The sequence below is a fragment of the Malus sylvestris genome, chromosome 17 (assembly GCF_916048215.2).
Source record: "Malus sylvestris chromosome 17, drMalSylv7.2, whole genome shotgun sequence".
NCBI lineage: Eukaryota > Viridiplantae > Streptophyta > Magnoliopsida > Rosales > Rosaceae > Malus > Malus sylvestris.
The window spans coordinates 19,506,691-19,578,779 of NC_062276.1; the positions used below are offsets into that span (position 1 = coordinate 19,506,691).

The following is a 72,089-nucleotide window of genomic DNA, read 5'->3' on the forward strand; positions in this document are numbered from 1 at the left end:
GTGCTTGGAATTTGTTTAGACACAAAAAAGTTTACCAAATCAGCATACCAAGGTTTACTTACTTTAATGGACATCAATTGTTCATCAGGAAACGTTTCAGCAATGGGTAGGGACTCCTCATTATGCATCATACGGCTTAGGTGGTTAGCCACCATGTTTTCACTTCCCTTTTTGTCTCGAATCTCAATGTCGAACTCTTGGAGAAGCAATATCCATCGAATTAGCCTTGGCTTGGCCTCCTTCTTGCTGAGCAAATATTTTAAAGTAGATTGTAGTGGCAATGATTCGAGGGCAACCACCATCTCAATCATGTCTTCATTAGGGGGTACGGCAAGGGAACAATCATTCATGCCGTGGGGATGTATGGTTACTGCTTCATTGTTTTGAATGTCTATTCCTCATGCAATGACCAATTCAAGTGCATCGTCATTCAATTGTTCAAAATGGTCCTGCGCTAAAGAAGCAAATACATTAATAGAAAAACATGAGTGATCCTCACTAGGATACTTGATAGAATCAGAAAGATTGAAATTGATAACTTCCCCATCAAATTCCATTGTCAAAGTTCCATTAAACACATCAATCTTAGTACGGGCAGTTTTCATGAATGGCCGTCCATGGAGGATGGGTAATGTAGGGGAGTGGTCCGACTCGTCCATTTCAAGCACGTAGAAATTTGCCAGAAAGATTAAGTGATTGACCTGCACTAAAACATCTTCCAAAACTCCTTTTGGATAGGCATTAGATCTATCGGCCAATTGTATAATCACACCATCCTTTTTTAATTCGCCTAAGTGCATAGATGCATAGATTGAATAAGGCATGACATGTATAGATGCACCTAAGTCTAACATGGCAGATTCAAAATGAGTATTCCCAATTACACAAGGAATGGTAAAACTACCCGGATCCTTGCATTTAGTAGGCAGTTTACGCTATAAAATAGCTGAGACATTTTCACTTACCTTGAGAACCTCCTTGCTTGAAATTCTCTTCCTAGTTGTGCAAAGTTCTTTCAAAAACTTGGCATACCTTGGAACTTGCTTAACTGCATCTAAAAGTGGTATATTGACTTGAACTTTTCTAAACGTTTCCAAAATATCCTTTTCAGCCTCCTCTTTCTTTGATTGCATAAACCTACGAGGAAATGGTACATTTGGAGGAATAACGTTACAATTAATCAAAATTGGAACTTCCTTACCTTTATTGGCCGAATTTGATGGTTTAGGGGCATTTAGGGCCTGCGGCAAAGATGTTTCCACCCTTGCCGTGGGGGTGCTTTGCTCCTCCTCTTCAATTATCAACTCTTCAACTTCGTTGGAACGTGAATTGGATGGTTGGGGATCAGATCCAACTTGTTTTCCACTTCGCAAACTCATGGCTTTTGCAGATTCAAATCCTCCATTCGGGTTGACAACGGTTGAACTAGACAACTTACCTTGCTTTCTGAATTGCCCTACAAACTCCGCAATCTGCCCAATTTGCTTCTCTATTTGGTCCACCCTTTTGTCTTGGTTTTGCATTGCTTTGGCTTGATTTTCTTGCCCCTGAGACAGATTGGTGAGTAACTTAAGAAGTGTGTCATTATCTAAAGATGTACCTGAGGTGTTTTGGGCAGGTTGTTGTGGGGCTTGTGTTGGTGCGTATTGCTTGGTATAGAAGCCCGGAGGTTGCTGCCTAAAGCCTCCTTATTGTTGGGACTGTTGGGGCTCCCTCCACTTGAAATTTAGATGGTTTCTCCAACCTGGATTGTATGTATTAGAATATGGATCGTTCCTTGGCTGGTTGTGGCCTTGAAATTCAATTGCATTGGCGCTTTCCCATCCACCATTTTCAATCAATTGAGGGCACTTTTCAGAGGCATGTCCTTGGATAGAACACACACCACATACACTTGGTTCTTTCATCCTCATTCCGTCGGCCATCTGAGACACAATGGAAGTAAGATTAGCTAACTGTGATTGAATGTCGGATGTGGAACTTACCTCATTCACTTGTTGCCGTGGGGTGTCTCTTTGACCAACGCCCTCATATTGTTGAGCATTCAATGCTCGATTAGCAATTAAGGTCTTGGCAGCCATGGGTGTTTTGTCCACCAAAGCTCCTCCCGCAGAGGCGTCTAGCATTTGGCGTTCAATTGGTAAAAGCCCTTCGTAGAAATATTGAAGTAGAAACTCCTCATTCATCTGGTGCTGTGGACATAAAGCAACAAGGGTTTTAAAACGCTCATAGTAAGTGGGAAATGATTCACCTTGATTTTGCTGAATGCCACTAATCCTTTTGCGTAGTAGAATGACTCGAGAGGTTGGGAAAAACTTCTCCAAAAATGCCCGTTTCATACTCTCCCATGATGTGACAGTTCCAGGGGCTAGCTCATACAACCAATCTTTAGCCTTTTCTAAGAGAGAAAAGGGAAAAGCCTTCATTTTCAGAATGCTCCCATCAACATTCACAGGGGTCATGCTCGAACAAACAACCTCGAACTCCTTCAAGTGTTTATTAGGATCTTCCATGGACATCCCGTGGACCTTAGGGATGTGATGCAACAAACTTGATTTCAATTCGAACTTGTCCGTCTTCCCTAGGGCAGCCAGGGGGTATTGGATGCATAGGGGAGCGGCATTGTCCAATCCCGAAGCGGAAAGCTCCTTGATTGTTCGATTATCCGCTGCTATGTTGGGATCTTCCTACTCTTCTTCAAGTGGATGTTCTTCCAACTCAGGTTCAGGAGTAGGTGGGTTACGATCTTGCTGATTCCTATTCCTTCTCAAAGTCCTCTCAAAATCGTCGTCAAAGTCCAAGATATGCTCACGAATAGGATGAGAACTCCAAGTCATAAACTGGTACCTAAAACAAGAAAACAAACAAGGTCAGTAACTAACATAAAAACACACGAAAATAAACGAAAAAAGAAATAACAAGGGATTAGCAATGTTGCTAATCCCCGGCAACCGCGCCAAAAATTTAATGCCAAATATATAAGCACACATATTAAACCCTCTTGTTGTCAATTGTAGTAAAGAATGTAAGTAGGGATCGTTCTAGGCCGGGGATTAGGAGGGATTGCTAAAACACTTGAAACTGATTTAAATATGTGAAAACAAACTTAAAAGTATGAAATTAAACTTACAAGACTCAAAACAAAGTCACAAGACTCAAAACAGATTATAGAGACTCAAAACTGCCTAAAAACAACTCTAAGGCAGTTTCTGCCACTAACACAAAGTTTGGACGAAAATTGATTTTATCTTAACTCAAAACACTTAAAAACACAACTAGGACAGATTCTAACTAATTAGACACTCTAAAGTAAAGGGGGATTTGGTTTTGGATGAATTTAAGTAAAAACAAATTTTGGACAAATTTGGTGATTTGAATGGATGATGGGCAAGCTAGAAGGTCTTTCTCCACACATGACACACTTGCATATAAAATGATTTCCAGTTGCTTTTCAATAAACCGTGAACATCAACACCCCAAATTAATTAGGTACGCTTAAATTAATCCTCAGATTTTCCTAATTTCATTGAATTGGATGATTGCATACAACAACCCAAAGCATTCCCCACAAGTTCCCTACATGAATTGCATAATAGAGATACAAGCAAGAATCATTAAGTTCTATGAAAATCATAAGCATTGACGAAACACTCGTAACTATGAATTGCATGAAACTTATGCCAAGAATTTACTTAACATGGTTGTGACAAACAACCTTTACTACTTGTGAATATAAGTTCATAATGATTAGGTGAAACTCCCTTATATCCTAGCATCATATCTATGCATGGAAATTAAGTGTGCACTCTCAACCAACATACACAAATCAGTTTTAATTCAAATGGATAAGTAAATTGAATTCACAACTTATGAATCACAACTGAAAGTAATCAAATCATATTGCAAGCATGAACATAGTTTCGAATTCCCCCCTAGCTAAGGGGGGTTTAGTTTCTCATACTTACAAAGCAAAGATAAACAAATTTAGACATTGAAAACAAAAGAAAGAAAACACATAAATGCTCCAACGATCCAAGTTGGACAGCAAGCACATCCAAGCATTTTCCTTTCCTTCATTTGCTACGGCACAAGGTGTTGGTGAGTGTTTGAAGGTTTGTTTGTATGGAGGAATGGATGTGAGGATGAATGGAAATGTTTGGATGAAGGTTGTATCGAAATGGGGATGAATTCTCTAGCAAAAAACTAAATGTAATGGCTGCCACACACACTTCCTTTTATAGAGGAAGTGCATGGCATGGAGGGATGGATGGTGGTGTTAGCAATGATTCAAAGGTGAAAGTGAAGTAATGATGCAAAGCATGGGAGGTGAAATGGAGTGGTGTTGTAGCTATGAATGCAAGTGGGGAACATGAATGATTGTGCACATGGTAGATAAAGGAAAGAGAGGTGGAATGGTGCAGAAATGAGTCATAGGTGCAGGTGGATTCATGATGCACGGCATGGGCAAGGAAAGTGGAGGAGTGGTGCATCAATGAGTGCATGTAGTGGAGGTGAAAGTGAATGAAATCTGATGGGTGAAGGGAACAAGGGATGTGCACCACTTGAGTGCAATGATTAAATGTAATGGTGCATGAAAACAGAAATAATGAAGGGGATAAGGGTGAGTGTTGTGGTAATGAGTGAATGTAGTGGTGTATTTTCTGCCCATAGCATGCCTTTCCTTTGCCCATGTGTGTGTGTTTCCTTTGCCCATTTGCATACACATGTTCCTCATCATTTCAACCACAAAACAAACACATTTTCTGCCCTCCAACCTGTCCATGCCAAGCTGTCCATGTGTGCTTTTCTCTTTGCCCATGTGTGTGTGTTTCCTTTGCCCATTTGCACACACATATGCTGAATTCTAATCTTCCCAAAACGTCCATCCTCATGTCTCGAAGTGCATGCAATCCATTTCAGCCCAAAATTGCTCCAAAATGCACCAAAATGCACTTTTCTTGCCAACTTTGTTATTAGGACCTACAAACATACGAAAATGATTTAAAACACTCTTATAAGCAATAACTAACTAAGTAAGTGCAAGAAAACATGTTAACTAAGTCGCATAAATATGCTCCTATCAGTATTCACTTAGTTCAATGTTGGTATTAAATGTTTTCAATCTGATAGAGGAGGATAATTTATGTGTAAACAATTTAGTGAGTTCTTAAAACTTAAAGGTATTTATCACATAATCTTTTGTCTTTACAGCTCTCAACAAAATGGAGTTGCTGAGAGGAAACACAGACATATCATTGAGACTACTATCACACTTATGATTGCTGCACATTTGCCTCCAGATTTGTGGTTTCATACTTGTGCTTATTCTGTGTTTTTAATCAATTGAATACCCTATAAAACTCTAAACATGCAGTCTCCTGATCAGTTGTTATTTGGTTTTGCTCCATCTATATAAGGCTTGAAAATATATGGGATTGCAATTTATCCATATGTTAGACCTTATACTTATAATAAACTTCAACCTTGGGCTACATTATGTGTTTTTCTTGGCTATGCCAGTGGATATAAGGGGGTTATTTGTTATCATTTGCAGTCTAAGAAGTTTATAATTTCTCGGCATGTTATTCATGATGGGGACCACTTTCCATGTAAGTCCACTACTGGTACTGTTTCAGCTTCATCTATTCCAGAGTCTCAAATATATTCTCCTATACACAGCTCTGTAGATTTTGTCCTTCCTTCAACTCAGAATGTCTGAGTTGCAAGTGATAACAATTTGACTGGTTCTCCTAATGCTTCTTCCTTGGGATCAGTTTCTCTATCACAAGGTTCTCAAGACAGTATCTCTTCACGGAATTCTAAAACAACTCTCTCACCTCCAACTCAAACTACAGTGTTACCTGTCCTTCATCCTACACAATTAGAAGTAATTCTTCCTTATGAATCTGCTAATTCTTCAGCATTTCCTACTAATTTTGTTTCGAGAATGCAAACACGGCTTCAAACTAGTACTATTTTTGGATGAAATTACTCTGGTTACTTAGCCTCTTTACCAGAACTGTCTACTATGAAGATTCATGATCAAGATTTGTGTTCGAGTGGTTTTTCATTTGTGGCTCAAATCCATGATTTGGCTGAACCAACATCTTTTAGGAGTGCTGTAACCAATTCTCATTGGTAACAGGCTATGTAAGAGGAGTTTGATGTTCTCCAAAGCTAAGGCACTTGGATTTTAGTGCATGCACCAACTCACATGTCTATAATAGGTAGTAAATGGGTGTATAAGTTGAAGAACCCTGATGGCTGTATTACACAGTATAAGGCTCGCATCGTAGCTCAGGGGTATACTTAGGAGCATAGATTGGACTATTTTGAAACTTTTAGTCCTGTGGTACGCCATACCACAGTTCAGCTTATCATTTCTCTTGCAGCTCAGTATAATTGGGAATTAAGACAATTAGATATCAAGAACGCTTTCTTGCATGGTGACTTGGAGAATGAGGTGTACATGAAGATTATGTGTGTACGTTGGTCCAATCTTTATACGGTTTGAAACAGGCTCATCGAGCCTGGAATGCCAAATTTACAGGTTATTTACCTGCCATGGGATTTCAAGTATCTTAATCTGATACCAGTCTATTTGTGAAATATGATGGGACTGATGTTATAGCTATTCTATTATATGTCAACGACATTATTTTGACTGGCTCGAATTCTGTCAAGGTTCAAGCAGTTATTGCAGAACTTGGTAATGTTTTTTATTTGAAAGATATAGGCAGGTTATCTTATTTCTTGGGGTTACAAGTACAGTACAAGGATAATGGTGATATTTTCCTGAATCAGTCCAAATATGCCACTGATTTGCTTCATAAAGCTGGTTTAGATACTTGCAAACGTGTTTCTACACCTTGTAAGCCACATTCTCAATTTCTCATGTCTGAAGGTACTCCATTGTCTAATCCAACAATGTATCGAAGCTAGGTGGGTGCTTTACAATATTTGACATTTACTAGACCTGATTTGTCTTATGTTGTTGGTGTGGCTTGTCAATATATGAATAGTCCCACGACTGTGCATTATTAAATGGTTAAACGAATTTTGCGATATGTTCAAGGGACTTTACATTGTGGTCTCACTTATTCTTCATCAACAAATCACTCTCTAATGGCTTATTCCGACTCTGATTGGGCTGTAGATCCCAATATCAGACGATCTGTCACTGGTTTTGTGGTTTACTTGGGACAAAATCTGATATCATGGTAGTCTAAGAAGCAGTCATCAGTTTCTCACAGTTCTACTGAGGATAAATATAAGTCCCTTGCTCAATGTGCTGCAAACATTGCTTAGATTCGTATGTTGTGGAAAGACTTGCATCAAAGCTTATCAAATCTTCCTATTTTACTCTGTGACAATTTATCTACATTGGCTTTATGCTCTAATCCTGTATTTCATACTCGGATTAAACATCTTGATACCGATTTCCATTTTGTTCGTGAAAGGGTACAAAATAAGGATTTGGTTGTCCAATATGTTCCCACTAAAGATCAAACCGTTGATGTTTTAACTAAAGGTCTGCATGGTCCAATATTCTTTAAGCACTGTTGCAATCTCAGGCTTGGTTCCTAGTCGAGATTGAGGGGGGATGATGGAATTTAAAGACACGTGGCAGTAGGGATAGTGATGACTGCCATGTCAACAAATATTGTTAGAAAGATTTAGTTATAATCTGGTGGGATTTGTTGGAAGATTTGGATAAGATTAGCTAGGATTTGGCTAAGATAGCTATGAGGGGTTACTTAGTCATTAACTATAAAGACCTTTTATAAAGCAACCGACTGTAATAACTTGCATATGCTTTTCTGATACAAAGTTGTATTTCTCTGTAGCTCTAATCTTTCTCTTCACATTTTCTTGGTTTTTCTGGGTTCTTCAATCTTTCACTTCTACAAGAGATTTAATCTTTGCGAATTATCATAGGTCACTCATAATAGTTAATAGAGGTGAAGAGCGGAAAGAGTTATACGAATTGCATTATACGAGTCTTCAGCACCGGTTCTACTGATAATCTCAACTTGCTCACAGTTGTTTGATTTCAGTCCGCACCGATGGTCTGACTGTAGGATAGGCACGCCTATAACATCAAAACACAAAAATACATCTAACCCTAAGTGGAGCTTTACATGATAAACCCAAATAGATGTTTGTGGTGTGATCGATGTAGAAATAGACTTTAGTTTCTACTTCTCATGTGACATGAGGCAAAAAAAACTTACTTGTTCTTAATATACTTAGGCTATCTCCAACCGAAATAGCTAAATATAGTCCTGTCCAGAATTATAGCCTTGTAAAAAATTATTTTTAAATGAACAGTATTAGGCTAAGTGAAGGAAAAGTTTTGGATAACTAAGTTCATTAAACAACATTATGCATGCATTTAACAATTAACTGGCTGAAGCATGATTGTATGTACTTTAAAACAAAACTTAAACCATGAAATTCAAAGCCTAATAGTTATGGTGAATCAAGACTCAACTCAAATCTTAAAGAAAGGAGTTGAGATTTCTTTATACCTTTGAATTCCTCTTGGCATGGGCAAATGTTGGAAGTATGCCCACAAAGCCAATCATTTGATGTAATAGCTTTTGGAATACTTATTGTGTTAAACTTTTATATGTTTAATGAAGGGCAAAGCTTATTGTTAATCACTATTTATTGTATCATGTGTTTAAGCAATAAGGGAATCCAAGGAATGTATTTGATCTAAGAGACAAGTGATTTAAGTAAGTTAGATTAACGAGACCTTTCTCTTATGTTCATTCCTAAAACGTTCCTAGCCATAGGATTGCCAATTGGGCATTGACAATCCGCTAAGGTTAGTATGTGTTATGTCGACTCAAGCGTGAGTATGACTAGTCTCAAGTCATTTGGTGTTGGACAATAAGACAAACACATAGGTGCCCGAAAGAGTAATCGAGTACACTGAACTACGATCAAAAGAGAGTTCGAACATACATGTCATGTAAGAACTCGATAGTTGCAATATGCAAAATAGTCCTTTGACCTGAGGCATCATAGATGTCTAATGGTTAGGTCCTTGACCTTTGATCATGTCAAAGGCATTCCATTGGAGTGTCCACGGCATTGTTGGGGTCAAGCTATCTAGTCATGTAGGCATATGAATGCACAACAAGGGATCTCTAACCTTCCATGGTGGAAGGAGAATACTCTAAGATATGATTCGAGAGTCTTTGGCCAAAGCATATGAATATGACTCAAGAAGTTTGTTCCAAATCTTATTCAATAAAATCATATGGAGAAGTATCACATTGGATAGTAGACATGAAACAAACTATCACTTAAACAATGTGATTAAGAGTATTGTATTAGAGAAGGACCGTATTGCATTGTAGTTGTAACTGGATAGGTTCTCCAACCAATTCTACTTAGCTTGGGTAACCATGACATGCTGCTAGGTGTCACTCATGGTTTGTGGAAGCCCTAATGATTAGCAAACACTAATTTTAAGGGAGAATTGAAATGTGGTTTCAATTCACAATCGATCGTTAAGAGTAACAATCGCCCACTACCTCGCTAAATGGAACCTAATGGATCGTACACCGAGTAAGGATGAAAGTGAAGAAATTAAATGAAATGGATATGCAATTAAATGGTTTAATTGAAGAATGGTCAAAGTTAATTAATTAGTTAATTAATTATACGAAATGTTCATATTGGGCTTTTAAGTTGGTTTTGGGCTTCGGGGCCCAAAAGCGTTTTGGTCCACAAGGCCCAAAAGCGTTTTGGTCCACAAGGCCCATTATGTTTAAGTTGTATGACAACTAAAACAAAATGGGCAATTAGCCCAATAACATCAACATGGCCGGCCATAGGGTGAGTGGATGCAAACTTGGATTAATTACAAGTTTGCCACTCACATGTGATAAAGTATAAATTCAACTTTATAGCTTTATTTTCATTTAGGGTTTTCTTGATGAAAAGAGGTGAAACATTTTCTCTCTTTTTCTCTATAGAGGCCGGCCACTTAGAGAAGTTTTAGCTAGCAATCTATTCTTCTCTAAGTCATCCATTTCACCTTCACAATACATCCTTGGTGAAGAGACTTAGAGACATCAAGCTTTTGGTGTTTTGGAGAACATATCCTCAAATCCTCAAAGAAGCAAAGGAGCACTAAAAGGAAGAAAATCACAAGGAAGATCCAAGGAGCAAGGAGGTGACTTGAAGGCCCTCCACTTGGGTGAATCCCTTGTGTAATCAAGGATGAGCTTCAAGGGTAAAGAATCTCTAAATCCTTTATTCTCTTTAATGTTGTTAAAGAGTTTGTTGGTTCACCATTCACTAGGCTTTGAAAGTCATGGGTTTTATGAATTGATTTGAATGCATGCCTACTTTAATGTGTTAATAGTTTGCATATGTATTCAAATATTTTCACATGTTCTTAGCTAGGACAAAAAAATTTCCTTCAAGTGGTATCAAAGCCTAGGCCTAGTTTATGGTGAATCCTTTTGGGTTTTGTGATTTTTCATGGTTTATGATTTAAGTGTTGTAAATGTTACAAGCTTTGTTCTTGCTTTTGAATATAAATTTTGCTTGAAAATTTAGCATCTCAAATGTTGTAGATGTAGTTCATTAAAGCATGAATATTGGAACTAAAATTTGGTGCCATGTATGTTGGGAAATTCGGCCAAATCCAAAGGGTGGTTTTTTGGGTTCATGTTTGTCTTGTTAAAATGGTTTTAAAGTGACTTTTGGAACCCCTAAGTACCCTAGGATGTTAGCCCTCTTTTGAGTAGTGAAAATTTGAGTTTTATTGAGTGAAAAACATTCATGGAGCTATTATGAGTTTTCATGAGTGTTCTTCAATGTTCTTGAAGTTCTTGCTAAGAACAAAAAGTTTTGATTTTTAGATTCAAAAGTTTAATGTTTTTCATAAAGTTTTGGTTTATTTTTTATGGGTGATGGTTATAGGTGAAGGATGTTTAATGCCTTTAATGTTAGACAAAAAATTTTCAATGTTTGACAAAACTTTATCTTACAACCCATCCAAATCACCTTTATCTCACCTAACAAATCAACTTGCAAAAACTTTTTAGAAAATTTTTCACTTCTTCACTAAAAGCCGGCCACCCTATAGAATAGGGTATTTTTGGGCCTTTTGTGCAATTACATAAAGTTTTGATACTTTTGTGTTTTTTGTATTTTGGCCCAAAAGTTTACGTTTTTATGTTAAGGCCCAAAAACTCTAAAGGACAAATTGTTTTGCTCCTTTAATGATGTTTTTACATTGTTAAAATTTTGGGTTCTAGTTGTAATTACATGAAGTTGTGGACTCTTGTGTTTTTACAAAGTGACCCCAATAGTTTTAGTTTATTAAGTAATGGCCCAATTGTTGAGGTCATTGTTTTTGGCCCAAATAAGATGAGAACAAAATGGTTTTGTCTCTTTAATGAGAATTGGATTTTCATTTCAATTAGTTCCATTTAAATCAATTCTATGGATTCGAAAACCAATTGTTTAAGTTGTTTTCTTAGTTAATGTGATTGATTAAGAAAAGGGTGATTATGAACCAAAGGCCTCGATAATTGAACTATGTGATTGGCCGCTTTACATTATGAATGTTTGGGTTAAGTAGTTTAGATTTGAATGTAATTTGATTAGTTCAATTTGTTGTAAATGGACATAAGTCCATCAAATGTGTTGTAAAAGGGCATAAGCCCTTCTCTTTATTTCAAGTATTCCCTTTTGTTTAAATGTATGCACATTGGAATAGTTGGGTCCAACGCCCAATAGGAAATAACGGTTTAATTGGATTAAACACGTAACTAAAATCAACAACTATCTACCTTAAACCCAAGGTCCAACATAAGGCTCGTGTTGGATCAAATCAAACGGTTCATAATCATCCTAAAACCTAATATGACTATATAGTCCATATGAGGATGCAATGCGTTCGTTAGTAGTTCCATATAGTCTCACTTGTTTCAACGAAACAGTGGGAGTATTATATGCTACTAATTCATATTAACTTGGACCAATAGTTGTGATAGGCCCAAGTTCTTTTAATAAGATTAAAATGATTTTGACGTAGCCCAACACTACTCCCTCAACAAAACGAATATTAAGTTGGTAAGCGAGAGATGTTTTGAACATCTCTTTGTAGGCCTTCCACCGTGGTGGGCTCCAATCGTTTGTGACTCCTACACCGGCTTCACCCTATCATGGGGAAGTTCAAAGTATGTGCTTACATCCAGGAGGAGTCCATGAACATATGATGAAGTGAGTGTAGGCAACGAGGATGGCCGACATCGTATCATCGTGAGGCTATTCTTGAACCCATACACGAACGAAGCATGGTGGGAATAACTTAACTAAGTGCAATGGTGCCGACATCGTATCATCGTGAGGCAACATTCTCTAGAGGCCAAACTAGATGGGTAATTACAAAAGTTGTAAATGAATAAAGCATTATTTTCTCATCATTATTTTTGCTAACCAACATCGTATCATCGTGAGGTGGGCTTGGTAATGGTGAGTCTCCCATACCCCGCTTAGAGTTCAAAATAACTCTCAAATTCCATTGAGGGATGTGGAATTTGCCAAAAATAGTGGGTGGTACTATTTGATTTAAGACCCAATCAAGTAGTTTTAAAACAAACAATCTAATACGATTTCTGTTATGTTATGTAGTTAACGACATGCCTAAAATTATATCCACCATTATACTTGACAAAAGGGGCCTTAGGGGCCAACATTTCCTTGCTTGGTATCGCCACATTGAGAATGTCTCAAAGGTGAAAGACATATTGTATGTGCTTAAGCAATCCCCTCCTCATGTATCTCCTACGAAACTAGCTTCAAAAGAGGAGTGTCAAGATTATGCTAGACACTATGAGGATGACTTACAAACCAAATGCTTAATCCTCACTTCACTTAGTGAGGAGCTTATGAAGCTACATAAGCACATGGACACTTCTTGTGCCATGGTTGAAAGTTTGCATAAGATGCATGACATTGAGACTAGTAATGTACGATTCTCAAAAGTTTGTAGTCTAATGAATGCCAAAATGGCAAAGGGGACATCGGTCCATAAACATGGACAAAAGATGGAAAAGATCTTTCAAGATCTTAAAAGTTTAGGAACTTCCATTGATGGGAAAATGGCCCAAGACTTTTTCCTTGCATCTTTCTCGGATGATTTCACTAAGTTTATTGTAAACTATAAAGTGAATAGATTCGATCATACTTTAATCGAGATGATTGACATGTGCTGTAAGTTTGAAAAAGGTTTCAAAAGGAACAGTGGGAGTAAGAACGCAATAACAAGGAAAAAGTTACATAAGAAGAAGGCAATAAAATCCAAAGGAACATGCTTTCATTGTGGAAAGGATGAACGTTGGAAGAAGAAATACAGGGTACGCATTGCGAGCCTTATGACACGAACTTTTGAAGAGACTATTTCCGTCATAGAGAGTGCTTTTACAGTGAGCTCCAATTCCTAGATATTTGATTCAAGCGCTAGTCAACATATCTGTAATACGATGCAGGGACTAGCAGAGAGCAGGTCACTGCGCAATGGGGAGATGGTTGTGCGAGTTGGGAACGGCACTAAAATCTCTGCAAAAGCAATAGGCACCTACATGCTTAAACTACCCTCTGGGGAAGTCTTGGAACTTAAAAATTGTTTATATTTTCCTTCATGTATAAAGAATTTGATTTCTATCTCTAAGCTTTTACGAGATGGGCACTCAGTATTGTTTGACAAAATGAGTTGCACTTTATACTTGAACGGTCGTATTATCTCTCATGGTAATATGATAGAGGGACTTTTTCACCTAGAGACGAATAGTGAGATGCACTGTATTGAAAGCGGGAATACCTCAAAACCCAAAAGGGCCAGAGAAGAAGTTAACCAAGAAAGGATGTGGCATCTTAAACTTGGACATGTGAACCTTGATAAGATTCGCAAGATGTCGAAAGACGGATATTTCCACCCATTAGGTAATGACCAGATAGGTACTTGTGAATGTTGCTTGAAAGGGAAGATGACCAATTCTCCATTTACTAGAAAAGGAGAGCGTGCCACTGAAATTCTAGGGTTAATCCACACTGACGTATGTGGACCTATGTCTACTACGTCGAGATGAGGCTTCTCCTACTATATCACATTCACTGACGATCACTCTCGGTTTGGCTATGTGTATCTTATGAAGTACAAGTCAGAATCCTTTGAAAGGTTCAAAGAATTCAAGAATGAAGTTGAGAAGCAAACTGGGAAACAGATAAAGACCCTAAGATCGGATCGAGGGGGTGAATATCTGAGTAATGCGTTCCTAGATTATCTCAAAGAGTGGAATAATATCACAGTGGACTCCACCGGGAACTCCACAACTTAATGGAGTTTCTGAAAGGAGAAATCAAACCTTGATGAACATGGTTCGTTCTATGATAAGTTCCACCGATCTACTAGTAACATTCTGGGGATACGCTCTATATACAGCAGCTTACTTGCTTAATAGAGTACCTTCCAAGTCAGTTTCACAAACGCCCTATGAGATATGGCATGGAAGAAAGCCAAGTCTTAATCACATTAAGATTTGGGGTTGTGAAGCATATGTCAAGAAGCTTGAAGCGAGATCAGTTAGGTGCTATTTTGTGGGATATCCTAGAGAAACTATGGGATATGAGTTCTACCATCCTGACGACCAAAAGGTTTTTGTCGCCAGAACTGCTAAGTTTCTAGAGGACGAATTTGTTCTCAAAGGAACTAGAAGTAGAACGATGGAAATTAATGAGATTAACGAAGAACCACAAACAAGCACTCGACAAGTTGACAACCCTGTTAATGAACCCCTAGCTCCACGTAGATCTAAAAGGGTTAGCAAGCCACCTAAGAGGTATGGCTTAGATAATGACTTTGGGGAATTGCACCTTCTAGGTGACAATGACACAAAGGAAGACCCTAGAGACTACACTGAAGCAATGTCCGACATTGATTCAAAGAGATGGCAAGAGGCCATGAAATCCGAGATGGATTCCATGTATCAAAATCAGGTCTGGACTCTTGTAGACCCTCTAGAAGGTATAGTACCTGTTGGAAACAAATGGGTCTTCAAGAGGAAGATAAGCATTGATGGGAACATGGAGACTTATAAGGCTAGACTAGTAGCCAAGGGTTACAGGCAAATAGAAGGGATTGACTATGAAGAAACCTTTTCTCCTGTAGCCATGATTAAGTCCATTCGGATTTTGCTTGCTATAGCTGCGTACCATGATTATGAGTTCTGGCAAATGGACGTGAAGACGGCCTTTCTGAATGGCTACCTAGAGAAAGAGCTTTATATGGCTCAACCCGAAGGTTTCGTGTCCAAGTCTGAAAAGACTAAGGTATGCAAGCTTCAGAGGTCCATTTATGGACTTAAGCAAGCCTCCAGGAGCTGGAACATTCATTTTGATACTGAAATCAAATCGTTTAGTTTTACTCAAAACGAAGACGACAATTGTGTTTATCAAAAGGTCGTTGGGGATGCAGTTGTATTCCTAGTGTTATATGTAGATGACATATTACTATTCGGGAATGACACTGCAGTACTTTCTTTTGTAAAAGTGTGGTTGTCCAAAACCTTCAACATGAAAGATTTAGGAGATGCATCTTATGTACTTGGGATAAAGCTCTATCGTGATAGATCCAGAAAATTAATTGGATTATCCCAATCTATGTACATTGATAAGGTACTAAGTAGGTTCCAGATGGAACAATCTAAGAAAGGTTTTCTTCCTGTGAGACATGGAATTCACCTTTCTAAGTCCATGGAACCTAAGACTCCTGAAGAGATACGGCAAATGAGAGCTATTCCTTATGCTTCCGCTATAGGAAGTCTCATGTATGCCATGATATGCACAAGGCCTGATATCGCATATGCTGTGAGCATTACTAGTCGATATCAATCTAACCCAGGATCAGAACACTGGACAGCTGTCAAGACCGTCATTAAGTACTTAAGAAGAACTAAGGACATGTTCCTCGTTTATGGAGGAGCAACAGAGTTGCGAGTGGAAGCCTATACAGATGCAGATTTCCAATCTGACGTCGATGATAGAAGTTCCAACTCCGGATATGTATTCACTCTGAATGGTGGGGCTGTCAGTTGGAAAAGCAAGAAACAAAGTGTAATTGCTGATTCCACGACAAATGTTGAATATGTCGCTGTAGCTGAAGCCGGCAAAGAAGCGTTCTGGATGAAGAAGTTCATAACTGAACTTGGAGTGGTTCCAACCATTACATCACCAGTAACTTTGTACTGTGATAATAGTGGGGAGATAGCTCAAGCCAAGGAACCCAGGGCACATTAAAAGAACAAGCATTTTGACAGATGCTTTAATATCATTAGAAGATATGCTACCGAGGGGAAAGTCAACATCCTCAAAGTTACCTCAGCCAATAACGTAGCAGATCCACTAACGAAGCCAATGTCTCAAATCTAACTTGACCGCCATATGGAAATGATGGGTATTAGATACCTGGGAGGATGGCTTTGAGTGCAAGTGGGAGATTGTTGGAAGTATGCCCACAAAGCCAATCATTTGATGTAATAGCTTTTGCAATACTTATTGTATTAAACTTTTATATGTTTAATGAAGGGCAAAGCTTATTGTTAATCACTATTTATTGTATCATGTGTTTAAGTAATAAGGGAATCCAAGGAATGTATTTGATCTAAGAGACAAGTGATTTAAGTAAGTTAGATTAACGAGACCTTTCTCTTATGTTCATTCCTAAAACGTTCCTAGCCATAGGATTGCCAATTGGGCATTGACAATCCGCTAAGGTTAGTATGTGTGATGTCGACTCAAGCGTGAGTATGACTAGTCTCAAGTCATTTGGTGTTGGACACTAAGACAAACACATCGGTGTTCGAAAGAGTAATCGAGTACACTGAACTACGATCAAAAGAGAGTTCGAACATACATGTCATGTAAGAACTCGATAGTTGCAATATGCAAAGTAGTCATTTGACCTGAGGCATCATAGATGTCTAATGGTTAGGTCCTTGACCTTTGATCATGTCAAAGGCATTCCATTGGAGTGTCCATGGCATTGTTGGGGTCAAGCTATCTAGTCATGTAGGCATATGAATGCACAACAAGGGATCTCTAACCTTCCATGGTGGAAGGAGAATACTCTAAGATATGATTCGAGAGTCTTTGGCCAAAGCATATGAATATGACTCAGGAAGTTTGTTCCAAATCTTATTCAATAGAATCATATAGAGAAGTATCACATTGGATAGTAGACATGAAACAAACTATCACTTAAACAATGTGATTAAGAGTATTGTATTAGAGAATGACCGTATTGCATTGTAGTTGTAACTGGATAGGTTCTCCAACCAATTCTACTTAGCTTGGGTAACCATGACATGCTGCTAGGTGTCACTCATGGTTTGTGGAAGCCCTAATGATTAGCAAACACTAATTTTAAGGAAAAATTGAAATGTGGTTTCAATTCACAATCGATCGTTAAGAGTAACAATCGCCCACTACCTCGCTAAATAGAACCTAATGGATCGTACACCGAGTAAGGATGAAAGTGAAGAAATTAAATGAAATGGATATGCAATTAAATGGTTTAATTGAAGAATGGTCAAAGTTAATTAATTAGTTAATTAATTATACGAAATGTTCATATTGGGCTTTTAAGTTGGTTTTGGGCTTCGGGGCCCAAAAGCGTTTTGGTCCACAAAGCCCATTATGTTTAAGTTGTATGACAACTAAAACAAAATGGGCAATTAGCCCAATAACATCAACATGGCCGGCCATAGGGTGAGTGGATGCAAACTTGGATTAATTACAAGTTTGCCACTCACATGTGATAAAGTATAAATTCAACTTTATAGCTTTATTTTCATTTAGGGTTTTCTTGATGAAAAGAGGTGAAACATTTTCTCTCTTTTTCTCTATAGAGGCCGGCCACTTAGAGAAGTTTTAGCTAGCAATCTATTCTTCTCTAAGTCATCCATTTCACCTTCACAATACATCCTTGGTGAAAAGACTTAGAGACATCAAGCTTTTGGTGTTTTGGAGAACATATCCTCAAATCCTCAAAGAAGCAAAGGAGCACTAAAAGGAAGAAAATCACAAGGAAGATCCAAGGAGCAAGGAGGTGACTTGAAGGCCCTCCACTTGGGTGAATCCCTTGTGTAATCAAGGATGAGCTTCAAGGGTAAAGAATCTCTAAATCCTTTATTCTCTTTAATGTTGTTGAAGAGTTTGTTAGTTCACCATTCACTAGGCTTTGAAAGTCATGGGTTTTATGAATTGATTTGAATGCATGCCTACTTTAATGTGTTAATAGTTTGTATATGTATTCAAATATTCTCACATGTTCTTAGCTAGGACAAAATTTTTTCCTTCAGCAAAGGCTAATCACCCATGAGAGGGGCTTCATTCATCTTCTTGAGTTGAACTTCATGGCCTCCATCTTCATCTTGTAGCCTCCATGGACATCCTCTGACGAAGTGTCTTTGACTTAGTCAAAGATCAATGACTTAACCATAAGACAACTATGATGTCTTAGGTCAAATGACTACTTTGAATTATTTCAACCATGAGTTTTCATGTGACATGAGTATGAGAACTCCTTATTGATCGTGTTCAGTGGACTCATCCTCAATTGAGCACCTACATATTTTTCTTAGTATCAATGACAAGGACTTAAGACCAGTCATTATCTCGAAAGAAGACATAGCATATATTAATCTTAATGGATCATGTTTAGACCTAATTTTGCATCATCAGCTCGAGCAATCAAGGCTGTTAAATGAACAAAGTTCTAAGTCGTAGGATGTGAATGTTAAGGCGATTTCTAATTACTTTATATTATTATGGTTACGATAAACCATGGTAATTAAATAATTGGAATTATCCTAATCATGATTCCTTATAACTTGAAGATTATGTCGTGCATTCAGGTGTTGAATAAGAGTTATATTAGTCAACAAAGTAGAGAAGGAACAATGATTAGCCTATATTACCAGCATGCAACAAGTGAGATGAAGGTGAAATTAAATGATTTGCATGGAAGTGAAGTGATTGGGATGAAAGACATTTTGGTCAAATGTCTATGTTCTGATTAACATAAAAAGTGAGTGTTTATCTTGCTTAGGTACGGGGTTGCATGCGGATTGGTTATCGGATTGGATGAGCATTATATGTTAGTCCATGCATGCATATTACGCTAAAGAGATTAGGCACGTACATCGTCTTAGGATTTGATGTGATAAGGTTATGCGGAGGAATGAATCTGGTTGAATTTTGGACTAAGTTCAGAATCTTGGTATTGGTAGGATTTAACCGAAGCTTGAATGGTGGAACAGTTTTAGTAGCGTGTTGGAACATCAGTCAGCTTTAGAGCTTATCAACCGCGTAACTCGTCCCTATAAATACAAGACACCAAGCAACATTCAAAGCCCCTTCAAATCAACACACAAATTGCCTTGCGCAAAGCTTTTCAACAACTCTGAGAATTTTTCCTCCTCCCCTTTCTTCCCGCCAACACATCTTTAGTTTGGATAAACAACATTGTGAAGGCACAATCGATGACATCTTCAATTTGGATAGATAGCACTGGAGATGTAAAATCAGCCGATCGAGGAACACCTTCAGTTTAGATAGACAACACTGCTTCGAGGTCGACTGCTTATTTATCCAAGTCTCGGTCGACAAGGATTTTCGAGTCCTTGTTGGTAGAGGTCATTTCATCAGCCTTCTCAGCACATTGAAAGCTGAGTTTTGTTTTATGATTGGATATTCGCAAGTACATTTTAGAGTTCGACATTCTAACGGCCGAACCACATTTACAATAAAGATATTTATCTATTTCGAGTATTTTTGTCCGTATAGTTTGGTACCAGTTCTGCGTACTTATACTCTCATGAATACAATTATCAAGACCGAACCCGGCGCTGACGATTTGTGAACTTCGAAAAACTAGCAGCCTTGTCTTCATGCTCTAGAACCTGAAGGCCGAGACGTGTTCCTTCCTCGGCTGCAGTCGCAAGATCAAAAAGTCAGCAGCACGTTCAACGCCATATCAACATATTTTACTCCCCAGCCGATGAGTTGGCACGCCCCTCACACAACCGAATGACGTAGTTAACTTATTAGTTACTCAGCTTGTGCACCACGTAGGCTTGGTAGTTTTTTAGGCCCAAATTTTTGGCACGCCTGGTGGGACCCAGTGCTAAAACAATCAAGTTCATATGATATATCATGGCTCCGTTCAGCCGATTGGATGCATTCCTTGTTCAACTTGATGCAGAACAGATCCTTAAAGCATGTGAAGAAAGGCAAAAATCTTTCTCTTAAATGATAAAGGTGAAAGTTCATCATAGCCTACAAGATCAATGGTTAAATGAAGATAGAGCTCGATTTGATGAGTGGCTCAATAAGAAAACGCCTTTTAGTCTTAGGTTCAAATCAATTCCATTTGAAGAATGGATGGATTAAAAGACTGGGGGCTAATTTTTTGCTCCGACCGTAATCAAACATCGGCCTAAGAAAATTGTTGATTTGGCCGAAGGAAAAGCTTGGCCACCTATTTTTTTCGGTCGAGATTGAAAGTTTAGTAGGCCTAGAAGAAAGAGTTCAAGTTTCTGAGCCAAATACAAAAATTGACTCAGAAAATGATTTGCCAAAGGAATGCTTCAATGATGAACAAGGCCGATACATGGCTTCAGATGAAAAAACCACATCAGTTGATCTGGTAATTGGAGATATGATCTTAGACGCTGAAACCATAACAGTCGATATGGTTATTGGCGGTCAAGCCGATATGGAGCAATCCTGTTCAGCTAAATTATTTGAGTTAAAAGTCGAAATTAACGAAGTAATTATGCTTGGGGGCTGAATAATTGTTCGACGCATTCAGCGGCTGAGAATCAAAAATATTTTGCCAAGTCAAAAGTATTTGGAAATGATTCTTTATTCAGCCTAAAGTGAAATCAAATTGGGGATTTTAATATAAAAAGATCTCGGCTTGGAATAAAACATCGTTGGCCCATCCTCTTTATAGTTCAACCACCTTCGTTTTCTTTTGTTAAAAAAAAAAGGAATAAATTATTTTCTTAATTATCTGGCTAATTAAGCCGATGCATAAGATAATAAAGGGGGCAACAAGATGGTTCAGGCAATCCAAAAGATGGTGTGCTCGGCTTAAAAAGATGTTCTTTAGTCGAGCCGAGAAAAGATGAACGTTTGCATAAAGCAACCCGTGTTAGGTGGTAGGCCTTCGTGTAGGGAGTCAACCGAATGAAATAGCCACATAGCATGGCCGAGGAGATTTGGACAAACAAAAAATTTATTAAAGCTTCAGAGTTCGTGCCATACCCATATTTGAAATAAAGGTGACTCAATCTCATGCTTGGTGTCATTCAGTTGATCTCTGTATGGCCATTAAGTAAGTCAAGGTTGGCTTTTCAAAGACGCTATTTTGGTAAGAAAAAAAAAGGGTTTGTTTCTCTCTGTTGCTTGGTGAGAAACATAGCAGCAAAGAGGAAAATAGAGATATGCTCGGCGATCCTAGGAATTATCTCAGTGTTTCCTACAGTTCGACAACGATTGGTTTTTTTTATATCCCAAGATAGTGGTTAAAGAGATTTGCTGAATAGTTTGTTTGAGGTTCCAAAACTAGAATAAGGTAGAGGCCACCGAACTCAACATGGGGCCTATTCGATGGATCACATAAGAGAATGAGAGTGAAAACTAGACCTGGCATTTGTGTCATGTTTTCCATGTTATGTTGTTTTCGTGTCATACCCGATATCTTAATGAGTTGTGTTGTGTAATACCCGATAAAATAAACAGGTAAAATGACCCGACCCGACCCGAAATCGACTCGATAATATTAACAGGTAATATAACCCGACCCGTTACCCGTTAAGGAAAATATATTTTAAACCAATAAATAATCAAATGGAAAACATAATACTAAATAAGTATATACATACCATATTGTCACATCCAAAACATAGCATTTTTCTTTTAAGTATATTTTCGCTTACCTAAATTGATCAAATGGTAAAATTGGAAAAATATTGGAATAGAGAAGGGGTTTTTTTGTCCAAAAAATTTCTAATAATATAAGTGAAATAGAATCCAACGGTACAGATTTACTCTCATTTATCTTACGACTATTATTTAAGTAAAGTCTTTAATAGTTTTTTAATTAATGTAGAAGTGTAAAAAATATAGAAAAAATATATAAACGCTCGTAATGACAAGCATTACAACTTTCATGAAGAGCTTAACTTCGAAATTCACCACTATAATCATATAAATCATAGATCAAAATTTAACCGTTGATTGTTGTTTACATTTACGCTTCATTGTTCTCATCAAATTTTGTTTTTTTAAATTTTCTTTTTTGAAAACATGATCTATTAGAGGATGCAGGAAGATGAACGGTTTGAATTGTTGATATTATATTTAGAGTTTTACGGTTAGTGAAAATATTGCTTGATGTTTATAAAGTTTCTACAAACTATATGACATCGACTCATATTTCAGTTAACCATAAATACCAAAACGTGATATCAAAGATTTGAAGCGTTCATCTTCTTACATCCGCTAGATGATCATGTTTTCAAAAAAGAAAATTTAAAAAATGAAATTCAGTAAGAAGAATAAAGCGTAAATGACAATCGATGGTTAAATATAAATTCAAGGTTTATGGATTATAGTGTTGGATTTTCAAGCTGACCCCTTCATGAAAGTTGTAAAGCTTGTCATTATAAGTGATTGTATATATTTTTTTACATTTTTTACACTTCTACTATAAATATTATTAATTTTATTAATTTTTCCCTCAAATAAAAAACATTATTCATGAGGGTTTAGAGGATTTTAAAAATCTAAACGATAATGTAAGTGTAACCATTAACTACTCGTGGAGGAATAATGATGAATTACGAGTGTTTATATATTCTTTCACATTTTTCATACTTGTATGTATGTCTTCTTAGTTTTTGCGTATACAAATACTATACTAGTTTATTTTAATTTTGGACAACAACACGTTAAGTAAAATTTATCCTAGTAATGATAATAAGGAACTCTCATAATAAAAATAAATAATGACTAAAACTTTATTTTTTTTAACTTATATAGAATAATAATACAAAACTATATATTTAATATAGAATATATTGTATAAATTAATTGTATTTTATAATAAATCTTTTAGTAATTAAACTTTAAAATTATCAAAATAATTTTTTTCTTAACGAGTCGAAACGAGTTATCCCCGTGTTACCCGCATGTATACCTGTTATTAACGGGTTCTTAATGGGTCACCCAATAATGACCCGATTAGTTATCGTGTTGACCCAAAACCCGTTATTTTCGCGTCGTGTCACCATGTCATGTCAGAAATTGCCGAGTCTAGGCGCCACTATGCAGGGAAAGAGAATGAGCTAGAGACCTCCGCTAGATCTGGGTTCGTGAGTACTATGCTCACCGGTGATGATGGCCACAGTGAGTAGTTCTCGGAGAGAGGGGTATGAGGGATGAGGGATGAAAGATGAGGGAGGTCAGGGATGAGAGATGAGAGAGCATTAGAGAGCTTGGAAAAGAAGAAGATGACACCCCAAAAAGGGGAGAGAACTTGCCACATGTCAGCGCAAGAGTGGTCCAAAATGTAGAGATATCTCTAATGCAAAATTATCAAAATGCCCATATCCTTTCGAGTTTTGTAAAATCTTCATTTTAGCTCCAATTTGAATTCCCTTTGTGCTCACACATTCGTATCGTCGAGTACTTTAAAAGTACGCTAAAAGAATATTTCGTACGTCTCACAATACGTTGGTCAACGAAAGTCAACACCCTTGCCTCTAGGGCATTTTCGTCAATTCCTCCATTTAAAATTAATAAAATCGTAAAATTAGTGACGGGTTGTCACAGTGAGTGCTTATCTTGCTTAGGTACGGAGCTGCACAAGGATTGGTGACTGGATTGGATGAGCATTATTTGTTAGTCCATGCATGCAGATTATACTAAAGAGATTAGGTATGTACATTGTCTTAGGATTTGATATGATAAGGTTATGCGGAGGATTGAATCTGGTTGAATTTTTTATTAAGTTCAAAATCTTGGTATTGGTAAGATTGGACCAAAGCTTGAACGGTGGAAGAGTTTTAATAGCGTGGTGGAACTTCAGTCAACTTTAGAGCTTATCAACTTCGTAACTTGTCCCTATAAATACAAGACACCGTGCAACATTCAAAGCCCCCTTCAAATCAACACACAAATTGCCCTGTGCAAAGCTTCTCAACAACCCTGAGAATTTTTCCTCCTCCCCTTTCTTCCCACCAACACATCTTCAGTTTAGATAAATAGCACTGTGAAGGCAACCGGCGACATCTTCAGTTTGGATAGACAACACTGGAGTCGTAGAATCAGCCAATCGATGAGGACCTTCAGTTTGGATAGATAGCACTGCTTCGAGGTTGACTGGTTATTTATCCAAGTCTCGGTCGACAAGGATTTTCGAGTCCTTGTTGGTAGAGGTCATCTCATCAGTATTCTCAACGAAGTGAGGTGTTACCAAGTTACTAGGCTCGGCACATTGAAAACCAATTTAGAGTTCAGCATTTCGACAACCGAACCATATTTACAATAAAGACATTTATCTCTTCCAAGTATTTGTTTCCGTATAGTCTAATACCAGTTCAACATACTTATACTCTCACGAATATAATTACCGAGACCGAACCCGGCGTCGACGATTTGTGAACTTCGAAGAACTAGCAGCCTTGTCTTTAGGCTCTAGAACCCGAAGGCCGAGACGTGTTCCTTCCTCGGCCACAGTCGCAAGATCAAGAAGTCAGCAACGTGTCCAATGCCATATCAACTTATTTTACTTCCCGATCGAACTCGGTCGATGAGTTGGCACGCCCCACACATAACCAAATGACGTAGTTAGCTTATTAGTTACTCAATATGCGCGCCACATAGGCTTGGTAGTTTTTATGGTCAACATTTTGGTATGCCCAGTGGGACCCAATGCTAAAACTACGAAGTTCATATGATATATCAAGATGTCAATCCGGCTCCGTTTAACCGATTGGATGCATTCCTAGTTCAACTTGATGCAGAACGGATCCTTAAAGCATGTGAAGAAGGCAAAAATCTTTCTCTCAAATGATAAAGGTGAAAGTTCATCATAACCTACAAGGTTAATGGTTAAATGAAGATAGAGCTCGATTTGATGAGTGGCTCGATAAGAAAATGCCTTTTGATCTTAGGTTCTGAGCTAAATAAAAAAAATTGACTTAGAAAATGATTTCGCCAAGTCAAAAGTATTTGGAAATGATTCCTTATTCAGCCTAAAGTGAAATCAAATTAAGGATTTTGATATAAAAAGATGGTGTGCTCGGCTGAAAAAAACTGTTCTTTAGCCAAGCCGAGAAAATGTGGACGTTTGCAGAAGGTCACCCGTGCTAAGTTGTAGGCCTTCGTGTAACCTGATCCTCACTCGGCGAGATTGGTTTTGAAGTCGGCCGAATGAAATAGCCACATAGCATGGCCAAGGAGATTTGGATGAACAAAAATTTGATTAAAGCTTCAAAGTTCATGCCATACCCATGTTTGAAATAAAGGTGACTCAATCTCATGCTTGGTGTCATTCGGTTGATCTCTATGTGGCCATTATGTGAGTCAATATTAGCTTTTCAAAGATGCTATTTTGGTAAGGAAAAAAAACAGAAAAAGAAGGGTTTGTTTCTCTTTGTTGTTCGGTGAGAAACATAGCAGCAAAGAGGAAAGGAGAGATGTGCTCGGCGATCCTAGGAATTATCTCAGTGTTTCCTACAATTCGACAACAATTGTTTTTTTTTTTTTTTATTATATCACATTCTCTAAATTACATATTCCTTGGGCTTATTGTTTTAAGTGTATAACATTCATATGAGACGACTAAACAACAATTTTGCCCTTATATTAAACTAGCTTATTTTAACATGTGAAATGTCCGTAAAGTATCATTATATGATTGGGTTTAGGGCACATTTCCAACACCATGCTCATATACTGTCTCCAACTGAATAGGCTAAACATGCCCTGATAAGAGCATATTTATGCGACTTAGTGAGCTTGTTCTTGTGCATTTACGTTGTGTTTTCTTAGTTAAGTTAGTCTTTTAAGCCACTTTCATGTGTTTTGAGGTTTTAAGGGCAAAGTATGCAAAGAAGTGTATTTTGGAGCCTTTTGGAGCAAAATTGAGCTTGGAATGAATGGCACGTGTTTGGAGCAAAAGGAATGGACGAAATTGAAGAGTTGAAGATGTGAGGAGTCCTAATTGAAGAAGGATTCCTAATCAACGAAGGACTCCTAATTGAAGAAGGATTCCTAGTCAAAGAAAGAGTCCTAATTGAAGATGGATTCCTAGAAGAATGAGGATTCCTACTCAAACAAGGTTTCCTACTTGAAGTAGGAAAGTAAGCCTAAAGTTTCCTATTTTGGGTTTATCTTTCCTAAACTTACATGGCCTTAAGTTTCAGCAACATTGAAGGTTTCCTAAGCATTTTTTGACACAAAGTAGAGGTTCTAGACACTTTTCCTCTCTTTGCCGCACCTATCCCCTTCTAGAATCCTTTTTCCTTGCCTTGCAAGGCATTCTAGAAGCCCAATCCCTTTCCTACATATCTACCGCATCCTCTTAGCCTTTTCCCCTTTGGATTTTGATTGTTTGGGCCCTAATCCTTATTTTCTGCTAAGACCAAGTCCTAACCTGATTTCCCTAGGGTTTTATGTGCCTATATATATATATATATATATATATATATATTCATATTTCAGCTTTGGCCGAACTACCACCTCCCATATACATCATTCACACCAGAAATTCATCCCTTGTTCTCTGCTGCATACATCCATACACATCCCTCCATAATTCCTGATGGCTTACACCCCTTGCCGCACCTCCCATCTATCTTGAACACTACCATACCATCTCCCATCCATTCTTCCATACACATAACCCCCAAAACCTGTCCCCAAGCCTTGTGCCGCAACAAAGAGGAAGAAGGAAAATCGTGGATGTGCTTGCTGTTCAAGTTGGAGCGTCTAGGTGTTTTCTTTCTTTTGTTTTCAATGTCTAAATTTGTTTATCTTTGCTTTGTGCGCATGAGGAACTAAACCCCCCGTGGCTAAGGGGGAATTCGAAACCATGTTCATGCTTGATATATGATTTGATTACTTTCAGTTGTGTTTCATAAGTTGTGAATTCAATTTGCTTATCTATATGAATTAAAACTGATTTGTGTGTGTTGGTTGAGAGTGCACGCTTAATTTTCATGCATAAATCTGATGCTAAGATATAAGGGAGTTTCACCTAATCGGTATGAACTTATATTCATGAGTAGTGAAGGTTGCTAATCACAATCGCGTTAAGTAAATTCTTGGCATAAGTTTCATGCAATTCATAGTAACAAGTGCCTCGTCAATGCTTATGATTTTCATAGAACTTAATGATCTTTGCTTGTATCTCTATTATGCAATTCATGTGGGGAACTTGTGGGGAATACTTTGGGTTGTCGTATGCAATCATCCAATTCAATAACTTCAAGAAAATCTGAGGGTTAATTAGTGCAATTCACGGTTAATCTAGGGCTTTGGGAATTCGTGGTTTATTGAAAAGCAATTGGAAATCGTTTTATATGCAAGTGTGACATGTGTGGAGAAGAACCTCCTAGCTAGCCTTTTATCCATTCACTTTACTCAAATTCGTCCAGATTTCATTAGTTCTTTACTTTACTTGTTTTGTTTTCAAATTCGTCAAAACCAAACCCCCCCCCCTTTACTTTAAAGTGTCTAAATTAGTTAGAATATGTTTTAGATTGTGTTTTTAAGTGTCTTGAGTCAAAGGAAAACCAAAATTCGTCCAAAATTGTGTTTAGAATCCAAATCTACCCAATTTGTGTTTTTAGGCAGATTTGAGCGTTTTTAGCTTGTTTTGAGTCTTTTGAGTTGTTTTAGTGTTTTATAGTTTAGTTTTGCATTCATTGAGTCTAGCTTAGTGTTTTAAACTTTGTTTTACGTTTTTGAGTCAGTTTTAAATGTTTTAGCAATCCCTCCTAATCCCCGGCCTAGAACGATCCCTACTTACATTCTTTACTACAATTGATAAAAAGAGGGTTTAATTTGTGTGCTTATATATTTCGCATCAAGCCCCCTCAATAATTTATTAGTTTTGAGTTTATATTTTAAAGTTATTGGTTAATTTAATAAAACTACTATTGGATGTTTTCAAATCTAACCGTTGAATTAGAATTAGTTATTGCAATTAAGGAGCTATGCCCAAAAAAAAAAAGTGGCTAAGAGAGGGATTGCATTTGGCCAGCTTAATGCCCCTTTGGCCAAAAAATGCCATGTTGGGCTCCATAAAATTATAGCCTAGCAATTAGTTAAAGATGAGTTTTTAGGCAAATCAGGCGATTTTTTGGCTTTTAGACCATGGAGATGGCCTTACAGCATCTCCAACAAGCTAGAAATTGAGTTCAAGTGCCATTTGCTCTACATGTTGCTCCACCAATAAGAAAAATGGGAGGCAATTGGGTTGAAGGTAGTTGGTCCTGCAATAATTGCAAGGGCTTACTCCCCGAATGAAAGCTCAACAGACAAGGGGCAGGACACTCCCCACCCCCCCCCCCAATAAAAGCCTAGTAGACCATTTTTTAGAGCAATTCAACGGCTATGATTAATCCAACTCTAAAAAATCCAAATATATATATATATATATATATATTTAAGAAAAACTTACAAAGTTCACACTTTAAAAATCTTACAAAGTTCAACACAATTGCAAAATTAAACTTAAGATTACTAAAAAATCTACGCGATAATGATATGTGAGATAAAGACGTAGACAATATTAAAAAATAAAAATTGTATTTGTGAATAGTAATTGCCCTTACCATTTCTCTTTCCAAACAGGTGGACCTGCACAAAGGCAATTATTGTATAGAGTTAAGGCTGGTTTGGTATTGTTATGCTTTTTTTTTTTTAAATAGACAACAGTAAAATGAAGTTATTGATCGTTTGGTAAACTTTTTGGGAAGTGTTATTGGCACTCCAAAAATCTCATTCTACAATCCTCACAAGTGTATTTTTCTTTCCTAATATAGAAAGTTTGCAGTGTAGAATGAGATTTTTGGAGTGCTAATAACAATTCCCAACTTTTTTTGTAAAGTGATTTTAACAAAAGAAAAAAAAATAGTGTCTGAGTGTTTGGTAAACTTTTATATAAATTGCTGTGAATATGTTAAATGACTAAAAAGGATAGGGAATTGTTATTAGTACTCCAAGGGGGCGTTTGTTGCGCTGGACTGTCTCGGACTGGACTAGCTGCAGGGACTAAGCTGGACGGGCTTAGACTAGACTAAGCTAGACTAACTTAGTGAAGCGTTTGGTGCAGTGTCGGACTAAGAAGCAGGATAATAAAAACAGTATTGTTCATCAGATTTGTGTTTGCTTACACTAGGACTACAAATTTTTGCCATTGTGTAATAAAGTAATGCTACAAATGTCATGAAAAGATACTTGTGTAATAGAGTGATCCTAAACTTTATGCAATAAAATCGAACATTAACTAATGATAGTTTTCTTGGATTATAGAGTTTAAGAAAACGGAACTCATATTAGATATTTGTCTGAAGCAAGTAAAATTGCCATGGAAAATGTCACTTAAGTTCTTCACGTGCATGATATATGGTGTTCTGGTTCTCTGTTGGGTGAAGATGACTAGCAATCTAATAATTTGCATACCATCCAATCAATAAAAAAGTTTTAACATTCACTGATGAGCAATCTAATAATTATGCTAATATCCAACAAATGCATGATAAAAAGGAATACTAAAATAAAATGTTATCATTAACACATATAGCTAGTTCGGTTGCTGGTTCCTAATTGCTCTTCACTCATTATACATTTCCTGAGCCATGGCATTCCTCTTTGCAGTCCACTGGTCAAATGTTTCAACACTACCAACATATTCACCTTCTTCTGTATTTTGTCCATCTTGTATTATTGGCAAATTTTCCAGTGGATCTACAGACATCTCTTGCCTAATAAGATTGTGTAGTAGGCAACAAGCAGTAATTATTCGACCTTGTGTCCTTATCGGATAGAAAGATGGACTTCTTAGTATCGACCACCTTCCTTTTAGCAAGCCAAAACAACGTTCAATTACATTCCTTGCCTTAGAATGCTTCATGTTAAAATACTCTTCCTTATTAGAAGGCGTTCGTCCCTCCCATTCAGATAAATAATAAGGTATTCCTCTATAGGGTGCAAGGAATCCTTCACCATTTGTATAACCACCATCTACAAGGTAATAATAACCTAATAAAAAAAACGTTATTAGTGTTTTGTAGTTAACAAACAAAACTAGACCTAACTTACAAAGTTGAGACTAACTAATACTCTTACCCGTTGGTACCTTAAAACCATTAGGCCTAGTAATTGCATCATGTAGCACTCTAGAGTCTGATGCGGAACCCTCCCACCCCGGAAACACATATATGAACTGCATATCTCCTGAACACACACCTAACACATTAGTTGCGACTCGACCCTTTCTTGTTCGGTATCTTGGTTTGTCAATTTCATGTACATGCACATCAATGTGTGTTCCATCTATTGCTCCCAAGCAATTCTAAAAAAAAAAAAAAAAAATTAAGCTTTTGTTAATTTATACAAAGGGAATGAAGAGTTAAAGCTTAGGGAAAATGAAAAAAAATTATCATACCTTAAAACATCGCCACCTAGGATCTATAAAATCAATAGGCACAGGTTGAGGGACTTTTAGTAGGATACCTTGTAATCGCAAAATTCCTTGCAATACGCTATTGAAATACCTACTTATAGTCTTTCCCGACCTATAAAATCTACCGCCAATACTACGATTCTTAGTATGATGTGCTAGTATTTGTAAAGTCATACACACCTGCTCCTCTACAGACACCAAACCATCAGTTTTTACCCTCCCATCTTGACGAAGTAAGTCACATAATATGGCAAAAGTCCTTCTATCCATTCTCAATTCGTTGACACATTCAATATCAGTATTCCCTATTATACCATTCAGATAACACAAACTAATCTCTCGTCTAACAAGTGAACGGTTAGTCAAAGTGGGTCGTTCAACATGTCTCTGTTTGGCCCTTACCATCATCAACACAAGAATCGTACAAATGCAAATTGTCTCTAAATGAGACATCTCTAACAATAACATCAATAAAAGCTTCATTCGATCCATATCTATCCAAACAAAAAAAAAGGAAAATTAAATAAGGACATTATATATGTAATATTTACTGTTATTAAGGGTGATGGAAATGAAGTGAATATGATACGAAATGAACTAGATCAAAATAAACGGTATACAAAGAATTCTGAAACAAGTAACTGCAATAACAGCCCAAAAAATAACCAGCCAAGTCACAATTAATGTTGGATCAACAAAAAAAATAACCAGTCAAGTCACAATTGCTAGGCATTGCATGTTAAAAGCGAAATTAAAGGACACCTGTAATGCAGTAGTCTTAGCCTTATCCTTCCGTTTATGCTCCTCTTCTCTGCAACCAACAACCACAGAATATTGCAGTTCAGCATACAAAACATTCACATTGTAATATCATGGTTATAAACTAAATACACACACACACTTATAGAGCACACACACACACTTCCAGTGTAGAATACACACACACACACACACCAACTAAAGATACACACATACAGAAACACACCAACTAAACACACCAACTAAACTCACAGACCACAAAAAAAACATCCGTTCTAGTTCAAGATCAAAAGATGAGCAATTAAGTAAGGACAAACAAAATAGTTCAAACCGGACACTAATCTTTTGAATGAAACTCAACCGCAACATTAGAATATAAGCAGAGAGATTGTTGCAGGGAGAACTTCCAGTTAGAACACATATTCTAGACCAACCCTACCCCCTTCACTGCCTCACCCTCTCTCGCTCCCCCCCCCCACGTTAATGAGTACACACATACACACACACACACAGAGTACACAAAAACACACATACAGTAATGAGTACACATAAACACACACACACACACACAGAAATTACACACACACATACACAGAAATTAGACACACACACATAGTACACACACACACAGGCAGTACACAAACACACACACACACAGAAATTACACACACACACACACATACACATAAATTAGACACACACACAGAGTACACACACACACAGGCAGTACACAAACACACACACGCACAGAAATTACACACACACACAGTACACATACACACAGGCAGTACACAAACACACACACACACACAGGAATTACACACACACATAGTACACACACACACACAGTACACACACACACAGGCAGTACACAAACACACACACACATAGAAATTACACACACACAGTACACACACACATATACACAGAAATTACAAACACACACACACAGGCAGTACACAAACACACACACACACAGAGAAATTACACACACACACATACACAGAAATTAGACACACACAGAGTACACACACACACAGGCAGTACACAAACACACACACACATACACAGAAATTACACACACACACAGAGTACACACACACACACAGGCAATACACAAACACACACACACATAGAAATTACACACACACACACATACACAGAAATTACACACACACACACAGTACACACACACACACAGGCAGTACACAAACACACACACACACACACACATACACAGAAATTAGACACACACACAGAGTACACACACACAGGCAGTACACAAACACACACACAGAGAGAAATTACACACACACAGTACACACACACACATACACAGAAATTACACACACAGAGAGTACACACACACACAGGCAGTACACAAACACACACACACACAGAAATTACACACACACACAGAGTACACACACACTCTTCCAGTGCAGAATACACACACACACACACACACCAACTAAAGATACACACACACACACACACACACAGAAATTACACACACAGAAACACACCAACTAAACTCACAGACCACAAAAAAAACATCCGTTCTAGTTCAAGATCAAAAGTGAGCAATTAAGTAAGGACAAACAAAATAGTTCAAACCGGACACTAATCTTTTGAATGAAACTCAACCGCAACATTAGAATATAAGCAGAGAGATTGTTGCAGGGAGAACTTCCAGTTGGAACAAAAATTCTAGACCAACCATACCCCCTTCCCTGCCTCACCCTCTCTCGCTCCCCCCTCCCACATTAATGAGTACACACATACACACACACACACACAGTACACAAACACACACACAGAGTAATGAGTACACACAAACACACACACACACACACATAAATTACACACACATACACACAGTACACACACACACACATAGGCAGTACACAAACACACACACACACACGCACACACAACCCCCACATTAATGAGTACACACAAACACACACACACACACACACACAGAAATTACACACACACACACAGAAATTACACACACATACATAGTACACACACACACAGGCAGTACACAAACACACACACACCCCCCACGTTAATGAGTACACACAAACACACACACACACAGAGAAATTACACACACACACACACAAACAGTACACAAACACACACACACACACCCCCCCCCCCCACGTTAATAAGTACACAACCACACACACACAGAGAGAAATAACACAAACACAGAGTACAACACACACACAAATAGTACACAAACACACACACAGAGTACACAAACACACACACAGACACCCCCTACGTTAATGAGTACACACAAACACACACACACACACACACAGAAATTACACACAAACACACACACAGAGAGTAATGAGTACACACATACCCCCCCCCCCACGTTAATGAGTACACAACCACACATACACACCCCCCACGTTAATGAGTACACAACCACACACACACACAGAGAAATTACACAAACACAGAGTACACAAACACACACACACACACACAGAGTACACTAACACACATACACACACACACCCCCTTACGTTAATGAGTACACACAAACACACACACACACACACAGAGAGAAATTACACACACACACACTACACAAACACACACACACATACCCCCCCCCCCCACGTTAATGAGTACACACACACGCACACATAAAAATTACACAAATGTTTCGATATGAGCTAAAGCATACCAAAACAACTATGCCCAGTTATGTTCGATTAACCTAATTTGGCAGTGAAAGGCCTTCTAGTGAATGACATGACTTTAACACTAAATCGAGAAGATGAAACTCTTCTGCACTAACTCATCAATTTATCCTAATTTGGCAGATAGAAACATACAGTGAAAGAGGTGTTTGGAGAGAGTATGCTTAGAGACGAGGATTTTTGGTAATGACATACACATAAATTACACACACACACACAGAGTACACTAACACACACACACACACGCGCAGACACACACACACACAGAGTACTCCCATTGTTGAAACCCCAATTCTTAAAAATCGAAAACAACATGTGGGTAGGACTTCCAAGTTTTACAACTTTGACGACATCCTAAATTCCCAAGTTCCATCTCATCTTATGAAAAGCCCAAATTCTAATTTCAATTTCACCTAAATATCAAAACCCTAATTTATTCAAGTGCAGATCTCTATGATTCAAAAATTATCAAACCCAAAACAACAAAATCAAATAAAGCTCAGTAAAATTACCATCTGCAACACAAATACATGAAATTAATAGAAGAATCGAAGTTTACCATACAAATGAGGGCGAGCAGATGCAGAGATCGGAAGACGCAGAGATGAGGGTGAGGAGGACGAAGATGAGGGAGCACGGCAAGGACGACGTTGAGGGAACGTAGAGATGAGGACGAAAGGCTTGGACTGGACGAAGGGACAACGCAGAAAATCTCTCGGTTTTCTCTGGCTTACGAATCCGCCCAATTTTGGGGTTGCTCGTTAAGAACGGCTAAGGAGGCAGTTAGTGCAAGCGAGTCCGGGTTAAGCTCATTAAAGCTAATCCGGATGCACACCAAACGTCGAACTATAGTCTAGTCCAGTCCAAGCCCTCTTAATCCTGTCAAACAAACGTGCCCCAAAAGTCTCATTTAGCACTCCAAACTTTCTATAATTAGAATGAAAAATACACTTGTGATGAGTGTAGAATGAGATTTTTGGAGTGCTGATAACAGTTCCCAAGAATATAATATTTAATGTGACATAATAATTGTCAAAGAGAATAATGTAGGGGTGATGATTGTAATTTTGTAAAATATATGGGGGTATATTTGCTATTTGAAAATTTCATTAAATGAACACTGACTGCTATGCTTTAAAAAAAAAAAAAAATTTAGAAGCATGGTAGACTCTGCTTTTGCTTTTCTACTGTCATTGATTGTAGTTTTTTTTTTTTTTTTTAAACACTTTTTTTTGTTTTACCAAATACATTTGATGTCCCAAATTTTTTAATAAGCTTCATTTTTTAAAAGCACCACAATCTCAAACCAACCCTAAATAGCAAAGGCATTCATTGCCCTTTCTCTCGAGTTGTCATTGCTCTCCACCATGAGGTGGAGATACTCTTATAAACCATTACACGGTGAATTCATATCCCCATCTTCTCATTTTGCTCATTTCCTAACTATCATGGAGCTATGTTTTGCCTCTTCATAGAACAAATAACATATACATTTTGGTGTTTTGGCGAATAAAATCCATAACAATGAATGACATAAACATACATTTGATTCAAATTTACATTCTAGTTTTAATTGAGCTAGAGCAAGGTCCTTCATATGACATGACTTCCTTCAAGTGGACATCTAGGCAGAACTTGCAAAAGTATGTAGAAACAAAGTCATTAGATTGGATGGTCAAAATCAATCCATCACTCACTGTGGGAAGATTAAGATCATGTTAATGAGACTTTATACATCTAGATGCATATTTGCCCTTCTACATTCCATAATACTGATTTCATGCATTCAATGACAAATCTCCACCAAATAAGCCAAATATTTTTTTTTGTTAGAAAATTATAACATGAAAATAACAATAACACAAAATTCCAAATGATGAGAAGGTCTTGCATGTCATTTGAGGAAATCTCATCTTTTTCTCTTCCCACAATCACCTTTTCTCCCTTTACCCTTATTTAATTTTAAACTCACCTGCTTACAACACTGCACCTCCTCACCAACCAATTAAATCACACCACTCTCACTACCCTTTTGCTCCCAAGGTCCCACATCCCAACCAAAGTCTCTCAGCCGTCCATCTGTCACTTTACAAGGTGATCTTATATCAAGTCTCCCAAAACACAAAAAAAATTAAAAAAATTAAAAAATTAAAAAAATTAAAAAAAAAAAGAAAAAAAAAGAGGAAACTAGAGAAGGCCATAATCGAGAGAACCTACTTAACACACAGAGAGAAGTGTGTTTTTTGGTCTCAGAAGCCAAAAGAAGGATTTGCTCTGTCGTTTTAAATCTCTCCCAAATAAATTAATATGAAAATCCCAATTTTCTCCTTCTAGAGAGAGAGAGGGGAGAGAGAGCGAGCTCGTGTACTGGAGAGATAGAACAAAGAGAGAGGCCTTTTGTTGTTTTTGTATTGAAATGGTTGAATTGGAAAATACCCAGAAACCATTGTGATTGTTTATTTCGTTTTTCGGATATGGGTTTTCCACTACTGTCTCTGATCTTGTAAACCCAGATAGCGATCTTCGATAAGCTGATTGGATTGGTGGAAAATTTGGGGTTTGGGTAATCTGGGCCGTTGTAAATTCGATTCTGCTTGTGTCCGAGAAATGAACGGGGGCGATGAGGTCGTCGCAGCAGCTCCGGGGGTTCCTACACCGCCTCTGGAATGGAAATTCTCTCAGGTCTTCGGCGAGCGTACGGCCGGTGAAGAAGTTCAGGAAGGTATTTTGTTCAAAACTTTCACGACCCTTTTGGATCCAATCGATATTTTTGTTCAAGTGTTGCATTCATGGTTAGTTTTTTAGCTTTCGATCTGTTATGGATCATGGTCGTTGAGTAATTAGTGTTTCGGCATCTAGGTCGTGGAATGATGAGTGTTTGATTGTGGGGGTTTTGCTCTGATTTGGGGAAAGTAGCGGACTTTATGTCTGAAATTGGTGGAGAGATGTGCATGTGAGTATAGGTTGCATTTTTTTTTGTTTTGGATTTATGAACAAACAGTGTGGAACTGAGCTTGCTTTAGTGAGTGGTGGTTTCTGTTTGCGATTTTAGTTAATGTTTCACTTGTTTGGTCGTATAAATGGTTCTTTTAAGTTGTTAACATGCCTATTTTTGCGATATAGTTTTGCATCATTGTTGTTGTCCATTCCTTGTTTTGATATTGGACTGTTCTGTGCCTGCTGGAAGTAGTAGGACTTCAATCAAAATGCCAGTGTTTAGGTGTCTTTCCTCTATCGGTTAAATAGTTGTATATATCTGTCATGAATCTATATGTTACCAAGGCGAAAAATGTAACTACATTATAGTAATTTGTGCGTCTACTGAATAGCGCTCTAGATTTTGGCGTAGTTACTTACACATTGGTTACTTATGTGGTAAGAAAGTCAGTTACTTAGGTTGGGTTGCCACTAATTGGCCGGGATAGGTATTGGAAGAAGTTGATTAGTGATGCAGTTGGAAATGAACAATTTGTGAGTATTTTCAGAACCAACAGTAATTCTCATTTGGTCATTAGAAGAATTTTGCATAGGCATTGGTTTTTTGGCATGTTATAATAGTATTGCCATGTCCCCACTCTAATTGTTGCAGTCAATACATTTTCCCCTCACAATTTACGTTGCTAAAGATGAGCCAATCAAATTCTGGATTGTTGTATGTTAGAACTGTGGAAAAACTTAATATGTTTACTACTATGAACTAGAGTTCGAAGAAGGGTTCTGCTATGACTTATGAGACTCTCAGTGCTTGTAAATGAGGATAGTTTTTCAACAGATGAATGGATGCATTATGAATATTGTAGCTGCAGTGGGATGAAAAAAAAAAATGGAAAACAGACCCTAAGGGTTTATTTTTAATTGAGCTGAAGGATCAATGACAAAAGAGTTAGATGGGAAGACTAATACGGACGGTTAACAAGTAATGAATTTGTACGCAGACAATACAAAACAGATGGTAAGGGTAAGTTTAGATTCATATAGCAGAGCCTAGCTAGTTGAGGTTCATGGCTGGCACACAGCATTGACATGGTAGGAATGAATTCTTGTGTCTGTTTAGAAGGATAATTAGCCTGTAAAAGTTTATAGTTGGGAGGAATTATGATAAGTGAAATTCTAGTGTTTGACTTGTTCCCAGTTACATATTTTTTAGTGTAGCATTTTAGACAAATCTGGTAAGTTAATCTTTATACTTTCTTCTTTCTAATAATATGAGGACAACATTAAAACTTCTCACTTATCATCTGGTTTTTCTTGTTTTGCAGTTGACATTATTTCTGCTATTGAATTTGATAAAACTGGGGACCATCTTGCTACTGGTGACCGTGGGGGCCGGGTTGTTCTCTTTGAGAGAACAGATTTGAAAGATGTGTGTTTTTCTTCACTTGCAAGTCTTTTCTGTTATTTCAAGGTTTATATGCCATATTTTTTTGTTTTCTGCAATTTTAACTTGTATTTGAATGCTGTAATGTGTAGCATGGTGGCTCCAGAAGGGATTTGGAGAGGATGGATTATTCAGTTAGTAGGCATCCTGAGTTCCGTTACAAAACAGAGTTTCAGAGCCATGAACCTGAGGTATTCTTTTCTTTGCGGTTACTAATGCATTACCACACCATCATAACTAATTGGGTGGTGCTATCCACACACCCCTTTTTACCTTCAACACAACCCTTGTTAATTTCTATCCTTTGATCCGATGGCTGGAAATTGAGCTGTGTGTAGAAGGTCAAAAGGGGTTGGGTGGATAGCACCTCACTATTTATTTACCTTTGGTCTATGTATTGAAATTGGTCACTGTGCATATTCTTTTGTCAGTTTGACTATCTGAAGAGTTTGGAAATAGAGGAGAAAATCAACAAAATCAGATGGTGCCAAACAGCTAATGGTGCCCTGTTTCTCCTATCCACGAATGATAAAACAATTAAGTTTTGGAAGGTATGAAAGCAACACTCCTGTAGCAGTTTAAATTTTTTTAGAATTGTGGGCGACAGCATGAGAGAAACGGTGCCCAATTTTTTTGAACTGCCTAGCCTGTGTGTCTGCTTACCTGTATATGGTATAAGTCATAATCAATACGAGAATATATGCAGCTCTTTTACTTGGGGTCTTTTTGAGGACCTTGAATATTTGAATATTGGGTAAATTACATAGGAGCCCCTCAAGTTTGAGGTCTATTACAACCCCATACAACATCTTTAAAACATTTCACTTTCATACCTCACGTACTATTTTATTTCAAAATAATACATCTGTTAGATTTTCTATCCAGTGATCCGTTAAGTGCTGACGTGGCTGCCAAATGCATGCCATGTGGCAAAAAAAAAATTTAATTTTTTTTTATAAAAACCTGAATCTTCTAAATTAAAATAAATAAATAAAACAAAAAACAAAAGCTGAACCCGCAACCCCCCCCCCATGCAACCTGCAACCCAGAAGAAGAGGAGAGGGAAAAAAAAAACACCCATCTTCATCTTCCCCGACCCCCCCTTCCTTGCAACCCACCCCTTTCTTCCCCCTCTTGTCTTCCCCAAACCCATTGTGCACCCATCCTCCACCTCCTCCTCCGCACCCACTACCTGCAACCCAGAAAAGAAAAAAACCCATCTCAAGGCGGAGGGTGGGTGCTTTGGGTTTTTTTTTTTTTTTTTCCTTCTTTCTGGGATGCAGGTTGGGCTCGGGTTGGGGGAGTAGAAGATGGGAAGATGGGTGCGCGGAGGAGGTGGAGATGGGTGCAGAGGAGGAGGTGGAGGATGGGTGCGCACGACGGATGGAAGATGATTTGGAGGGGGGGCATTGCTGAGATTTGGACTTTGCCGCCCCCGGGGGGGGGGGGGATAATGGGATCGGGGTTCCAAGTTTTCTGGTTCTTCTTTTTTTATTTTTTTTTATTTTTTTATTTTAAGGTTCAGGTATGGGGGTGGGGGGTGGGGTGATGGGATTTGGATTTTCTAACCTTTTTTATTTTTTTTATTTAGAAGATTAAGGTTTTTTTTTAATAAAAATAAAATTTGCCACGTGGCACACATTTGGCAGCACTTAACGGATCAATGGATGGAAAATGTAATGGAGGTATTATTTTGAAATAAAATAGTACGTGAGGTATGAAAGTGAAATGTTTTAAAGATGTTGTATGGGAATAGACCTCAAACCTGAGGGGCTACTATGTAATTTACCCTTGAAGATTTGGATTACCAGCTTATAGCTCTATGTTTGTAGATGCAATTGTCTGGACTTTGAATAGACGCGGTGCTAGATAGCTGTATGCACTCTAGGTGTAGGTTTCTAACTCTTTGACTTCCTGAGAAAGATTGAAACATTCGATTACTGAACAGCCTGTGCTTGTAAGAGGAGGTCGTATTTACCATAGCTCTAGAGATAGTCACTATGTGATGTAATGCAGTATATATAAATTTATTGATGTACTTCATATAACTGTCTGGTACATGTATATTCTTTTTTCTGGAGATTAAAAATAAATGATGACAAATAAGACATTTTATCGAAAAACCTTTTCTACATTATTTGATTGAGTGTTGAACAGGTCCAAGAAAAGAAGGTCAAGAAAATTTCTGAAATGAATGTGGATCCTTCAAAAGCTGTAGGAAATGGCAGTCTTGCTAGTTCAAGTAATTTGAGTAGCCCTAAAACGTATCTTGCAAATGGAGGAGGCCCAGACAAATCATTCAGTTGTCTGAGTAATGACATTTCATTTCCACCAGGAGGCATTCCCACGTTACGATTGCCACAGGTGGTAGTACTCAACCCAATTTTCATTTTCTCATTCTGTCTTATGTTAGCAATTTAGCACATTGTGTTATGCTGTTTCATTTAATCATTTGGTGTTATTGTCTGATATATAACCATACATATGTGTGTACGCATTTATGTGCGTGCGTGTATGGGTGAGTGTTGATTTATCAAATGAGGTTATTTTAGAAGACTCAAATTATTCACATTATGCTTATTATCCTTGTACTCAGCTAGTTGGGATCTTTAAAACCTTCTCCTTGTGGTACTTCAATGCCTGCTGTGTCTTTTTTACCCCTTTCTCCCCTTCTTTGGATTCTTTAACATTTGTAGTTTTCTGAATTTCATCGCAAACTAACTTTTAAAACTTGATTGTGTAGGTAACTAGCCATGAGACTAGCCTAATCGCTAGATGTCGAAGAGTGTATGCCCATGCTCATGATTATCATATCAATTCAATTTCAAACAACAGGTGGCTCTATTTTTTACTGAAATTGTATTTTCAGTTTTCGTCTGTGACATCATTAGTAGTACATATAGCTTTATATTTGACTTTGGGGTTTGTCTAACATCCTTATGACTATTAAACATTATAATCCTTATGCTTGTTTTAATCTTGCTAAAATGTATAACCAATTCATATTTTTCAATTGACCATGCACAACATCATCCAATTTCGGCAGCTGGATTTCTTGTTTGTAATGGTAAATAGTTGTTCATTGAACTGTAAAACTGGATAAGAACCATAATCATTGGCTTTTCGCATATCTTAATTATGATACTTTGTTTGCCTACTTTTGGCATCCTGCTACAAATGTTTGCCAACTCTCTTTTACATTTTTCCTAGTGATGGTGAAACTTTTATATCGGCTGATGATCTGCGAATAAATCTTTGGAACTTGGAAATTAGCAATCAAAGTTTCAATATTGTTGATGTGAAGCCTGCAAACATGGAAGATTTAACCGGTAAGCTTCATTAATATATTCATATTCCCAGTCATAGTCAAATTTTCTTTTTCTGCTTTACATTTTAAGTTATTAAAAGTTTCAGTGGAACTTGTTTAAAAAGTACTTTAATGGTGCTTGAAGTTGGGTTGAAGTCCATAATTTTCAAAATGTGTGCGGGGACACATCTGTGCATCTTCGTGCATCTAGCTGAGGGCTTTTTGAGATTCAAATTTTCAAGTACCCAGGAATAATTGCAATTTGGACTCTGTTTAAAAAGATCAAAATATAGAAGTTTTAATTTCTTCCGGTATTACATCTTCCGGTGCTACTGTTGCGGCCCTGAAGATTGGCTAGATGTTCAAAAATACTAGCATGCCTGTTGAATTCCCATTTTGTATTATTGCAGAGGTGATAACATCAGCAGAGTTCCACCCTACCCATTGCAATACGTTAGCCTACAGCAGTTCCAAAGGCTCCATTCGACTCATTGATTTGCGGCAGTCCGCTTTGTGTGATTCTCATGCTAAATTGTAAGCATTTGTCTTTCTATTTAATTGTTGTCATCTTGTAGTCCACCTACCACGAAAACTATAGGGGGACAAGAGAGTAAGGGTGTTAAGTGCAAACTGGAGAGATGAATGACATGTTTTGATTACCTTTTTCTTGCCGTTTATTAAACGGGGGGAAAAGAGAGGGAAATACTATTCTCTTCAATAATTAGTTGGTTGTCAACATGTTGGTTAAAATAGCATCAGTTATGATACATAATGTTTTGTTGTTTGTCTTTGTAGACTACATGATTTGTTATTAAATTATCTTGTGTGCAGATTTGAGGAACCGGAGGCACCTGGTGCTAGATCATTTTTCACAGAGATTATTGCTTCAATCTCAGATATTAAGTTTGGAAAGGAAGGAAGATATATACTTAGCCGAGATTACATGACTCTTAAGGTTTGTTTATTTTTTATATTGGTTTTCACTTGCTTTATCTTATCATAAAAACTGTGTAATGATATAGTGTGGCAAAATGATATTATATACGTTAGGTGTCTGGAAAGCTACATATATGGTCTAAGCCTTCAAACCATTTCCTTCACAAGTATACGGAAATCTGAATGAATTATTTCCCTGTAGATGCTATTGGGTGTTGAAATAATGGTAGCAGAGGCACATGCATACGTGCCCTGCAGATACACACACAATGATTAGCTCTTTTTCTGAGTTCTACTTAGTTTTGAGTCTATTGTATGTTTCTGGGTGTACTTGTTATGCATGTAGAAGGTTGCTCGTGCAATAACACTCATGAACCCAGACCATTTCAAAGGACTATTGAGGATTATTAATGTGATTAACTAGTAACTACAACCTCACCCAAGACTGCACCCTTCCTAACATTTCCATTACCCATAAAACTGAGATCTTGGCATTGATGGTGTAGTGTGATTTTTCTGTCAAATTGTAGCTGCTTAAACTATAAAGTCTTGCTCTCCCATAATGTGATGTGTGTGGGATCTTTATCTCCCTGCTATCTTATCTGAACTGGTTCACATGGTTGTCAGTTATGGGACATCAACATGGATTCAGGTCCGGTCCAAACCTTCCAGGTTCATGAATATTTAAGACCTAAGGTGAGATTCTTGTCATCAAACGAAAGGTGAACATGTAATTTGTGCCTACTATAATGGGCTTAAGCCTGATTATCTTGTTTAAATGTATCCAGCTGTGTGATTTATATGAGAACGACTCTATCTTCGATAAATTTGAGTGTTGTCTGAGTGGTGATGGGTCGCGAGTGGCAACGGGCTCGTACAGGTGTGTTTTGGTACCTTGTATCTGTTTCCTATCATTTTGATAAAAATCATTTGGGGTTTTGTTAATATGTATTAATGTGATCTCAGCAATCTATTCCGTGTATTTGGCTCTGCCGCTGGTAGTACTGAGGCAACAACCTTAGAAGCCAGCAAAAATCCAATGAGGTAAGTTTAACTCAAATAACATCAGGAAGCTTGACTGGGAGTTTAGTTTATGGATAATTTTGACGATTATATAATGTATTCTCTGGTTTTTTAGGCGACAAGTTCAGACTCCTTCTAGGCCTTCTAGGTCCCTAAGCAGTAGCATAACACGAGTTGTCAGACGTGGTAAGTGCTTTCTCTTTGCCATTTACCATTGACTTGATAACACTGAACATTCTTTGGTTTGTTGGCCTTTCTCTTTTGGGTATAATTTACTTAAAAGAATATTATTTGTCTACCCCATGCAAAATCTATCACAGGAGCAGAAATCCCCGGGGTTGATGCAAACGGAAATTGTTATGATTTCACAACAAAGTTGCTGCACTTGGCATGGCATCCTACCGAGAACTCAATAGCCTGTGCTGCTGCTAACAGCTTGTACATGTACTATGCATAAGGACAGTCCAACAAGAAACGTGTTTTCGGTTAGCTTTTTAGGTTGCTGCTGGAGAAGGTTTCTATTGCTTTCCAACCAACCAGTCAATTGGAGGCCACATTAGTTCTGACATTTCAAGACACCCCCTTGAACCTGTTGCATACGGTTTCATTCTCAAGGGCCAGAAGTGGCTCTCACAGAATTCACAAGGAAGAAGCAACTTCATTTTGTTCCTCCAGGGGGTAGCGTCTCCATTTTCTTCCCCCTCCCAACCCCGCTTCCATTTTTATTTCGTTATCTTTTTTGCCCGCACCTTCATCTTCTTTGAAGGAGAAGATGTTTGGGGTGTTGTCTTGCAATTTGTGTTGGGTTGAAGTGGAGAAGAAAATGTGATTGTAGCTCTCCTGCAACAAGTACTAAAAAGGATGTTCAATATTTGCCATTAGGTTTTCAGCTAAAATCTAGTGTCTTTTTTTTTTTTTTTCTTTTCTTTTCTTTTCTTTTCTTTTCTTTTCCTTACTGAAAAAATCCTGGTGGGATTAGAGCTGTTGAAACTTGCAGTTCATTTTTTATTGATTCTTTGTCATGCTTGAAATTTCATTAAGGATGTTTATTATTTATTGTAGCTTCGAGATTCTGTAAACTAAAGCAAAGCAAATGTTTGCTTTAGGCTTCTCTTTGAAAATACATGGGTTTTCTGTCGGACCCCGGTTCTGATGTTCAATTCACTAGCCTCGTTTCCCTTTTTCCTGTCGGACTCCGTTAGATTTAGCTGGAAGTTATTATTTCTAACGCACGCCGTGCTTTGAAGTGAAAATTAACAAGCTTCCCTTCCATTGGATTAAAGACAAGGCCTCAAATTCTTCAGTTTTGATTTACGATACAAATGAATTGGTGTTTCTTGAATGACAAGTCTCCTGCCTACGACAATTGGCATCGACCCTAAGCAGCTGAGGGAGGAGTGTCACTGAGCTTCACGTCGAATAAAATGACTTGTAATAAGCTCATACATGTTACTTTCTTAATCTCATCACGCGACTAATCAGACTTGTGAGGAGTATTCCTTAATCTTTGCCCATTTGATTTTATACCATATTTTTCATAGTTTATCTGCAATTTTTAAGTTTTCTGGGATTTAATTATGTTGCAAATAATGGGTAGGTTCGACACAGCGAATTCGTATGTGATGTTTGTTAATCAATTACTTGTCTGCGAATTCATATGGGAGTGCATATGCTAAATTCATCTTTGCTTTGCAGATTGGAGGCCTTTTGACGAATGGAATACTCGCATTTTCCAGGACGTAAGTGCCATTCTTGTGCACTTTGTTTTTTTGTTCGGTTACTTGGCACTTACGTCCTGAATAATCAGGTATTCCAGTTGTCAAGAGGCCTCCAAGATGCAAAGCAAAGATGAAATTAGCATATGAATTCGCAGACAGTTAACTGATTAGCAAACATCACATTACGAATTCGCTATGTGACAAACCTACCCCTTATTTGCAACATAATTAAATCTCAGAAAAATCAAAGTAGTCATGTTTCAATTTCGGAAATGATGAAATCGGCGGAAGGAGGTGTGGAGAGATTGTGAGAGAGAAGAGAAGCCCGACTGACTTTGTAACGCACCTCCATCTTGTTTCGGACTCACATCCTGGACCCAAAGCCAGTCCATCTTGCATTTGAGGACATGCACGAATTAGGTTACATGTCCAATTTAAAAATAAAATGAACACGGCCGGTTAGTTTTTGAGTTGATTACAAAATTCAACCCACTTATAAGTTATAATTAATAATTAAAGAAAAGGAAAAGGATGGGATAAGGAAAATAATATCAAATTACATTTACAGTATAAATTTCGAAATAGTAGCCAAGTGATCAGCTTCTTCCTCGGGCGTTTAGGGTTCTGTTTCACTCCAAATCCCAAAGACAATTCAAGGTGTTTTATCAATTTTCTGTCTTCATAATTTTAATTTGAATATCCACGTTGAGTGTTGAATGAGTTGGGAATAATGCGGGTTGTGTTGGTTTGTTGTTGTGTACCGTGATCATCGATCCTACAATTTGATTTTAAACTTGTGAGTTCAAGATTGAGTACTTGTTCAAAAGTCGCTAAGTTTTTCTTGGAGAAGATTGTCTGATTGATTCAGAAACTGTCCAGAGTTTATTTCGTTCTGTTACAATGGATTGCGCTCATTGTCCTCAACGATTTGATGGGCACAAGCATGAACACCACAAGTATTTGGTTGTCGTTGTTCAAGTATTTTTATTTGGCGTGGGAGATCATGATCAAAGGATTTGGATATTGTTGGAGTACAATATTGATCGAAATTTCTCCTTTTGTCTTGCATCATCACGATGTTGTTGAGCGTACTTGCAGTTGTTTGATTTAATGCGCCATTTTTACTTTTAGGTTCGTATCCATGGCATCAAAGTTTCCACCGAAGTTGGTTCAGGCGTCAAACATTTTATTCAAGAATGGAAGAACATATTACAAGCAGATGGTAGAGCAGAACAAGCACCATGTCCAGGAGCTCCCCACCATTGAGAAATGTCAAACATTAGCAAAACAACTGTTTTATACTCGTCTTGCCAGGTTTTGCATTTGCTCCTTTTCTTTATTTATGAACTCTTGTAACTACTTGATCAGTGCAAACTTCTTGTTCCGACAATTCAGCTGTCGGCAGTACTAGTACCACCTTCTTTGTGATCTTGGATACGATTCAGGAACGCACGCTGAATTGAATCTTGCACTAACTTTTCTAAGATTGGCACGTTATGATTTGAGTCTTCACTAACTTTTACTACTACAAACTACGAAGGTTGTACTATTATGTACAAAATGTGGCTAGCTAAGAAACGTTTGGCTAAAACAGGCATCCTCGAACTGATAAACAATAACTGTAGGATCGTGACCGTGTGTTAGAAGTGTAAGATGTAATCTGAAAATCAACAAGTTACTAGGATCACAGATATAAAAAATATAACTACAATAAACCAATCAAACAATTAAAGGGAAATAAACTTATCTTCCAAAGCGGAGGAAGAAGAAGCCATGACTGCTAGGGTTTCAAGGAGGAACTTCTACACTCTAGCAGCCGAAAGTCCTTGTGCACAGAAATAGGGTTTTGCACTAGAATAGGATAATTCTGTGAGTGCAGGGACCTCCTAATATATAGACACTCATCCCTTTAATCCAGCCTATTAACTGATTAAAGGGATATTCCAAATCAATTAGGATTTCATTATAGTCTTAAATGGTAACAAATTCTTTGTCAACTAAATAAGGTTTTCATAATTAATTGCACTAAACAAGGACTCCTAACCTAACCAAATAAGGCTCCATAATTTTCTCAACTATTAACTCGGATTGACCAAGTTACTGTATGTCAAGAAATAATGAGCACATGTTCTTTGACACTCACAACTTACATTCTCCCACTTGAGTGTTCAAGAACATGATCCTTATTTGGCTAAGTGGTAGGTGATCACTGAGTCCCACCAAAATTTGCAATTATACCTTTAACAACTTGTCACTAGTAGTTTAAATATTGGATCATAGAAAATAACATGTAATTGCTTCTACATGTTTACTCTATTACCACAAATATCAAATTACAAGCACAATGTTGCCTGACATCATTCGTTAAATTCAGGTTGATAAGCAAAAGATCAACTCCTGAACTGAGCCTCATGCAAGCATGGCTCATATTTTCTGTCAATTTATAAAATGATAAGAGGACAAGTAACATACAACATACTATTTACAAAATTAGGACCTCTTATTAAACTTATGAACAAAACTTAAACAAAAATTCTTAAAATATTAGTCACTAACACTTCAAATTTTAAACACAAAAGGTAATATCTTACTCCCACTGATTAAAAGAGACAAAATTACATAAATTATTATTACTCCCACTGATTAAGAGAGTAAAAAAAAACTTTGTAAATGTCTACAAAATGAAACAGATACCTTTCAAATACTCCTATTAGCAAGACATTAGTCATGGGATCTAAAACATAAAATTTGTGAGCTCAACATCTTTATTCCAGATATCTTTAGGGAAGTGACTCTTGTGACTGAAAAACTATACAAAATCATTTGGTCCGTTTTGTTCATCTAACATTTGACAGAAATAGAAAACTTTAACGGAACGTTTTCTGATTGCAACAAAAACATATAATTCCAGAATCATCTTTGGACAGAATCTGATTATATTAGGTTTGCATAGCTAAAACATAAAATACAAGGGCAAACGTATATAGCTTCAACACTTTTGAGCAGATGAAGTATATGCAATCTTGTCAATTTCATGTTTCATTATACATTGATTTATAGTTGTACTGAATAAGAAAACACTTTTGAGCAGATTAATTATTCATCAATAACATATAAATCACAAGTTCAATTTCTTGAACAACAACCAAGAATTAATAAGTAAAACACTTTTGAGCAAAATGTACCCATTAATCCTTCATGAATATAAATCTGGTCGTATTGTATTTATCAGTTCAAAATTGATAAATAACGATAGTGATTCAAAGTAAAATTTCCTGCAAGGTTAGTTACATTTAACAAATAAAATATAAACAAATATCATGATTTACATCTTATCTTCGGATGCAGAAATCGATGAGTGTGAAGCCCATAATATATTATTTCTCCCACTTGGGCAAACACTCCAAATTGCAAGATTAAACACTAGAGACAGTGGGTTTCATATAACAAAATATAGGCTAGTTGGATCAATAAAGATAGTGTAAGCTCTACCAAAATTTCACATTTAATCATAATTTAAATAAAACCAATTTACAATCTTTAATATGCCCAAAACATTAAAATTTCTTAAACAAATTTGTTGAGTCACAAAATAGTTGGTTTGGACAGAATAAACCAATCTATATGTGTCAAAAATTAGGCTTATATAAGGAACAATATCTCAACATTATTAATCGATCTAAAAGTGACAAGTGATTAGATAAACAAATGGCTACGAAATTTATTTTAGTGTATGAGAGAAGACTCATATATGTGTTAAAGATTAGGTCATAAATTAAAATGAAACCTAATAAGAGAATCCAAACTCAAAATTTATGTTTTAATTCTAAAACAAAGTAGAATTAAGGTAAACACATAGATATCTCAACAACATCAATTTTTCAACAATAATTTTAATCCAATTTAGAACTCACAGAAAATTAAGGCAAAAGATTGGCAAATTTACCTACTCATTCTCGATTCTGCAAGATTCATCATGGATGTAGTCGAGTTGTGGAGGATCGAACCAATTGCAAATTGCATGATTGTTACACCTTTGGGCAGAAACTAATCATGCAAAGAAAATACCTGCATAACTAGCTAAAACATAAAATACACAAAATACATATAGCTTCAACAGCTTTGGCCAGATGAAAATATGTTAGAAGTACTTTATGATTTGCTATAATACTAACTTATAATTGGTGAGTGATTTCTTGAAATTCCCACTGGGACAAAAGTATTCACCATGTAAATTAGAATTCTGATTTAGAACCGTAATAACCATTTTGTTGGATATTCAATGATTCTCAAAAGATTCAATCAGACACAAAAGTATGTCGTTGTTGACATTGAACAATAGAGTTCTCGAAAGAGGAAACATGGTTATTCAGTTATTCGATAGGGACCAAAATGATCAATTAGTAAATTGATGCCACTTTCCAATTTTCTCTCAAAAGACAATTATCATCATAATCAAAATTGATGACCAAACAAAACATTGGTTTAAACAAAACAAACCCATACATCTTTAAATCAAAATTTAGTTAGTGTTGTCTATAAAATTCATTAGTATTGATAATTTGCATAAAATAAGGACATATTAGAACCATAAACTTGTATGATAATTGGTACCAATAGATGTGCACAAATCAGTGAAACAATATCACATAACAAAACTAGTTTTGAAGTACCAAAATTCAGCAGTACTACTTTAGTTTGCAAATTCACTAAAAACTCAATTCTCTTTAGATTGTCATGAAAATTTTTAGGTATGCACTAGACATATATGGCTACTATTTCACAAAATGTCATGATTTTTTAAAATTTTTAAGCAAGCAAAAAATGAATTCGAAAAGAGAGGTGCTGCAGAAACTGCAGAAAATGTTCAGTACAGACCTGAGATTACAAATTCACAAAATATTCATTGTTCATCCGATATGCATGAAAATTTTCAGACATAAAGAAAACATAAAAAACTGTTAATTCCCAAAATTTCATAATTTTTGAGATTTTACAAGTGTACTAAAAACAAAATCGAAGTAAGTTGTGCTGCTGAAACAACAGAAATTCCGCAAAACATACCCGAGATTAAATAATTCACCAAAACTTCAATCTTCCTCCAATGTGCATGAAAATTTCCAGAAATGAGTAGACATATATATTTACTATCACTCAAAATTCCATAGTTTGTTCGATTTTACAAGTGAGCTAAAAATAAAATCTAAATGGAATGTGCTGCAGAAACTGCATAAATTCTTCAGTACAGTCTCGAGATCAAAAATTCACCAAAAATTCATTTTCAAACCAATGCTTGTGAAAATTTTCATATTTAAAAAAAAAACAACATCTCAATGTATATCATACTAAAATTTCATGAATTTATGAGTTACATTGATATATCAAAATAATATCACAAACAAACTATTCTGTAGAAATCCGCAGAGTTCCAGCAACATGGTATCACTCTTAAAAATTTACCATAAATCCATTTCTTGTCAAAAAAAAAACGTGGAAAGATACCAACGTCTACAATCCATTTAATATTACGACATGACCGAATTTCAAAATATTTGGAGTTATGGAAGTCTATCAAGCCCAGGTTATCGACATGAATGGGTTTCCTTTTAATGAGAATTTAATGGAGTCATACCCCTATAATATTATAGTTTGGAAGGACTATAATTTAGCATGATTAATTTTGACAAAAGTTTAGCAAGAAATAAATCACACCACAATGAATCAATTTATTAAAAAAATTGAAAACCCCAATACGAACTGACTGAAAGCAATTCATAATAATGTAATTAACCACACATCAAAATTATGACAGCAAGCAATCCTTCATAATACAATAATTTGTTTATATATACATAAGTTGCAAATAGTTTCACCAGTATCGGTTCATCGAAAACAAACAGATTGGGAATGCCTTTTATAACATGTTAATTAACAATTGTAACTCAAAATTTGCAAGCATGAAAGCCGATAAAATCTTCTATGATGGCTCACCTAGGAAACCAGTATCCATAAGATTAATTTGATCCATCAACTCAAAATAATATGAATACAAGCAAACTTACTACATTTAAAAAATTTAAAGGCTAGTTTATATGGCAATAAGCGGAAACAAGAAAAAACACCAGAATCATATCAATTAGTCGAACCAATATATATGTATGTATATATATATATATATATATATATATATATATATATAATTTTAGGGTTTATAGGAGACAAAGAAACCTGAGAAAACTCACTTCTTTAGCAAAACAGTAGTCATATATGGGAGAATTTGTAATGAAAAACGCCGAATAGAGCCAAAAGCCGCCGGAAAAATATTTGCGTCTCAAGCTTATGTTAATTAGTTGAACCTCTAACCAAGAACCATTAAGCAAACACTCACATGGTTCATCCAAAATAAAATCAATCATCAACTTATTTGTCAAGTCGTTTAGTGATAGATAAATGATATTGATTCCTAAAGTTTTACTTCATTTGTTGAAGTCTGATACTCCTTCTATTTGATGCCATTCTGATGGAAGCAATTAGCCAATATGCAAAGTACCAGTTTTGATGCGTGCGAAATATGCAGCAAGTTTACAACAAACTCATTCAAGATTGCGGAAGCATTTAACCAAGATCATCCAAGTGTTTTCATTACTCTGAATGGATGTAATTCTCTGCATAAATGTAACAAACACAACTCGAAGAATACCATGAAATTATTCATCATGCAATTGAAATTGCAGAAGAATTGGTTAGAGTATAGCGGAAGCATTAATTTAACCAGAATCAAATATATACCTCAGTTCCTTTAGTAAAAATAAAGAACCCTAGCCACGTTGGGTGGCTCTGATGGAGTCGCCATGGAACAAACAATTGAATCAGTCTTCTATAAACAAATTATTTTGCTTATACCTTTATATTGGACCCTAAGCTTGTTGTGTGGCTCTGATACCACATGTAAGATGTAATCTGAAAATCAACAAGTTACTAGGATCACAGATATAACAAATATAGCTACAATAAACCAATCAAACAATTAAAGGGAAATAAACTTATCTTCCAAAGCGGAGGAAGAAGAAGCCATGACTGCTAGGGTTTCAAGGAGGAACTTCTACACTCTAGCAGCCGAAAGTCCTTGTGCACAGAAATAGGGTTTTGCACTAGAATAGGATAATTCTGTGAGTACAGGGACCTCCTAATATATAGACACTCATCCCTTTAATCCAGCCTATTAACTGATTAAAGGGATATTCCAAATCAATTAGGATTTCATTATAGTCCTAAATGGTAACAAATTCTTTGTCAACTAAATAAGGTTTTCATAATTAATTGCACTAAACAAGGACTCCTAACCTAACCAAATAAAGCTCCATAATTTTCTCAACTATTAACTCGGATTGACCAAGTTACTGTATGTCAAGAAATAGTGAGCACATGTTCTTTGACACTCACAACTTACAAGAAGATGTTCCATCCTATCTTTGCTGAAAACCCAACGTCAACATATCTTGATAATAATCAGATGAGTTTATCTTCTGTTCATTAGACCAGAGATTTTGTTGCTTTTTTCATCATATTAGATACTGGATCACATTAGAATTTGCTATTTAATTATCAGATTTTTAAACTTGCTCCTCGTAATTTTTTCTCTGCAGCATTCCAGTTCGTTACGAAGCATTCTGGAAGGAAGTTGGCCATTTCAAGAATGCAATAAAAAGCAAGGAGGAGCTGAATGTGGAGAATGCTGGCCTTGTTGCTCTTTTTGGCGTTGAATGCTTCGCCTGGTTCTGCGGCGGTGAGATCATAGGAAGGGGATTTACATTTACCGGCTACTACGTTTGAGCGATGCCACCTTAGGAGTAAATCTTTTAGTTATTTTTTGGAGATTACATGCAAGTGCCCTGAGTCGGGATTTTTACTTTGCTTGATAAGTTTTGTTTTCTAAGAAGTATAAGTTTTAAGCTGGAAAGCCAGCAAAGAGACATATCTTACAAAATAATTCAATATATGGAATTAGATCCATATTTTGATATCTGGTTGTGGATTTTCCTTGAAATCATTCAGTGTACAAAATCAGTTTAGATTTTGTTTTGCTAATGCATTATAATCTGTCATTGACCAAGTTGGATGAACTCAAGGAATCGAATCGAGACGATGCATACTTGAGAATATATACTTCGAAAGGAAAAAGAACCTTCAGTTTATGAGTAATGTTATTCATACCATGTTTTTGTACCACATTTTCATACCATCTTAGATGGTATTTGATGTGGACAACCACATCGTTTGAATTAATTAGATTTTTAAATTTAGTTTATTATTTAATAAACTAATAATTAAGAAAAATTAGTTAATTAAATGATGATTGTGATATACAAGGAGTCTTTCTCCTCCGTTTTCTTGGGTTTTGCAAAATTTTCAAATGATGTGGCTATCTACATCAGATGCCACCTAAGATGGTATAAAAATGTTTTGGCTCTTGAATCTTAATCAAATCACCCTGAAGAATGTCAACTTCTCTTTTTTTGGCTCTTTTACATATGCAATGTAAGGTGGTGTTCTATCAAGAGAATAAAACCAAAACATGCATGTTTTATTGGAGAAAAGAACCGCATTGTCTACTTTTTAGAAAATAGGTCGTATTACCAATTCTATATCATTATATGTGTTTATCTTTTTCATCAGTTAATTATGGTTGTTGGAATATGATCATGTTAATATTGACTTTATTACGTGTTTGTTGTATGAAGGTGCACTATAAGATTTAATAACAAAGAGGGGTCAGTGTCAAAATGCTGAGACGGACAAAAGTAAAAGTTTTAATCAAAAAATGAAAAACACGCACGAATGAACAAAATAGTGTCACCAGGGTGGCACCCTAATTTTCATGACAAGTATGATGCAGAGAGAGAGAGGTGGAAGAAGATTGTATAAGAATTTAATTTAATTTAATTTTTATATTTTAAATTAGTATAATTAATAACTTTTTTTTTGTCTACGTATATAAATAAGAGAAGCTTAAATAAATAATCAAATTCGGGATGAATCCAAATCCACTTCCCATCGTGCAAATTCCTTGAACTATGAGATGAAACTCTTAAAAATTGGTGGGTTTACACCATGAAAATATAATTTATCATCCCCTCTCCACTGGCTGGCTGATATAAAAAAATACTACTCTAGTCACATTTTTCATACTATATTTATATTATTTTTCTGATAAAGATAGAACTTTTATGTATTGGTGAATCATACCTCTATTAGAGAAGTGATACAACTATAATATAATGGGTGCTTTAGATTTTGGCCCTTACAACTCATTATTTCTAGATAAAAACTCATCTATCTTTAAAGATCCAATTTAAGCCCAAATTTAAAATTTGCAAACATATGGGAATACTATTGACCTATTAATACAATTTATTTACACTCGTGCCACTCATACTTTATGGCCCCTTTTCCAAATTCCTAAATTTATGCCAAATTAAAACTAGTAGAAAAAGTGAAATAAAATGTAAAAAGTGTTTGCATTAACAACCGTATCCATGTCAAACTATAAAAGTAGTTTTTTTTTTTTCGTGATATATTTTGTAGCAATTTTACCCATATTAATTGGTAGGTAAATTAGTTTGTTCCAATTATTTTTTTTAAAAAAATATTACACCTATATTATATATTTTGAATCAAATAACATTCCTCTAACTTGTAGATAAATTATTTTCTATGTATTGTTATATATGTTAGACACATTTTGTTATTGTATAAACATGAGTGGAACATAATATTGTTGATTTTATACATCAAACTGCATTTCTTTTGTTATAGGTAAATTATTTTCCATGTACAAGTACTTATGTTAGGCACGTTTTGTTGTTGGTACATACAATATTTTGTATCATTGTAAACAAAGATATTACATTACACCCATGGTATAATTGTTGTAGGTAAATTATTGGAAATTAATTTGTAGTTAGGTAATGAACATTTTGCATCATTAGAAATGAACATTTCAAATAGTAGGTAGGTAAATAAATTTGTTCTATACACTTTCATCCCTTCCTATTTGTGCAGTCACGGTTAAGTCACGTCAACATTTTATATCACTATTACTTTTTGTCTTATTATCTCTATAAAAAATCAATATAAATTATTGACGTGGCTTAACCGTGACTGCACAAAATAAGAGGGGATGAGAGTGTATGGGAATTAGGAGGGCAGAGAAGAAAGGTCCTTCATAAACAACCCACCGAATCAAATTAAATCAATACAACACTAAAATATGGATTTTTTTTTCTTTCTCTTTTTTCAAAAAAGATGTCAAGAATCCTTGTCGACACGTAAGCTCAGCAATAAAACCTGGAGGGGCGAAAAATAAGGGTGAGTAGGCCTGAAAATAAAGTTTTATAAAAACATTTCTGAAAACACTGTAACCCCTCGCTATAAAACAAGTATAGTTTCCAGAAAGTCATACTACATATAAGTATGAAATCAAATGTAAAACAACAATAAGTCCAGAAATACACCAAATCACAATATCACAACAATAGCATAATAAAATCAGGTGCTCATCGATCTATGCTAGCACACAAGTTGGAGTCACCTAATGCAACATGTACAACTGGACTGATGCTTATCAATCTATATTAACACACAAGTCGGAGTTGCCTAATGCAACCTGTACGTCAGGACTGGGTGTAATCATAATATACGCTCTAGTGCTATAATCACGTGAAGACTGACGCTATTCGCGATCACATACGAGTCGGAGTTGCCTATTGTAACCTGTATGACAAGATGTCGGAGTTGCCTATTGCAACATGTACAACATGATTGGCACCTACTTGGATCCAAAGCGAGCGTGCGGTGCGGATGTGAACATACACGTGAAAGACTGGCCCTAGCCCTGGGCGAGCACTAACATCGGGTACAACAATGATGAGCAGATAACATCAATATAGTCATACCACAGCCATTCAAAAATTATAATCAACATCATACTATTCATGACCATAAATATAATCAAGGCATCTCCTTATAGTAAGCTTACATGTGCATCCCGTAGAATTGTTTGATCATTTCCCAACAATAAGGTATTTCTTATAAACATTAATTTAATTATGGCAATAGCATAAAGAATTTATTAATGCTTGTATATATGGAAACTAACCAATATATATATATATATATATATATAAAGAAAAGACTCGTTCACCTGAAGTCCGCACCACAACTCCCTAGCACAATATCAAGGCGTCACGAACGATGGTCGCCTAGAACAAATATCAAATCACGTCTTAGAATTCTTATCGATAGAACACATAACTTACATAAAACACATCCCCAAGGACGTTCTAGAATGATTTGAAACCAAAAGTCAACTATCGGTGAAAGGTCAACGGTAAGGTCCACAACCCTGTAACTCGATCCGGAAGATCTGCACCTAGATTTATGATTCGTAATTTCCAAACATCCACACTATGCTTCTAAAACTACATACTAAAATCTCATCGAGATCCAACGGTCGGATCTCCGCCAATCATGAAATCAAGTGGCTGCTAACATTTAGATTTACAAATTTAGTAAACCCATCTGGAAAGATCCGTACGTCAAATTCCTGATCCGTTAGTTCCTAATATCCACAAATATTACATACTATCATGTATTAAGGTTTGGTGCCGATCCAACGATCAGATCGTCCATTCATATAATAATCAAGTGGCGGCCAATTACATGACCACTACAAAACTATATTAAAATATCAGGATTTCACTAAATGGATGTCAATTATGGAATCGGGGCATAAAATTAGCCTAGGATGGTCAAGTTGGGTCTCAGGCCATGCGCCGCCCCGACTCGCCGGAAAATTCAACTATTTCCAAAAATTCTCAAATTTTATAGAAATGAAGATCTCAACGAGTAAAGCAAGTTTTATACTTGTGGCCAAGTCCAATTTAACCAGAAAACGCCTCAAATCACCCTTGATACTGCCAAAACCCTAGAAATGGGTGTCCTTTGATTTGTCCTCAATTCAAACTCCAACGCCCCCAATCTTGCTTGGGCCTTATTCCTGAGGTTGAGAGAAGTTGAATAAGGATGGTGGTTATCGGTGTTGCTTGTCGCAACGGGAAATCGCTGCCTTGCACTCACAAAGCCACGGCTTTGATTTTTCACGACATAAGAGCCAAAATGGCTCAATTTCATAAGGAATTAGAAGGTGGGACAATGGTGAGTCATTTCTAGGTGAGATTTTGACGTGATTAACCAAGAAAATTGATCAAGAGGCTGTCGAAAAATATGGAAGGTAACTGGGTTGAGTCACGCGGGTTAAAATGGGTTCGGGTTAGCCAGTGTTCTACCCCTTCCTTTTCCTCCTTTTTCATCCCTGATTGGTCCCTCCTCCTCCTCTCTCCTCTCCCGATTCACCCATCTCCCGATTCACCCATCTCCCTTCTTTTCTCTCCTGCTCCCTTTTTTTTTTTTTTTTTTTTTTTTTGCATCCCACCACTTCTTCTCTTCCATCCATTATTCTCTCATTTCCCTCCTTTTTTTCTCATCTTCTTTCCATCTCAGCCACACATGTGGCACAAGATGATGCTCAAGCAAAAATCAACACCTTTGCCTCAAGGGCATTTTTGTAATTTCACTCAATTAAAATCTATAAAAATCGTAAAATTAGGGGCGGGTTGTCACAATCTACCCACCTTAAAAAATTTTCGTCCCCAAATTTTGAAATCATTTGCTATACATAATATACTCCAAAAGATAGGAAGAAAGTATATATAAGGAGGAAATCAAGCTAGAGCAGTTGCATAAAAGAGAATGTCATTCTGTTGGGATTGGATTGCATTGATCCATTTTTCATGCCTCCAAACTCAAACTTTCATTCTCCTTCAATACAATACTATAGTATAAAATCCTTTACGAAAGCATCAAGTCAAAAATAGATATATAGCAACATATAGTCAAAATACACATATAATATAACGTACAATTTAAAATAGTTATACTGAAATCAAAACTGAACATAGAAAAATTACACCTACGCACCCGTTGCATCACGTACTCCGAGAATAAGCGTGTAGTATCATTAGGTTATACCCGAACAACAAATAAATAACTAAACGTACAAATAAATAAAAATACTAATGTAGATGGATCTAAATGTCCACTTGCTTAACAAGTTCAACAATTAAGTTCTCAATATTACGGTATGCAGCCCGCAATACCAACAACTCACTGTTGTCACGATAAGCAAGCAAATAATTCCCGAGTGTGCAATATTACCATCATGCCCCTCATTGGGAAATACACATAAATCATCCAATTAACTCTTCAATCGCGCTCAAGTACTGCCCTCTCGGGGCGACAACGCAAATAGCACACAATTTGCTACATTATAATCTCGGTCATTCAGCGACTTGTTCATAATGCTCTTCTGTCAATCATGTGCTATGCATAAAATTTCCACACTACGTCTCAATAATGCCATACCCAAAACCAAAAATTGTAACCGTGGTTACAAGCAACTAAAATAAACATAACTATGTGTTACAACCAAGCTAATTGTAGAACGGACAAAATGCAACATGTCCACTAAGTTTTGAGTAGCTCGTTTCAGACTAATAATTAATTTGAGGGTGAAATGTGGTACGTGACAAACCTTAATACACATGGCCTTCAAGAAGGCTTCCCAAGATTTGTAAATGAAACATGTGTCACGATGAGATATCATAGTGACACACACACCATATAACCAAACAATGCAGTTCATAATGCCATAGTGAGCAGGTTCATATTGAATTTCCCTCGAGTTTATCAAAACTATGCCAAGAAGAACAATCAAGAATTTGAGGGTCAAACAAGTCCATCAAATCTAGAATACCAAGTAATTGAAATTAATGCATGACATCTCGCTACAATGGTAGCTTTTAGAACATTCAATCACCAACGGTAAGGATTCGCTTATTAGAGTATTTGTTGGTTGATTGAGGAATTAATAGTCACAACTAAAATCTAAATGTTTGGGCGATTCACCTAAACGGTCTATTTGCTTCAAAATTAGTACAAAGTGCAATAGGGTAGACATGTACCCAAGGGTGACTAGAACGCCTTCCGGCACAAAAGGTGAATATGAAATCACGGTCAAAGTAAACGTTGATCTAAACGCCAGAAAAATCTGATATTTTCAAGAATGAGTCATTTTACCAAGTGGTCTAAAATGTAGTCCCTATGGACCAACGGAAAGTAAGCTAACTTGTCAAGTCGATTGATAATCACCAAAACATCATCGTAATATCCATATGTACAAGATACCTTGTACCAAGAGTTTATGGTGATACTTCCCATCTCTATTCGTATACAGAAAGTAAGTATAACCACTCGAATGATTTCTTGATAATTTGTAAGTAACGTCAACCCAATGCTCATGAGTTCCAACTAAAATGAAATAGGACAGGCCGAAAGCATTTCGAGAGTAGATAATGTCTTTTGCTACGGTAAACAGTAATTACGTTTACACAACGGGGATGACACACGTTTCTCTACAGAGAAGTGTCATCCGGTTTTCAAGTAAATATGGTACTCTAAGTCATGAATGAGATGGTTCATTCTGAACGGTTCTAACTGCTGAAAAATATACGCGATACTCTATCATGCTGCATTTACACAACCAAATCATCCATAGAAAATATCATCAAGGATTTCAAAATGATTAATGTCATCGAAAGGTGTAAAGCAAAGGTGAGGTAAGACAATAGTTCGGTTGCCAAAAACTTTAATCATATCCAACATCCTAAACCAAACTAACTTTCATCGATCAACAAGTGAGGAAAAACACTATAACCGAAAAATTGCTAACCAATAGTCGATAAAATCGACAAGACCAAAGATATCTCGAATTTCATAACACTTCGTGAGATTTTCAAATTTCTTCCGCTACAACCTTTTGGGAAAAAGAAAAGAATGTCGTCCATTGGGAGCACGGCTCCCAAGAAATGTACATGTTCTAAACAAGTTTAACATTTGAAGAATTTGATACAAAGCTGACTATTGATGTTTAGAGAATTTAATCTTGTTGCTGGGATAAGTGGGAAAGTCATTAATAAGACCACTACAAATTCGTTAGGCTATGGAAGAAAACTTAGGTTACAAAAGTTGGTCGGGTAGACCATCAATTCATAGTATGGGTTAACGGCTTTAATCGTCACCCAATTGTGTCACTAAAATCTAGGTACAATCTTAAGGTTCGGCCTTTTACCTTCACAGGTAGGTTTAAGATTCCCTAGATAAGGTGTTTGGTTGGATAAATTCCTAATCGGTAAGCTTTTACAACTAAGTTACCTTAATGCACAAGGAAAAACTGGTGTAGTACGAGAAAGTAGATCGATGGTGTACTTCACTTCACCATTTGGTGATATCCCAAGTAAAATTTGAAGAATGATGCCAAAGATATACATCCTCGAAACATATCATACTATTTCCTTTCGATACACCAAAAACAGAAAGGTCTTCACAGCTTTCTCAATACTCGATTTGCTCCTACAGTGGGAAAATAACTCGTACTTCGATTCTACTATCTACCTATGGAAGTGATCAAAAGGTGGCTAGTCGAAGAAGTTTTGTTTACTTATATGGGTGATAAGGTTAAAAAACTAGGACTTTATTGTTCTCCAACAAGACTTACTCCTAAGTTTCCCATGATTTAGTTTCTTCGGCTTAGGTAGTCACTATTAATCAGTCTATCAGTCGAGTCGCTAATTAATGCATTTAAAATATTTTGACATTGTTCGCTACCCTGAAACTGTGAACCGACTTTCTGGCATAAAGATATCATTCCCAGATACTAGCATTCATGTTCAGTATCAAAAATCATATCGCCTAAATACTAGTTGACAATTTCTGGATATCGGACAATATCATCAATTAGTAGTGCCACCATAGGCTGATTACAGGTTAAAGCCCGCTTGGGTAGATGGCTTCAGATGAAAGGTAAGGAATTGGTCCTATAAGGTGGTTTTCATTAATTCTAGGGAAAATACTTACTACTACCAAAAGAAATTATGGAACTAGTATTGATTGGAATGTCCTAAAGCCGAAAAAAGGAATTTATAATATTCTACTTTATAACGGACTTAAATAGAAGTCGATCTTCCTCCTGAAGATCCGGAATGATCACTAGTGCATGTGGAAAGATTAGTGCTATCGAGGACCAACAATCGTTGTCCCCCAGATATTCTTATGTCGAGTGTTACCCTTTTAGCACCACATCGTCATTCGGGACATTTCTAGAAATTTCGACGAAAACTAAAACTTCGTAGGAATTCTAATAGATGGTGTGATATCGGATGCTGCCAAGGAATCAAAACTAATTGTGGTTTCCTATCTCGCAAGATTTGGAAATGATGGCGGGAGAGTAATGATAGGATTGACTTATAAATCTCTGGTGATGTGTGACTCCCGATACATTAGTCGTACGTTAAGGCCATCAACTCAATTCAAAACAGGATTTTTCCTTGGCAGCAAGGTTCTTTGTTAAAGTTTAGAGACGTCCACCAAAACGACATTCTAGAATGACGAAAAGTTGTCTAATCAGCCAAAAACTTAGAAAAACCTAACACGTTCTTCGTAGTCGACGAGGTGGCAAAATTCAACATTTAGGCTCAAGAATCGAGAATGCTTACATCACGCGTGTGATGAATGCAATACTGCCCAAACTTATGCCCTAATATCAAACTGACACACCCCGACTTGGAATGTCCATCTGGACTCCGAATCAAGCTGTAAAGTGTAGTAATGTGGAAAATGTGAATAAATTTAAACTTAAAAGTGCCCAGCTATAAGAGTACGTTGTGAGCAAGAATGAACCTATTTCACACGTGATGGCAGAGCATAAGTACAGTATAGTAAAATCAGATGAGAATTATACCCTCGAAGGTAATCGTCTACACCAAGATTTGCCAAGAATCCTTGTCGACACGTAAGCTTAGCAATAAAACCTTGAGGGGCAAAAAACAAGGGTGAGTGAGCCTGAAAATAAAGTTTTATAAAAACATTTCTGAAAACACTGTAACCCCTCGCCGTAAAACAAATATAGTTTCCAGAAAATCATACTACGTATAAGTATGAAATCAAATGTAAAACAACAATAAGTCCAGAAATATGCCAAATCACAATATCACAACAGTAGCATAATAAAATCAGGTGCTCATCGATCTATGCTAGCACATAAGTCGGAGTTGCCTAATGCAACATGTACGACTGGACTGATGCTCATCAATCTATGCTAACACACAAGTTGAAGTTGCCTAATGCACCATGTACGACAGGACTAGGTGCAATCATAATATACGCTTTAGTGCTACAATCACGTGAAGACTGGCGCTATTCGTGGTCACATATAAGTCGGAGTTGCTTATTGCAACCTATACGACAAGACGTCGGAGTTGCCTATTGCAACCTGTACGACATGACTGGCACCTACTTAGATCTAAGACGAGCGTGCGGTGCGGATATGAACATACACGTGAAAGACTGGCCATGCAAGCACTAACATCGAGTGCATCAATGATAAGCAGATAACATCAATATAGTCATACCATAGCCATTCAACAATTCTAGTCAACATCGTACTATTCATGACCATAAATATAATCAAGGCATCTCCTTATAGTAAGCTTACATTGCATCCGGAAGGATTGTTTCATCATTTCCCAACAATAAGGTATTTCTTATAAACATTAATTTAATCATGGCAACCGCATAAAGAATTTATTAATGCTTGTATATATGGAAACACACACATATATATATATAAAGAAAAGACCTACTCACCTGAAGTCTGAGCTACAACTCCCTAGCACAATATCGAGGCGTCACGAATGATCATTGCCTAGAACAAATATCAAATCACGTCTCATAATTCTTATCGATAGAACACATAACATACAAAAAAAACATCCCCAAGGTCGTTCTAGAATGATTTGAAACCCATTAACCAAAAGTCAACTGTCGGTCAAAGGTCGACAATAGGGTCCACAACCATACGTAACTCGATCCGGAAGATCCACAACTGGATTTCTGATCCGTAACTTCCAAAGATCCACATTATGCTTCTAAAACAACATATTAAAATCGCATCGAGATCCAACGGTCGGATCTCCACCAATCATGAAATCAAGTGGTGGCCAATGTTTAGATTTACAAACTTAGAAAACCCATCTGGGAAGATCCATACGTCAGATTCCTAATCCGTTAGTTCCTAATATCCACAAATATTACGTACTATCATGTATTAAGGTTTGGTGCTGATCCAACGGTTGGATCATCCATTCATATAATAACCAAGTGGCAGCCAACTAGGTGACCCACTACGAAACTATATTGAAATATCAGGATTTCACTAAATGGATGTCAATTATGGAATTGGAGCATAAAATTAGCCTATGATTGTCAGGTGGGGTCTCGGCCCACGCGACATCCAATCGCCCCGACTTGCCGGAAAATTCAACTATTTCAAAAAATTCTCGAATATTACAGGAATAAAGATCTCAACAAGTAGAGCAAGTTCTATACATTTGGCCAAGTCTAATTTGGCCAGGAAACACCTCAAATCACCCTCGATACCGCCGGAACCTTAGAAATGGGTGTCCCTTGATTCATCCTCAATTTGAACTCCAATGCCCCCAATCTTGCTTGGGCTTTGTTCCTGAGGTTGAGAGAAGTTGAATGAGGGTAGTGGTTATCGATGTTGCTTGCCGGAACAGGGAATCACAGCCTTGCACTCACGAAGCCACGACTTCGATTTTTCACGACACAAGAGCCAAAATGGCTTGATTTCATAAGGAATTGGAAGGTGGGACGATGATGAGTTGTTTCTAGGTGAGATTTTGACGTGATTAACCAAGAATACTAATTGAGAGGCTGTTGAAAAATATGGAAGGTAACCGGGTCAGGTCACGCAAGTTAAAGGGGGTTCAGGTTAGCCGATGTTCTCCCCCCTCCTTTCCCTCCCTTTTCATCCCTAATTGGCCCCTCCTCCTCTGCTATCCTCTCCTGATTCATCCATCTCCCTCATTTTCTCTCATGTTCCCTCTTCTTTTTTTTCCCCCATTCCTCCACCTCCTTTCTTTCGTCCATTATTCTCTTATTTCCCTCCTTTTTCTCATCTTCTTTCCATCTCGGCAACACACGTGGCACAAGATGTTGCAACAAAAATCAACGCCTTTGCCTTAAAGACATTTTTGTAATTTCACTCAATTAAAATCAATAAAAATAGTAAAATTAGGGACGGTTGTCACAAGAACAATTGGTGGCTTCTCCACGGCAGTGTACCTTTTCAGGAGCCGAGAAGACTTGTAGAGGCATTTCAATCTTCCTCTAGCCACCATTGTGCAACTTGGATGGGTTTTGTTTAGGTTAAGTAACAAGTAACTATTTGATAGTGAATCTTTCAACTTTTTTTACAATGCTACAACTCACTTAGTGATTCAAAATTTGTGTAAGATCTAATCATTGCAAGATTCATTAAATCTCCTTATGCAATATCTAGCCATTGATTTTTCGGAATTTTTGAAAGAAAATTTGCTCAATTTGAGAGATTTATGAACAGTGAATAGGGGCGTGTGTGAATAATGAGTAGAGTAGGGTTTGCATTGGTGGATTCATGATTCAAGGGTTTAAGGGAGGCAGAGACTAAAGGTTAACGCCATCCCAGTCGTGTCCCACTCTGGAAGGGCAAAGAAAGGACATGTCCACAGATGTCACTGTCCCACCACCATCGTCACAGACCTGACTTCTCTGCCCTCCCACTTCCCATACACTCTCATCCCCTTCTATTTTGTGCGGTCACGGTTAACCACGTCAACATTTTATATTGATGTTTTTATAGAGATAATAAAACAAAAAGTAATAGTAATATAAAATGTTGACATGACTTAACCGTGATCACACAAATAGGAGGAAATGTAAGTGTATGAAAAGTGGAAGGGCAGAGAAGCCAGATCCCATCGCCACTTTCCCCACCATCAAATCCTATCAATACTTTTTGGCTTCAATCGCTTGCTTGTTGCTTGCGGCTGTAAGTCCCTACCGACCTCACTCATCACTCGTGCATGGTTTTCTTCTGCGGGACCCACGCTCTACCATTTCCCTCCTTTCATTGCAACCCCATTGAAGAGAATAGATAGTCCATCATGCACTCACGTGCCCTTGCTTTTGTGCACTAACTAGTAACCCTTGACATATTATTATTTTTTTTAACAAATGATATTATTTATACTAATGTGGTTTAAATTTTGTTTTGATGATAATTGAACTTAAGACCTCTCACTTACAAATGAAGAGAAGTAATACATTGACTGTAACCCTTGATATATTATATATTGCATTTTTCTTTGTGTTTGTTTATCTTGCTACGTTTGACCTTAAGCTAGAGGTCATGAGGTTTTACGTACAAACTTAAGGAATGAGCGAACTAGAGCTAATTTTAAAATGTATATGTGTGCATTTGACAAATTAATAGTAGTGATACCATATTATTTGTATCATCTTAGCTAACATTTAAGGATATAATCCTTCTTGATTCTATTTATATAAAAAGGATCATAAGCTACACGGTTATTAGTTAAGAAGTTACGTACTCACATGGGCAGATACATGATATGGGATTTGATTGTGCTCCCAGAGTTTTTGTGATGTTGTTACTGTAGTCGATAAGCGTCCATTAAGTTCTCTTGTTTTGGCTTGATTATAGAGATTTGCTTGTAAGAACTTGACAATGTGAATGTGAGCTACGACATGTCTAAAAATTAAAAAAAAAAAAATCTAGCTGATAGTTTGGCAAGTTATAGTATTTCTTTATATCTACGCATACCATTTTTATTTTGGTAGCATGTTGTGATGATTTTGGCTTTTGAGTATTGGCTTGAGATGTCCAGACCTAGACTTGTTGTGTGTAGTTTTGTTTGGGATCTTAGCCTCACTGTCGCATTATATATAAAAAACTTACAGCAGGAGAAGAAATCAAGGAAAAAAATGGTGTTGTCTACCGTTACCTAATAAGTAAGAACACATAATTTTTTTTACAACAATATTTTATACTAAATGGTGAAGAATTTGAACTAAATCACAAAATAAACTCGTCATGATAATGTTATATCAAACTTGTTATTTATGTGAGTTGAATTTAAAATATTTTAGTAACAAATGAAAATGAATACCACTTAGTTATAATATTAATGAATATCACTTATCCAAAGTGGCAAATTGGTTATCCACTTGAAGACCTTCCCTTAATTTAGAGACCCATTTAACCGAATCCGGATCCTCTTTGTGAGGATCCCAATGATCCGTGAATCGTATATGTTCATCATGAATCGTATGGTCAGAAATCATTTTAAATTTTTTCTATTTAAAATGAAACACAAACAGTACTTGACGAAAACTAATTGCACAATTTACAGATTCTCGAGATTCTCACAAAGAAGATCCGAAGGGAATCCTATTGTCAATTAACCCTGCTGCCCTAACAAGAACGAAATGAGCGTTGTCCATGTGTCCACGATCTAATCATATCCCTCAGTAGCAATTGATGCTTAGACAAACGGATTGAATAGGGAATTTGGTGTTGAACTTGGTTGACAACGAGTAATTTACCGTCATAACATTTCGCGATGTTTTCATTTCACTTATAATATAACTTATATATTTACTTATTTATATATCAATATTTTCGTTTACTTAATATAACATTTGTATTTTATCAAGATCACGGAATTGTGTGGCGGCAACCTTATTCAAAAGCTTTTGGTCGACAACAATCAACAAATGGCAAATGTGGGCTTCAGACCAATGATCGGCCATAATGTCGTTCCACTTTCACAGTCAAACCATCAGAGCCGTCGCTTTCTAGTTGCGCTGGTGGGACCGGATACTTAAAACGACCCTCAGTGGTCGGTCAAAACGCGCAGCAAAGCCACAATTGAATTCGACATATACAAGTAGTTTTGCGTACCATTTTCCTTGGTGAGCGGAAGCTTTCACAACTTCAACTTGTTTACTTACTAGAATGGGATTTGAATTGGAGGAACTCTGATCAAATCCGAATGTAATCTAAAATTTTGAAATAATTATAAGTTTAAGCAAATACAGATACTTTCTTAATATGAATTAAACGTTAGGCAATGCTAGATGGAAGTGAAGTTGTTATATATGCAATACTAAAGGGATTTGTCATGGATAGTTGATAGATTTGGCTCATGTCATTTTAAATAACAAGGACTAGTCAACTGTAACTCGACTTGTTTTATTAATCTGGCAAATTACTTGTCATTGTCGGAATCGTTTATTACGTTTTCGATCCACATATGAGCTTTAAACTCAATCTTGATTAGGATCTCATTTAAAATTCAACATATTAGTGTTGACTCTAAAAATTACAAAGATCTACGTGACACACATGTCAAGTAATAATTATGAGTTAACTACATCATTCTTGTGAATGCGAGTGTGCTAACTCAAAACCGAGCTCGGTCAGTCAAGTAGAATAGATTTGGTGGTGGTGTCGAATGCGTTACTGACTTTTGCACTTGATCGACTACAACCTAGGAAGGAAAATCTCTTGCCTTAGGGTTCTAGAACCTAAAGACAAGACTGCCTAATTCACTGCAAAGTTCAGGATTTTCCACACCAGATTCGGCTTCCTCGACTATATTCATGAGAATATAAGTGCGCTACATCGGTAGCAAGTGGTAAGGGCAGGTACTCAAAGGAGATGAGCGCTTTTATGGTGAACGTGGTTTGTCCGTCTAAATGTCGAACTGCAAACTGTACTCCTGAGAGTAACCAATCATAGAACACTTCACTTCGCTGAGAAAACTAATGAATTGACTTCTTTGGACGAAAGAATTAAAAATTCTTCGCCAGCAGAGACTTGAATAGATAACCAACCAACTAGAAGTAGTGTTGTTAATCCAAACTAAAAATGTTTCTAAATTGCTTGGTTCTATGGCTCCGATGATGTTAATCAAACAGAAGATGTCACAAATTGCCACGCTCTAATTGAACGTGGTTACTTTATGTCCACAAACACGTTTTTAAAGATTATATTTTTTATACATATTACTGACATTTCCTTAATTGGGCATTATTCGTGTTAACATTAACATAAACTTCTATAACTTTAAATGTAACTAGCATTTGCCTACATACTTTGTGTGTATGAGCACATTGTTTTTAGAAAAATGGGAAGGAGATAGGGAGAGAGAGAACAATTGGGGGGGGGGGGGGGAGAGTGAGAGATTTTTATTTTTGGTTTTTTTTTTTTTTTAATTTTAAGAGTTAATTTCAATTTAATACCCTCAAGTTTCATGGTTTTCAACATTTAGTACATTAAGTTTTTTCATTCCAGAGTCATACCTAAAGTGTCAATTTTGAGACAGTCTCATACATCCATTAGTCTGGCTGTTAAGTCTCCCGTTAACTAGTGATGTGGCGCCCACATGGACATTGAATGGGCACCACATGTCAATATGGGTCCCACTTGGATATTAAAAATTAGGGTAAAAGACTGTTTACTACCGTCATGTTTCGTGGTTTTCAACATTTAGTATATCAAGTTTTTTTCGTCTCAGATTCATACCTAAAGTGTAAATTTTGGGACAGTCTCATACATCCATTAGTCAAACTGTTAAATTTGCCGTTAATTGTGACGTGGCGCCCATGTGGATAATGACTGGACGCCACGTGTCATCTACGTTTTTTTTTCCCTTCTTTCTTCTTCCTTTTTTTTTCTTCTTCTTCTTCCTTCAATTGCAACTTTTTTTTTCTTCCTCCTTCTTCTTCTTCCTTCCTCCTTCTTCCTTCCCCTTCTTCCTTCTTCTTCCTTATCCTTCTCCTTCTTCTTCCTCTGAATCTGGGGAAGTTTTTTTTTTTCTTCTTCTTCCTCCTTCCTCCTTCCTTCCTCTTCTTCTTCTTCTTCTTCTTCTTCTTCTTCTTCCTCCTCCGAATCTGCCCAGATTCATTTTTTTTTCTTTTTTCTTTTTTCTTTTTTCTTCTTCTTCATCCTTATTCTTTCTTCTTCTTCTTCTTCTTCTTCCTCTGACTGCAACATTTTTTTCCTTCTTCCTCCTTCTTCCCCTTCTTCTCCTTCTTCCTTCCTCCTTCTTCCTTCCCCTTCTTCTCCTTCTTCCTTCTTCTTCCTTCTCCTTCTCCTTCTTCTCCTTCTTCTTCTTCTTCTTCTTCCTCCGAATCTGGGGAAGTTTTTTTTTTCTTCTTCCTCCTTCTTCCCCTTCTTCTCCTTCTTCCTTCCTCATTCTTTCTTCCCCTTCTTCTCCTTCTTCCTTCTTCTTCCTTCTCCTTCTCCTTCTTCTTCTTTTTCCTCCGAATCTGGGGAAGTTTTTTGTTTTTTTTTTCTTCTTCTTCCTCCTTCTTCCTTCTTCTTCCTCTTCTTTTTCTTCTTCCTCCGAATCTGCCCAGATTCAGTTTTTTTTTTCTTTTTTCTTTTTTCTTCTTTTTCCTCCTTCTTCTTCCTTCTTCTTCCTCTTCCGACTGCAACTATTTTTTTTCTTCCTCCTTCTTCCCCTTCTTATCCTTCTTCCTTCCTCCTTCTTCCCCTTCTTATCCTTCTTCCTTCCCCTTCTTCTCCTTCTTCCTTCTTCTTCCTTCTCATTCTTCTTCATCTTCCTAAAAAAAAATATCCTTCATCTTCCCCATATTCGGAGGAAGAAGAAGAAGAAAAAGGAAGAATGAGAAGAAGTAGGAAGAAAAAAAAAAGTTGCAGTCGGAGGAAGAAGAAGAAGAAGAAGAAGGAAGAAGAATGATGAAGGAGGAATGAGGAAGAAGAAGAAAGAAGAAAAAAGAAAAAAAAAACTGAATATGGGCAGATTCGGAGGAAGAAGGAAGAAAAAAAAAGAAAAAAAAAGTTGCAGTCGGAGGAGGAAGAAGAAGAAGAAGGAAGAAGAAGGAAAAAAAAAACGTGGATGACACGTGACGCCCAGTCATTGTCCACATGGGCGCCACGTCACAGTTAACGGCAAATTTAACAATTTGACTAACGGATGTATGAGACTGTCCCAAAATTTACACTTTAGGTATGAATCTGAAACGAAAAAAACTTAATTTACTAAATGTTGAAAACCACGAAACATGAGGGTAGTAAACAGTCTTTTACCCTAAAAATTAACAAATTAAACATTAAACAATTAAAAACAATAATAAATTAAAAAAATTAAATTAAAAAAAAAAAGGGTGTCTTCTTCCTCAAGGCCCCCGACCCTCCTTCCCTTCTCTCTTCTGCACCCACCTAACCCCCATCTCTTCTTCGACTTCCCGCATCGGTTCATGAGTAACGGACACCACCGCCATTGGTGACAGTGTCAGAATGGTTCAAGGAAGGGAAGAGCTCATCGCGGTAGATGAGAAGATTTAGGAGGCCGAGTATGGACTGCGACGGCTCATAAGCCTCTTGCACGGCTCGGATCAGGGCAAGTTCAAGCTCAATAGGCTCGAGAATGAAGTCGGAGATGCAAATGCGGCTTGATCTGCTGCTTTTCTCTAGATTTGCAGTCGGTTTTCCCGAGATTTGCTGTCAAATCTGGTAGGTGGGGAACGCTCCTTCGAGCTCATGGGGCCGTCAAAGAGGATGAGGGTTCGGTGGGTGGAGTTGAAGAGGGAAAGGGAATGATGGATGTGCAGAGGTTGGGTGGGTGCAGAAGAAAGAAGGGAGGGAGAAGGGTGGGAGGGTCGGGGGCTTTGACGAAGAAGACGCCCACCCTTTTATTTTATTTTATTAATTTATTATTATTTTTAATTTTTTAAAGTTTATTTAAAAAATTAATGTCCTCGTGAACCCTTTAATGACACGTGTCGTCCAATCATTGTCCGCATAGGTGCCACATCATCAGTTAAAGGGGTACTTAACAGCCAGATTAACGGATGTATGAGACTGTCCCAAAATTAACACTTTAGGTATGACTTTGAGATGAAAAAAACTTTATGTACTAAATGTTGAAAACCACGAAATTTGAGAGTGGTAAACTAATATTTACCCTAATTTTGAATATTGGAGATATTTTAACACCACCTATAGGTGAGGCTTTAATAAAAAACAATAAAATTTGAACCTGTTAAATTACATAATTGCCCATCATTTTTTTTTAGTAATAAAAGACTAAATAATCTTTCACCTTCTTTTGATTAACAAATAAGATTTTATTAATATAGTTTTAGATATGTAATTAACTTGAAATTTCACCATAATATCATTTCACTTCACTTGTAAGTATGTTCTTTACCTCTACTATTTTTGCGGTTCATCAATTCTAATTTCTAAGTTTCTGATTATTTGATTTTTATATCTGAGTTTTAATTAAATTCCTTTCCTAAAAACAGGAGTGAGTCACCTACTCTAGGGCTAGGGCAAAGATATCTCGCTAGGATTTGATCCCATCGACAG

General features: G+C 36.8%; 3 protein-coding genes across 4 annotated transcripts; 2 read left to right on the forward strand and 1 right to left on the reverse strand.

The window, feature by feature from the left end:
- Positions 1 to 29,872: 29,872 nt before the first annotated feature.
- LOC126612655 (protein ALP1-like) lies at positions 29,873 to 30,786 on the reverse strand. Its single transcript, XM_050281114.1, has 2 exons — positions 30,463 to 30,786; positions 29,873 to 30,375 (listed from the first exon to the last, which is right to left on the reverse strand). Exons 1-2 carry the CDS (start codon positions 30,563 to 30,565, stop codon positions 29,948 to 29,950), a joined length of 531 nt encoding a protein of 176 aa, XP_050137071.1. The 5' UTR covers positions 30,566 to 30,786; the 3' UTR covers positions 29,873 to 29,947.
- Positions 30,787 to 36,524: 5,738 nt separating this feature from the next.
- Positions 36,525 to 45,091, forward strand: LOC126612656 (serine/threonine protein phosphatase 2A 55 kDa regulatory subunit B beta isoform-like). 2 transcript variants are annotated; one of them, XM_050281115.1, is made up of 14 exons: positions 36,525 to 37,009; positions 38,547 to 38,650; positions 38,758 to 38,856; positions 39,097 to 39,216; positions 40,823 to 41,032; positions 41,409 to 41,500; positions 41,876 to 41,994; positions 42,383 to 42,506; positions 42,804 to 42,927; positions 43,536 to 43,604; positions 43,697 to 43,788; positions 43,875 to 43,952; positions 44,047 to 44,117; positions 44,252 to 45,091. In XM_050281115.1, the coding sequence occupies exons 1-14, from the start codon at positions 36,895 to 36,897 to the stop codon at positions 44,386 to 44,388; spliced, it is 1,554 nt and encodes a 517-aa protein (XP_050137072.1). In that variant the 5' UTR covers positions 36,525 to 36,894; the 3' UTR covers positions 44,389 to 45,091. The 2 variants fall into 2 exon arrangements, with proteins under 2 accessions (XP_050137072.1, XP_050137073.1); XM_050281116.1 differs by having other exon boundaries at positions 40,823 to 41,029.
- A 1,199-nt stretch (positions 45,092 to 46,290) lies between these two features.
- LOC126612657 (uncharacterized) lies at positions 46,291 to 53,482 on the forward strand. Its single transcript, XM_050281117.1, has 3 exons — positions 46,291 to 46,306; positions 46,781 to 46,963; positions 53,296 to 53,482. Exons 2-3 carry the CDS (start codon positions 46,791 to 46,793, stop codon positions 53,480 to 53,482), a joined length of 360 nt encoding a protein of 119 aa, XP_050137074.1. The 5' UTR covers positions 46,291 to 46,306; positions 46,781 to 46,790.
- Positions 53,483 to 72,089: the final 18,607 nt, after the last annotated feature.

Coding starts and splice junctions, on each gene's coding strand:
- LOC126612655 (XM_050281114.1), bottom strand. CDS start 30,565: ATGCAGTTCATATATGTGTTTCCGGGGTGGGAGGGTTCCGCATCAGAC. Junction 30,376..30,462: donor TGGTTTTAAGGTACCAACGG/GTAAGAGTATTA, acceptor TTTTTTTATTAG/GTTATTATTACCTTGTAGAT.
- LOC126612656 (XM_050281115.1), top strand. CDS start 36,895: ATGAACGGGGGCGATGAGGTCGTCGCAGCAGCTCCGGGGGTTCCTACA. Junction 38,857..39,096: donor TTCAGAGCCATGAACCTGAG/GTATTCTTTTCT, acceptor TTCTTTTGTCAG/TTTGACTATCTGAAGAGTTT. Junction 41,995..42,382: donor AAACATGGAAGATTTAACCG/GTAAGCTTCATT, acceptor GTATTATTGCAG/AGGTGATAACATCAGCAGAG.
- LOC126612657 (XM_050281117.1), top strand. CDS start 46,791: ATGGCATCAAAGTTTCCACCGAAGTTGGTTCAGGCGTCAAACATTTTA. Junction 46,964..53,295: donor TTTTATACTCGTCTTGCCAG/GTTTTGCATTTG, acceptor TTTTCTCTGCAG/CATTCCAGTTCGTTACGAAG.